This window comes from Phyllobates terribilis, unplaced genomic scaffold, assembly GCF_046119375.1.
Source record: "Phyllobates terribilis strain yellow unplaced genomic scaffold, ASM4611937v1 Scaffold_1__5_contigs__length_1240528914, whole genome shotgun sequence".
Lineage (NCBI taxonomy): Eukaryota > Metazoa > Chordata > Amphibia > Anura > Dendrobatidae > Phyllobates > Phyllobates terribilis.
In genome coordinates, this window is record NW_027362761.1 from 533,599,648 (window position 1) to 533,660,595 (window position 60,948).

Below are 60,948 nucleotides of genomic sequence, written 5' to 3' on the forward strand. Positions count from 1 at the left end.
ATTAAAAAGGAAAAATAAAGGAAGGAAAGAAGGACAGGGTGAATGCGATGGAAAAAGGGAAGGAACAATACAATAAACATGGGAATGAGAACTTAAAGATTACAATAGTAGAATTAATGTGAAAAACAAAACAATTATAAATCATAAATTTAAATATCAAATCCACCATCAAATTATCAAATAATAAGTTTTAAGGATAAAATTTCGTCCAACTTGACCATTTTTTAGCATATTTGTTAAAACAGTCATTAGTTATGGCAAATTTTTGTGCGAAAGTTCTATGCAATTAAATTCTTTCTAAAATATCATGGAAAAGAGGAGGTTCAGACTTTTTCCAATGAAAGGCGATCGCATTTTTAACAGTCAAAAGTATATGAATAATAATAGGTCTGTCAGATGTGTCAAAGTAGTCCAATCCAATGGACAATAGATATAAGGCATCGTGAACGGCATTACTGCGGCAGCGGCTGCGCTGGCGGTGGCAGTTCCCTCCGCTTCTGACATCTTCTTCCCCCCTAGTCAACCGTGGCCTACCTTCCGTTGCTTTTCTTCTGTAGGCCGCGGCTCCGCAGGCGACCGTTGGGGTTGAGGACCTTGCATCGCGTCCTGGTGACATCAGCGTTCGCTCGGCTCCTTTCAGAGCCTTGCGCAGCGTCCGTGCGTAAGGAGGGGCTCCAGTTCTCGCGCGCTTTCGTCGTCCACTCCCCTCTTCTTCCCACGCGGCGTCCCAAAGATGGCGCCCGATGGCGGGAAAATGGCTGCGGATTGCGGGAAACGGCTGCGGATGGCGGGAATCTCCACCAAGGTATGTATTACAGTCTTTCTTCAGGCACGCAGTACCTGTTGGTGGCGGGCACGAAATCCTGCCGACTACGCCAAAAAGTTGACGCACCCCCTGGGCCGTGTGTGTGTGTGGGGATACCCGGAACCGGACCTTTTGTGGATGCTGGGGGTTGTAGTCCTTGCGTGGCGGGGACCCGGTCCCATGGCTCAGGGTGGTAAACCCAAATGGAGGTCTATTTATAGAGTTTTGTGATTAAATGTCCGACTACGCCACCAGTGGATTGCGGTCAGAGTGAACCGCCGCTGCAGGGCAGACCGCTGAGGCTGGTGTTGTGTGTGCAGTTGAGGGTAGTATAACTCCCCACGGGAGGAATATAGCCTCAGGGCAGTAAATAGGGATGTTGGTGGTGATGGTGCACGGGAGCAGCAGTAACCACACGGAGTCTGTCATGCAATTCAGGGTCTTTACTGTTGGTGGTATTAAGGGACCCGTCCGGAATACAGGTTAACAATGGAGGCCTGGTCAGTCTGAGAGCAACTGGGAAATCCCGCTGGTCAGGGGGAGTTTGTAGGCCTACCGTGCTGACTTCACTCTTTCTTGGCTATCCCGCTGTAGTGTGGTGGTAGACCACGTCTCTGAGTGTACCGTGTTGTTCTCACCCATATGACTGGCGACTCGGGCCTTCCGTACTTCTCACCCCTCCGGGGCAGTAGTGGTCCCTCTCGTATGGCTGAGCCACCGGGCTTCCTTGGGCCAGAGGACTTGAAGTCCCCTGCGTGGTGGTTTTCTGCAGCTGGGCTTACAACCCTCACAGCCTCGGACTCCAGTGTCCGGCTTTGTACGTCTCTAGCCAGGACGAGCTCTGCATTCTCCCCTCCTGGCCTCGTGTTCCTTCTCTGCCTACAGGGACTCCTCAGCCTGCTGCTGACCTGTCCCTATCTGCAACTTCACTGGAACTTGTCTCTAACTTCTCTCTCTAACCCCGCCCCAGATCCAGTTTATAAAGGGCAGATTTCTCCCCTCCCTGGACTGAGGCAGGAGGTGCTGCATGCTAATTGTCCCCAACCAGGGAACCTCCCACCTGCTCTCAGACATGACATTTCTGCCACTGTGGCGACCAGACCTGGGGTGCCACACACACAGTACAGCATGAGCTGCACTCACACACAGAGACCTTGCAGACAGCCATGAACAGTGCAGAGAACTGTGCACTAACGCTGCAAGGCAAAAGAAAGCTTTATAAAGTAGCCTGGGTAAAGCACAATAAAGCAAATAGGTAGCTAAAACTGTCCCTCAGAACAGCAGCATCTTATCCCTAACTGAATTCACAGCAGAATGAACCCAAAATGGCGGCGGCGGCTTTCATAGTGCATCATGACATCATGTCAGCAGCCAATCACAGCCATGCCATTAGTTAACATGCCTAACATGCCTAACAGGATGTGCCCACACTTCTTAGGATCCTCATTGGCTGAATAAAATGAAACTGGCTCATTGCATTATGGGAACTTCCGATTCCGGTATTCGATATTCTAAAAGTATCGGAACTCAGTATCGGAACTCCGATACCGTGAATATCGGTCGATAACCGATATTTCAGTATCGGAATGCTCAACACTAATTATGACACTGGCAGGACACAGCAATGAGATTAGATATGTATTCAACGTTCTATTTATATACACTGTCCTTACTATCTAGCAGTTAAACAACGGTTGATAGTGATGTTTAGTCTTTATATTTCAACTTAATGGATATCACTCTCACTATTAGGCCTGTCACCGTCATATTTCCTTTAAGCGACTCAGATCATTACATTGGCCCTAAGGTGGTCACCCATATTTCCCTCTAGGCCACAAGTCCTAGATATGTGTTTCACTCGGTGCACAAATTGCTCGTCACACTGGCTGTCTTCATTCCCCGAAGTACGGCCATGTTCCCACACTCTGTACTATACGTCTACACAAGAAGTAACAGGCTGGACTTATTTTTAAGGACGACAGGCGCTCCTCCTCCTTCAAGGCTTGACCGGCAAAGTCTGGGCTTTGGGGTTTGACCAATGAAGTGTGGGATTCGGGGTTTGACCTGCGAAGTCTGGCCTTTTCTGGGATCAAATCATCCTCAGTAAGCTTTAGTGCAGTGGTGGCCATGAGTCCATCCCACTGCTTGCGCGTCCTCTTCTTCTTACATATTCGCACCAACTGAGTTCTCGCTTCTCCAGCCAAGCCTTTTATATTTGGCACCTGCGCCACAGCTGTCACTGACTCGCCCCCTGGGCCGTGGGACACTCGGATCCGGGCAATAGGGGGAACGATGGGAGTAGTAGTGGCAACCCGGTTCCGTGGCTCAGGGTGGTCAGGCCAGTGGTAGTCCGTTATATTGATTATGTCCGACTACGCCACCCGTGGATTGCGGTTATTAGGAACCGCTGCTGCATGCAGACCGCTGGGGCTGATGAGGTGTGCAGCTATGGTAGTGTGACTCCCCACGGGAAGAGTGCGGCCCCAGGGCAGTATAGTGGATGGTGGGAGTGATGGTAGTGCTGGAGGAGCAAGGAGCACACAGACAACAGGTTGCAGTCCAGGGTCTTTACTAACAGGTAAACTGACCCACAAACAGTCCCAGCTAGGAGGGGACCTGGATGTCTGAGAGCAACGGGGAAATTGGCCCTGGTCAGGGTGAGGGTGTAGGCCTACCGTGCTTTCTACGCTCCTTCTGGCTATCTCCTCCTGATAGGATAACAGCCCACGTTTCCGAGCTTTCCGTGCTTTCTCGCCTGTATGGCCTGCGACGTGGGTTCCTTTCTGCTCCCAGCCTTGTACGGCTTTACTGGTCCCTTCGGTTGTGGCAGGGCCTCCAGGCTTCTTAGGCCAAGGAAAGTACAGTCCCTTGCGAACTGGTTCTCTGCTGGGGGATGTGGAATCCTTCCAGCCTCAGACACCAAAGTCTGGTAAAATTAAGTCTTTTCTCTGCCAAGACAGGCTCTCCTCGCCTCTTGTCTCTGGCTTGTGGCTCTCCTCCTGCCACACTTCCTCTTAGGTTACAATGCAACTTTCTGTCCCTGCTCCACTCTGGGACACGTCTCAGAGCTGAGACAGGCAATCCAGTTCTCCCCAACCCTGCCCTCAGTACCAGCTTTTATAGGGGCAGCCTGCTCCCCCTACTGGCCTGAGACAGGAGGCATTGCATGCTAATGTTCCCCTGACCAGAGAACCTCCCCCTTGCGCTCAGACACAGCTTTATTTACACTTGTGGCATCCAGGTAGGGTGACACATTCCCCCCTAGTGAAATTTAGTACTCCGGGACTAAACAGTAAACAAAGATAATATACATAACAATAAAACATTAATAGACAGACGACGCACAAATTGAGTTCTTTAGGTCACAGTGTGGCCTGTGACCAGGTGTCAATATCACCAAAACAACGGGAGCCTTAACCAGGTGGGGGTCTGTCCTACCCCAAGTCCTTCACAGTCTTAGTTCATTCCTGGGTTAGGCTCAGAATGCAGTCCACACAAGGTCCCGGTTATAATAAGTCCATAACCTGTGAATCCTTACGGTTGCTGCAAGAGACTGAAACACACTATCAATAAACATGCAGGTAACTTTGGCAAACAATTCAACATTTGGCAACAAGGTTATTTACAATTTAGTACACTCTATATTCTCCAGCCAGCGGGTATCTGTCCCTTTGTGCTCCTGGTTGACCTCCTTAGCCCACTGTCTGGTGGTGGACCAACCTGGCTTTCCCCACTAGCGTTAAGGTTACAGCTACCAGCTGGGTGTACAGGTAGGGCAGGCAGCTGTCTGCGGGTTCTTTGGCTTACCGCAGGCATGGCAGGCTCACTGTCAGCAGAGGGTTGACTCTCCTGGGCTGCTGGTACAGGCTCTTCTGCCTCTGGAACCGCTTGCTCCTCTTCACCTTCCGGCTCTGGTGTTGGTTGTTGCTGTGCCGGTTGCAGGAAATGCAGGACGGGTACCACTATAGCATCATTTATGCGAGTCCAGGACTGAGGGAACTCTCCGAGAACGGTGCTGATCATTTCTTCCTTGTCCTCTGCGGGTTCAAGGTCACTCTGATCCTCTTCTGCACTACGGAGTTGCTCGGGGCACCTTTTGAGGTGGTCTCTGGAGACGACACTAGTGGTTTCTCCTCCGTCCTTGGTGATTACGCACACCTTTGGGTTGTCGTGATCAGACTGCAGTACGGTGTAGGGTTCCCTTTCCCACTGGTCGTCCAACTTATGTAGCCTTCTTTTTCGCTTTAGGACTTGCTCACCAGGTTCTAGGGGACCAGCAGGGGCGTGTTGATTGAAGAGTCTTTCTTGCTTCTCTCTCACCTGGGCCAGGCTCTTCTCCACACTCTCCTGTACCTTCTTGTACTGCAGTTGCCTTTCCGTATCCCAGTCCGCATCCGGGGAGGTGTCCTCAGGTATTAGGACTCCCATATCCAGGTCTATGGGCAGCTTACCTGGTCTAGCTCGCATCAGGTAAGCCGGGGTGCAGTTTGTAGCGTTCACCGGGATATTGTTGTACATGTCTACCAGGTCCGGCAATTTTTCTGGCCACAGGCTGCGTTCCTCCAGGGGCAATGTCTTCAGGAGATCAATGACTATATTGTTCATCTTCTCACACATCCCATTGGTTTGGGGGTGGTAAGGCGTTGTCCGAATCTTCTTACAGCCATAGAGGTTGCAGAACTCCTGGAAGATTTCAGCTTCAAACGCTGGACCCTGGTCTGTCAGGACCTGTTCCGGATACCCGTGTGGACGGCAGAAGTATTGCTGGAAGGCTCGGGCCGCTGTTTGGGCTGTCAAGTCCTTTACCGGGACCACCACTAGAAAACGGGAATAGTGGTCCACGATTGTCAGGGCGTAGATGTATCCGGACCGGCTTGGAGCCAATTTGACGTGGTCCAGAGCTACCAGCTCAAGAGGCTGCGTGGTGACGATGGGCCTCAAGGGTGTCTTCTGGCTGGTGCGGTCCTTCCTCCTCAGGTGACAAGGGCCACAGTCTCTGCACCACTTTTCTACTGCTCCTCTCATGCCGACCCAAAAGAACCTTCCTCTTAGTAGGAACTCCAGTTTCTTCCAACCGAAGTGTCCCGCTCTGTCATGGTAAGCCCCCAGGACCATAGCTGCATCCCGCCTTGGGACCACGACTTGCCAGGTCAGCTCGTGCGTCCGGTGGTTGACAATCCTTCTGCACAACTTGCCTTCGTAGAGGAACAGCTTGCTCTTCTCCTTCCATAGCTGCTTGGCTTCCTCTGGAGCATCCGGATCTATACGGGCATCTTCCTGGGTCAGCAGATCTTTCACGAGTCGGACTGCAGGGTCACTATCTTGGGTCTCGGCCCAGCTGTGGTGAGGTAGGGGATTGATCATCACAGTTGTTAGATCCTCCTCCTTCACGCGGTGAGAGTGTTGAGCGGCTCCATACCGGTGAAACGCGGGGAGTTCTACCTCCTCCAGCTCTTCTGGGTCTTCGTCACCTTCAGGTAAGTGAGGAATCCTTGATAGGGCGTCCGCGTTGGCGTTGGTTTTGCCTGCCCGGTACTTGATCACGAAGTCATAGTTGGAGAGACGGGCCATCCACCGCTGTTCTAGGGCACCCAGTCTTGCATTGTCCAGGTGTGTCAACGGGTTGTTGTCCGTGTACACTGTGAACTTTGCGGAGGCCAGGTAATGCTTGAAGCGTTCCGTCACGGCCCACACCACCGCCAAGAATTCTAGCTTGAAGGAGCTGTAATTCTCCGGGTTCCTCTCGGTGGGCCTCAGCTTCCGGCTGGCGTATGCGATCACCCGTTCTCTGCCCTGTTGGTTTTGGGACAGTACGGCTCCCAGCCCCACATTACTGGCATCTGTGTGGAGAATGAAAGGCTGGCCGTAATCAGGGTAGGCCAGGATCTCATCCCCCGTGAGGGCCATCTTTAGCTGGCGGAAGGACTCCTCTTCCGGTTTATCCCACTTGAAGGGTGGCTTTTGACTCCTGGACTTAGACTGTCCGATCAGGAGGTCCTGCATAGGAGCTGCCATCTTGGTGAACCCGGGGATGAATCTTCGGTAGTAGCCTACCAACCCGAGAAACTGTCTCACCTCTTTGATGTTCGAGGGGCTTGGCCAGCTCTTGATTGCCGTGACCTTGTCAGGGTCGGGGGCCACTCCTTCCGCACTTACCACGTGCCCTAGGTACTGGACCTTTGGTTTCAGCAGGTGGCACTTCGATGGTTTCACCTTCAGGCCATAGCCTGCCAGGGCTTCGAACACCTCGGCCAGGTGCTTGAGATGGTCCTCGTAGGTCTTCGAATAGACAATCACGTCGTCCAGGTAAAGGAGGACCGTCTCGAAGTTTCGGTGCCCTAGACAGCATTCCATCAGCCGCTGGAAGGTCCCTGGTGCGTTGCAGAGCCCGAAAGGCATACAGTTGAATTCGCTCAGTCCCATCGGGGTGGTGAAGGCGGTCTTCTCCTTGTCAGCCTCTGCCACAGGAACCTGCCAGTACCCGCTAGTAAGGTCCAAAGTAGAAAAGAAGTTAGCAGATTTTAGTGCGGCTAAAGACTCTTCTATTCTAGGCAGCGGATATGCGTCTTTGTGGGTGATACGGTTGATTTGTCTATAGTCCACGCACATTCTCATGGTGCCGTCTTTCTTTTTGACCAGAACCAAAGGGGCTGCCCAGGGGCTACAGCTGTCTCTAATAACCCCAGCTTGTTTCATCTCTCTTAGCATGCCCTTTGCGTTCTGATAATGTGCAGGGGGTACAGGCCTGTGTCTCTCTTTTATTGGTGGGTGGCTCCCTGTGGGGATGTGGTGTTCTATCCCCTTTACTCTGCCGAAGTCTAGCGGGTGCTTACTAAAGACTCTCTCGTACTCCTGTACCACCCGGTAGACTCCTTGTTTTTGGTGCAGGGGAGTGGAGTCAGCACCCACATGGAGTTTCTGGCACCAGTCCTCCTTTTGTTTCTGGGAGCCATTACCCTCCGCCTGAGGAGATGGAGGCAAGGGTTCCACGGCCCTGATAGCTTTGTGTTCGACGACAAACAGCTTGGCGAGTGTAGCGTACCTGGGTAAGTGTACTTCCCTCTCCCCAATGTTGAGGATGCGGACGGGCACCCTCCCATGACGGACATCAACCACCCCCCGGGCTGTCAAAATGGTGGGCCTGCTGTCTGAGTACACGGGTTCTACCATGGCTTGGTAGTCTCTACCTCTCAACCCGATTGCAGTCCGACACCAGATCATCATTTCACTTTTGGGAGGCATGGAAATGGGGAATGGATCACTGAGTCTTACGCTACCGATCTCTCCACCAGACAGTTCTACCTGCTGCCGTCTCATCAGGGCTTTTATCTCCTTGTTGAGGACTCTCTGTTGGCTGGAACTAGCATTCACCGCCACCTGTTGTAGAATTACAATTACCTCTGAAAGACAATTTTCAATTATGTTAGTACCCACAGTTATTTTAGGGTGACTTTCATGACGGTCAATGTCCACAATAATCACTCCCTGTGCCGGCAGTTCAACTTTACCAATTTTAATGGTCATCTCCTTGAACCCCATCTGCGGCACGGGTAAGCCATTACTGGCGATGATGCTCAAGTTACTGTCTGGATACCGTGTGATATCAGCATCAGTCCAATACTGCTTAAAAAGTACATAAGGGATTGTGGTGACTTGCGACCCAGTATCCAACAAGGCGCTCATGGGGATACCGTCCAGCACCACGGGTAAAACCGGGCGCCCCCCAACGTACTTATTACGCCAATTGTAAGGGCCTGGTGATCTTATGCCTGGGGGTTGGCCCTCTGCCCCAGGTTGGACCCGTTTAAATTACAGTACCTGGAAATGTGTCCGGGCTGGCTGCATCGACGGCAAATGGGCTGTCCATCCTCTGCGTAGCGGTCTGTGGGCCTCCCTCGGAACGACGGTTTCCTCCTCTGTCGATGCCACGGGACATCCTCCGGACTTGAAGCCAGCTTGATGGGTCTTGACGGGTCCACTTGCAACGCCTGGACGGTCCTGGTCAACGCCGCGACGCTCCTGGTCAGCTCCTGGACTTGGTGGTGCAGGCCTTTCGACGGGGCTTGGTTCAGGGCCTGTGCATCAGCCTCCACGGAGTCCATAGAGGAGGGCGCCGCCTCCTGGTGGTAGGTGATAGCAGGGCGCCGGGGGTTTATAGCGCCACTGGTTGCAGATTCACGGAGCACCCTTATGGCCCTGTCCTTAAATTGGGCAAAGGTCAGGTCGGGGTTCTGGAAGAACATGAGGCGCAGCTGGGCCCTGTGGGCGCTGGACAGCAGACCCTCTATGAATTGTTCTGTTAGCAGCTTATCGGTTTCCTGCACACTGCCAGGGTCAGTTTGTTGAATAGCCCTCAAGGCTTCCTGCAGATTTAGGGCATAGTCTCTGATGCTGTCCTGTGCCCGCTGCTTACATCCATAGAACCTCATTTTAATCTCAGCGGAGGTACGTGTATCAAAGGTACCCCGCAGCCGGGCCAGAATACCCTTCACAGTCCCTTTCTCCTCAATGGGCCATGATTTTACCTCCCTTTGGGCTGCGCCAGTTAACTGCCCTGTCAATATGCTGACCTTCTGTTCCTCTGTCAGGGTGTAAACGTGGAACAAACTGTATAGCCTTTCCTTGAAGTCAGTTAGGGCATGGGGCTCCCCTGAGTATTTGGGCAGCCAGGCCGCTCCAGGGATGTAGGGCAAGGAAAAGGGCATCACCGCTGCTGCAGCTGCGTTGGTGGTAGTGGGCGCCTCTGTGTCCGACATCTTCTTCCCCCCCTAGTGAAGTGTGGCCTACCTTCCGACGATCCTCTTCTGTAGGCCGCGGCTCCGCTGCTGCTCTGGACGAGGACCTGGCGTCGCGTCCTGATGACGTCAGCGTCGCTGTCTCTCCCTTCCAGGACCTTGCGCAGCGTCGGTGCGTGGGGCGGAGCTTCGGATCTCGCGCGGTTTTGACGTCCACGCCCCTCTTCTTCCCGCGCGGCGTCCTGAAGATGGCGTCCGATGGCGGGAAACAGCTGCGGATGGCGGGAAGACGGCAGAAGACGGCGGGAAAAGGTCCAAGATGGCGTCTGATGGCGGGAATCGGCTCCGGATGGCGGGAAACGACTCCACAGTTAAGTTACAAAAGTCTTTTTCAGGCACGCAGTACCCGGTGGTTGCGGGCACGAAATCCTGCCGACTACGCCAAAGCTGACTCGCCCCCTGGGCCGTGGGACACTCGGATCCGGGCAATAGGGGGAACGATGGGAGTAGTAGTGGCAACCCGGTTCCGTGGCTCAGGGTGGTCAGGCCAGTGGTAGTCCGTTATATTGATTATGTCCGACTACGCCACCCGTGGATTGCGGTTATTAGGAACCGCCGCTGCATGCAGACCGCTGGGGCTGATGAGGTGTGCAGCTATGGTAGTGTGACTCCCCACGGGAAGAGTGCGGCCCCAGGGCAGTATAGTGGATGGTGGGAGTGATGGTAGTGCTGGAGGAGCAAGGAGCACACAGACAACAGGTTACAGTCCAGGGTCTTTACTAACAGGTAAACTGACCCACAAACAGTCCCAGAGCTAGGAGGGGACCTGGATGTCTGAGAGCAACGGGGAAATTGGCCCTGGTCAGGGTGAGGGTGTAGGCCTACCGTGCTTTCTACGCTCCTTCTGGCTATCTCCTCCTGATAGGATAACAGCCCACGTTTCCGAGCTTTCCGTGCTTTCTCGCCTGTATGGCCTGCGACGTGGGTTCCTTTCTGCTCCCAGCCTTGTACGGCTTTACTGGTCCCTTCGGTTGTGGCAGGGCCTCCAAGCTTCTTAGGCCAAGGAAAGTACAGTCCCTTGCGAACTGGTTCTCTGCTGGGGGATGTGGAATCCTTCCAGCCTCAGACACCAAAGTCTGGTAAAATTAAGTCTTTTCTCTGCCAAGACAGGCTCTCCTCGCCTCTTGTCTCTGGCTTGTGGCTCTCCTCCTGCCACACTTCCTCTTAGGTTACAATGCAACTTTCTGTCCCTGCTCCACTCTGGGACACGTCTCAGAGCTGAGACAGGCAATCCAGTTCTCCCCAACCCTGCCCTCAGTACCAGCTTTTATAGGGGCAGCCTGCTCCCCCTACTGGCCTGAGACAGGAGGCATTGCATGCTAATGTTCCCCTGACCAGAGAACCTCCCCCTTGCGCTCAGACACAGCTTTATTTACACTTGTGGCATCCAGGTAGGGTGACACATCACCTTACCCAGCATCCCCTTTAATCTCTTCCCTTTGGAAACGCACTCTCCATCCTTCAGTTCCTGTATGTCCAGTCCAAACAGTAGATGGCGACATTTAGTTGCGAGTGCTGTGGAACATTGACTAAGTACATCTTCTACTCTCTACCCCCTTACACATTATACCTATCAACCAAGTGCAATATAACTTTAGGAACACGTTACAAAACTCATGCCCTATATTGGCCCTAAGAACTAGGTTTGCCTCCTTATGGTGTCCTTCATTTTACTTGCATCCACATATCACTTTGCAGAGACAATTGCCAATCTCCTTAATCACTACTAAACCATCAGTGAATTTGGGAGAAAGGTAGATACTTTTGGTTAGATATGAGTCCTCGGAACAATTTGGGACAGTAAATGTATTATATAAATGTAAATTCACCACTACAACCATCATTGTGATGTAATATAATTTATTAAACTGGCAACATAAATGTAGTTTCCTGTACAAAACCTAAATTTAACAGCTTCTTATGTGCTACCATCTTACCTAATGAGAACATGAAAGTGAAGGCTTCACCAAAACCACAACTCAGCAAACAATTGTATTCTTATACCGAGGTCTCTTTCTCCATCACATTCTTCTGCAAAGTTTCTTGACTTCAGGACAATGCTTGCTTTTTGGAATCTTTTACTTCTAGTGGTCATTCTGCAGGATAAAAATTGTAAGTATCCTATATTTGACTTTCACCAGGTTTTCTAAGACTATGATCTGTTTTTTTCTGGTTTTAACGTAAGGGAATGGTTTCATCTTATTAAATAGATATAATTGTAAAGTGCTTCTAAAAACAAAAAACTTTGTAATTTCCAACTTATTAAAAATCCTCTCCTTTTTTATAAATGGACATTTTGTTTTCATTTTGTAGTTAATTGCTTGTTGATTATGTTACTGGCCACCTCTGCAGTCTAACAGCTGTGGCCGATCTCCTAGGCAGGGAGCACAATGCTTACAAGCTCTTTGCTATAGAGTTTGAAGGTGCTACTCTGAAACTGGGTGAATTCTGAATCATATTACGCACTTTGTTCCATGGAATGCAAGGAGTCAGACGCAGGCTCATGAATATTACATATACTGTACAATTGTAAGTATAAGATCAGCAGTATTCTGTGGCAAAGAGAAAGATTCAGTCTCCAGCCCATCTCCCTGGATACACCATACCCCCTGAAATCCAAGTTTAGCCTGGTCATATGATAGATTTATACACGGCAAAGGAAGGCACAGGTGCTGGGCAGGGCATATTGTACTTTAAAGGAATTCTCCAGTTTATTTATGTTTTTATTCCATTGACTTAAAACTACAGCTTTACTTACCCACTGTAGGCAAAAAACCTCAGCACTAAAAGGTAAAGAATGAAGATCTTGATCTTGACGCAATAAGTGAATATTTTATTTTGATCCTGCAAGAAAAGGTCCAATGTTTCGACCAATAATGATCTTTATCAAGGTCATCTATAGTGCCTATCAGTACATCATGGATATACAGTCATGGCCGAAAGTGTTGGCATCCTTGAAATTGTTCCAGAAAATGAAGTATTTCTCCCAGAAAATTATTGAAATTACACGTTTTGTTATACATATGTTTATTTCCTTTGTTTGTATTCGAACAACACAAAATAAAGAGCAAAAAATGAAAATTGGACATCATTTCACACAAATGGGCAGGACTAAATTGTTAGCCCCTTTCCAAAATTGTGGGTAAGCAACTTTGTTTCAAGCATGTGATGCTTGTTCAAACTCACTTGTGGCAAGTAACAGTTATGGGCAATATGTAAATCATACCTGAAACCAGATAAAATAGTTGACTCAGTCTTTGCATTGTGTGGCTGTGTGTGCCACACTAAGCATGGAGAGCAGAAAGAGGAGAAGAGAACTGTCTAAGGACTTGAGAACCAAAATTGTTGAAAAATATCAACAATCTGAGGTTACAAGTCTATCTCCAGAGATCTTGATGTTTCTTTGTCAATGGTGCGCAATATAATCAAGACATTTACAACCCATGGCAGTGTAGCTAATCTCCCTGGATGTGGACAACAGAGAAAAATTGATGAAAGGTTGCAATGGAGGATAGTCCGGATGGTTGATAAGCAGCCCCAATCAAGTTCCAAAGAAATTCAAGCTGTTGTGCAAGCTCAGAGTGCATCAGTGTCAGCTCGAACTATCCATCAACATTTGAATGAAATGAAACACTATATATAGTAGGAAACACAGGATGACCCCACTACTGACACGGAGATATAAAAAAGCTAGACTTCAGTTTTCCAAAATGTAAGTGAGTAAGCAAAAATCCTTCTGGGAAAGCGATATCTGAGACCAAGATAGAGCTTTTTGGTAAAGCATACCATTCTACTGTTTACCGAAAACGGAATGAGGCCTTCAAAGAAAAGAACACAGCACCTACAATCAAATAAGGTGGAGGTTCAAAGATGTTTCGGGGTATTTTTGCTGTTACATGATGCCTTAACTGTTTGCAAGACATCATGAAATTTGAAGATTACCAAAGGATTTTTGGTTGCAATGTAGTGCCCAGTGTCAGAAAGCTGGATTTGGATCGCAAACATACTTCAAGAAGCACCCAGAAATGAATGGAAACAAAGCGCTGGAGAGTTCTGAAGTGGCCAGCAATGAGTCTGGATCTAAATATCATTGAACACCTGTGGAGAGATCTTAAAATTGCTGTTGGGAGAAGACACCCTTCAAATATGAGAGTCCTTGAGGAGTTTGCAAAAAAAGAGCGGTCTAAAATTCCAGTTGAGAGGTGTAAGAAGCTTGTTGATAGTTACAGGAAGCGAATAATTGCTGTTATTTATCGCAAAGGGTGTGCAACCAAATTAAGTTGAGGGTGCCATCAATCTTGTCTTGACCATTTTTGGGATTTTGTGTGAAATTATGTCCAATTTGCTTTTTTTTCAGTTTTTTTGTGCTGTTCCAATGCACACAAAGGAAATAAACATATGTATAACAAAACATGTGTAATTGCAATAATTTTCTGGGAGAAATACTTCATTTTCTGGAACAATTTCAAAGGTGTCAACAGGTTCGGCCATGACTGAATGGTGGAAAATATAATGTGATAAACATAAAACAATGCAAAAATGAAAATATGTACAAAAATTATATGCAATCTCATGTCAAACTGTTCTGCAAGTTAAGGTGACCGCTTTGGATCTGTTGCAGAATTCTATGTATATATACTGCAGGTCTCAACAGGATGATAGGTCTTGGGTGGATTGAAGTGGCTTCGTAGATGGAGTGCAAGTTTGTGACTCTTGAAGGTTGAACAATTAGAAGTGGTATTACTTTCTGTTGAGGCAATCTGAGATACCTGGTTAGAAAAGTGTGCTTTCAAGTGTATAGGACGAAAAAAATGATGTAGGTCTTGGCCTAAATAGAACATGTTAAAGGAGGGGATCGGGCAGAATGATAGGCTTGGTGTAAGCGTGTAGGATGATATATTGTAGATCAGGGGTTCTTGGCTACCTGAGCTGATGCCTGCATTCATGGGTCTCTGGTGACGTCTGCCACCCCTCCATACTGGTTTCTTAGTGGTCAGTTTCTCTGTGACCCTAATAAAATGGTTTGAGAGTGAAAGGTATTGGTCGCTTTCGGAGCTGGATGTTGCTGCAGAGTAATAGGAACGGGACTGTCCGTGGGGCAAGGTGAATCCTGTGGACTGCCATCTGTAGACTTGGCCAGATACAGTATGTAGTCTTCTGTGTCACGGATGAATTTCCTTCTTTTTTTTGCTCTCTAGTCTGGATTTGAACTCTGTTGATTTTCTACACTTTACATTTGAACAGTTGATACTCTATAATTTTTATTACAATTTATATTTTATGCTTGATACTTTTTTATTGGATATAAACAGATCTCCCTTACTTTTTGGTCTCCACTTCCTATACCTCCATGCAATTGACTACATAATATCCTTTTGATAATTCTGCTGGCTTGTTTGTTCTAATCTGATATATTCCTATCTTTCTTTCAGAATCTATACTTACCCACTGTCACCCTTACTGCATGTGGTGTTTGCTGTAATGGTTGCAGTGGTGATGTCACAAAGTAACATTAGATGACTGCTGCATCCAATCACTGGGCTCAGCGGTCTAATGCCAGCTACGTCAGCAACACTGTTTAGTCCAATGATTTGCAGCAGTTATGTGATGTCGAAGTCACGTAATCACTGCAGTCATATCCACAAAGACCGGAAGCAGTCGTGGAGAGTAGGCGGTGGTGTGGCAGTGGGTAATTATAGCTGTATTTGTTATTTTTTGCATGAAAAATAAATAAAAAAAATAATAAACTGAACAACTCCTTTAAGGATTTTTTATCTTTATTAGTATTAAAATAATAAAAAGCACATCATAGATACATGCAATCTATTCTCGCTATTAGTTTACCTTCATTCCCACCATAAAAAGGTAATAAGAGACTATTATTTGCCATCATTTTCTTGTCAGTAACCCCAAACTTTTCTAGAGCGTTCCTCCTTTTATTCCCATCATACATTTCTTGGCCCTTTCAAGTGTGTTCATAGACTTTACCCTCTATATACTCAGGTTACTACTATCCAAAATGAGATTTTTCATATCAAAGAATAAAGACCCAGAATAGGTGATGTCTAGAGCAATGTCACAATATAAAGATCAGGTCGTCATCTAGTTTCCTACATCAATAAGTTGACCTGCAATTCTCAGTATTAGCTTCATACAGAGTATGGAGCTATGTACTCTATATAGTGTTCTCAGTATCTTCTCAGTGCTGGCAACAGCTGAATGTGGGGGTGCCAAGTATCAGACCCCAACCAATCTGATATCAATGACCTTTCCTTAGGGTGGGTCATTAATGGCAAACTAGTGGACAATCCCTTAATCCTGATAACGACCAAGTACCAAAAAGTTACAATGCTGGGTCCTAGGTTTTAATCCTGTACCATTTTACATTTACTACATGGGATTAAAGCTCCGGAAATGTAGTAGGAGCAAGTCTGGTCACCAGCTGTCATACACAGCCGCAAACCCTGGGGAGAGAACAGAAACAGTTTATTACCGCTTCTGTCTTCTCTTTTGCCAGTTACACACATAAATCTAAAGGATAGAAGCATTTGACAAAACACTGACAAAACACTCAAAGAAAATGGCCAGACATTTTCCTGGTGTCTTTTTAGCCATCACTTCTGTTGTAAAGTATCTTCCAAACAGAATGCGCCTGAAGAATGGTATTCTCACTTCTTTAACAGCTTGGCTGTGGTAGATCTGATGCCTTGGTCAAATACAACCTCCTTCTGCTTGACTGACAGCCTCTATGATGTATGACTTACGGCAAAAAATACATCGGTCAATCAGAAGGAGGCCTCACTGGGCTGGGAGTAGAACTGGAGTGACAAAAGCTTCAGATCTACCATAGTACTTCAGCCTCATTTGCATATCAATTCAAACACACATTTTTTTAATAACAGAGGAACAGACTGGCCATGTAAGGGTATTGTTGGACAAGTTTTAAAGAGCTACAGTTTTATATGCTGTACCTGTGTGGTCCATTGCACACACGGATCGAAAATATGTTTATGTGGACGTACCTTTATAGCGTTTATAAATAATGGGCTATATATGATACAGGGGCTTCTTAGAATGAACATACAGTAAATATGTCATTGACAAATAAGTCCCTTTTTCCCTGTGCTATAGTCAAGGACTAAACATACATGGCTTCAAATCAAGGACCACTTTGATATATTGATTCAAATCGAGGACCGCTTTGAAATACCAATTCAAAAGTCTCAGTCTATCAACCACTTCTGTAATCTGTGGCTGTTGAGAGCCAACTCTTGCTGGATGGCATCTCCAGCTCCTTCTTTAATTAGACCGCCCGGCCCAAAATTCTTGTGACATGATGCACAAGTAACCTTGCGCCAGGTCAGCTAATCAAAAATCATTTTGCAGATTCCGCCAGCTAAAAGGCAGTTCTCAGGGCTCACGTTCAGCAACCACAGATTAATGACGTGGCCGATGGATTCGCACCAGCGGTAACTGTTACATATGGTAATAGAACGATAACGATGAGTTCAGCTGGATCGTAAGTTGTAAAGATAAAGAATTAACAGTCCTTAGTTTTATCTTATTAATGTATTTAATTATTAATTAATTTCCATATTATTGTGTTTTGCAGGTAATTCTGCAGATATTGTAGGAGGTAAGGAAGCTCGCTCAAGTCCATACATGGCTTTAGTGAGAACTGGAAAAACCTTTTGTGGTGGAGCATTAATTAAGTCAGACTGGGTATTAACATCTGCAGAGTGCTTCATGTAAGTAACTTTCCAATGTAAATCAGATTTCTGAATGGTGGTGCAGAGACGTCTGCATGTGAAAATATATGCATACTATATGTATAATATATATATATATATATATATATATATATATATATACACTGCTCAAAAAAATAAAGGGAACACTTAAACAACAGAATATAACTCCAAGTACATCAAACTTCTGTGAAATCAAACTGTCCACTTAGGAAGCAACACTGATTGACAATCAATTTGACACGCTGTTGTGCAAATGGAATAGACAAGAGATGGAAATTATTAGCAATTATCAAGACACCCTCAATAAAGGAGTGGTTCTGCAGGTGGAGACCACAGACCACATCTCAGTACCAATGCTTTCTGGCTGATGTTTTGGTCACTTTTGAATGTTAGCTGTGCTTTCACACTCGTGGTAGCATGAGACGGACTCTACAACCCACAGAAGTTGCTCAGGTAGTGCAGCTCATCCAGGATGGCACATCAATGCGAGCTGTGACAAGAAGGTTTGCTGTGTCTGTCAGCGTAGTGTCCAGAGGCTGGACGCACTACCAGGAGACAGGCCAGTACACCAGGAGACGTGGAGGGGGCCGTAGGAGGGCAACAACCCAGCGGCAGGACCGCTACCTCCGCCTTTGTGCAAGGACGAACAAGAGGAGCACTGCCAGAGCCCAGCAAACTGACCTCCAGCAGGCCACAAATGTGCATGTGTCTGCACAAACGGTTAGAAACCGACTCCATGAGGGTGGTATGAAGGCCCGACGTCCACAGATGGGGGTTGTGCAAAGTCGCCACTGGTGCCCTGTGTGCTTCACAGATGAAAGCAGGTTCACACTGATCACATGTGACAGACGTGACAGAGTCTGGAGATGCCATGGAGAGCGATCTGCTGCCTGCAACATTCTTCAGCATGACCGGTTTGGCAGTAAGTCAGTAATGGTGTGGGGTGGCATTTCTTTGGAGGGCCGCACAGCCCTCCATGTGCTCGCCAAAGGTAGCATGACTGCCATTAGGTACCGAGATGAGTTCCTCAGACCCCTTGTGAGACCATATGCTGGTGCGATTGGCCCTGGGTTCCTCCTAATGCAGGTCAATGCCATACCTCATGTGGCTGGAGTGTGTCAGCAGTTCCTGAAAGATGAAGGCATTGAAGCTACGGAATGGCCCGCCCATTCCCCAGACCTGAATCCGATTGAGCACATCTGGGACATCATGTCTCACTCCATCCACCAACGTCACGTTGCACCACAGACTGTCCAGGAGTTGGCGGATGATTTAGTCCAGGTCTGGGAGGAGATCAATCAGGAGACCATCCGCAACCTCATCAGGAGCATGCCCAGGCATTGTAGGGAGGTTATACAGGCACATGGAGGACACACACAATACTGAACCTCATTTTGATTTGTTTTAAGGACATTACATCAAAGTTGGATCAGCCTGTAGTGTGTTTTTCCACTTTAATTTTGGGGGTGACTCCAAATCCAGGCCTCCATTGGTTAATAAATTTGATTTCCATTGATGATTTTTGCGTGATTTTGTTGTCCCCACATTCAACTTTGTACAGAACAAAGTATTCAATGAGAATATTTCATCCATTCAGATCTAGAATGTGTTATTTGAGTGTTCCCTTTATTTTTTTGAGCAGTATATATATATATATATATATATATATATATATATATATATATATATATACAGTACAGACCAAACGTTTGGACACACCTTCTCATTTAAAGATTTTTCTGTATTTTCATGACTATGAAAATTGTACACTCACACTGAAGGCATCAAGACTATGAATTAACACATGTGGAATTATATACTTAACAAAAAAGTGTGAAACAACTGAAAATATGTCTTATATTCTAGGTTCTTCAAAGTAGCCACCTTTTGCTTTGATGACTGCTTTGCACACTCTTGGCATTCTCTTGATGAGCTTCAAGAGGTAGTCACCGGAAATGGTTTTCACTTCACAGGTGTGCCCTGTCAGGTTTAATAAGTGGAATTTCTTGCCTTATAAATGGGGTTGGGACCATCAGTTGTGTTGTGCAGAAGCCAGGTGGATACACAGCTGATAGTCCTACTAAATAGACTGTTAGAATTTGTATTATGGCAAGAAAAAAGCAGCTAAGTAAAGAAAAACGAGTGGCCATCATTACTTTAAGAAATGAAGGTCAGTCAGTCCGAAAAATTGGGCAAACTTTGAAAGTGTCCCCAAGTGCAGTTGCAAAAATCATCAAACACTACAAAGAAACTGGCTCACATGAGGACCACCCTAGGAAAGGAAGACCAAGAGTCACCTCTGCTTCTGAGGATAAGTTTATCCGAGTCACCAGCCTCAGAAATCGTAGGTTAACAGCAGCTCAGATTAGAGACCAGGTCAATGCCACACAGAGTTCGAGCAGCAGACACATCTCTACAACAACTGTTAAGAGGAGACTTTGTGCAGCAGGCCTTCATGGTAAAATAGCTGCTAGGAAACCACTGCTAAGGACCGGCAACAAGCAGAAGAGACTTGTTTGGGCTAAAGAACACAAGCAATGGACATTAGACCAGTGGAAATCTGTGCGTTGGTCTGATGAGTCCAAATTTGAGATCTTTGGTTCTAACCACCGTGTCTTTGTGCGACGCAGAAAAGGTGAACGGATGGACTCTACATGTCTGGTTCCCACCGTGAAGCATGGAGGAGGAGGTGTGATGGTGTGGTGGTGCTTTGCTGGTGACACTGTTGGGGATTTATTCAAAATTGAAGGCATACTGAACCAACATGGCTACCACAGTATCTTGCAGCGGCATGCTATTCCATCCGGTTTGGGTTTAGTTGGACCATCATTTATTTTTCAACAGGGCAATGACCCCAAACACACCTCCAGGCTGTGTAAGGGCTATTTGACCAAGAAGGAGAGTGATGGGGTGCTACGCCAGATGACCTGGCCTCCACAGTCACCAGACCTGAACCCAATCGAGATGGTTTGGGGTGAGCTGGACTGCAGAGTGAAGGCAAAAGGGCCAACAAGTGATAAGCATCTCTGGGAACGCCTTCAATATTGTTGGAAGACCATTTCCGGTGACTACCTCTTGAAGCTCATCAAGAGAATGCCAAGAGTGTGCAGAGCAGTCATCAAAGCAAAAGGTGGCTACTTTGAAGAACCTAGAATATAAGACATATTTTCAGTTGTTTCACACTTTTTTCTTAAGTATATAATTCCACATGGGTTAATTCATAGTTTTGATGCCTTCAGTGTGAATGTACAATTTTCATAGTCATGAAAATACAGAAAAATCTTTAAATGAGAAGGTGTGTCCAAACTTTTGGTCTGTACTGTATATATATATATATATATATATATATATATATATCTTCAAAAAAATTCATGATTTTAGAGGACCACCGTGATATCTGATCGGCAGCGAACAGATCTGAAATTGTTTGAAGAGACTGCAGTGGTTGAAAAGAGATGTCCTTTAAATATTGGAGATGTCATAACTAGGATTACTGAAATGCTTGGACACAAGTAGATCTGTCCTTTTTTTCTTTTATCATATGACAATGAATGTTCATTTTTATTTCTAAGTTTGTTTCGTCTCAACTGGTGAGATGGATCCTCAAAGCCCTGGGTCTGAAAGAAGACCTGTAGAGCTGCAAGGACAGGTGGCACAGGAGCAGCAGGATGGAGACGTGGGCTATAAAGGAGATGTCAAGCTAATGTAGTAAAGTTGGAACAGTGATGACTTATATAGCACAACTGGGTTGGTGATGATTGGTAAAGCAAACCCGTACCATAAAGTAGCAGAGTTGGTACAGAGATGTAGCAGAGTTGATAACATGATGCAGCAAGACATCATGGGGAAGCCCACATGGCCGCACATGAGGTCATGAAATCCTTCTCTGGCTCATGCAACTTTCTGTTTTGTGTTAAATGGCATTGGGCATTGGTTGGGCAATTTGTGCAAATATTGAATCTAAATTTGTTCAAATACACCTGGACTTGTGAATTTTCTAACATTGGATTTGCATCATATGTGTTTGTTCATCTCTGTCATATAACTGTAGACTAGTTCTAGTTTTATTACATGTGTGTTACATGGGACTTAATTGATTGCAGTTTCAAAATGTCACTGAATGTAACACAATTTAGTTGGGCACTGTCGATCAATCCCTGGATTTGTTGGATTTGCATTCCTGACAAAGAAGCCAGCCTTTGTTCTGAAATGTGATGTTTCAAAGAAGAAAAAAAAGTTTCACCAATTAACCTTTTCATAGGTAGTAAGTGTGAACTTTACTTCTACAGGTGTGAAGAAAACAATGTCACACCTACACAACCATCTTTTTTTAAAGGAAACTTGTCATAATAAAAATGCAGTCCAATCTGCAGGCACAATGTTATAGAGCAGGGGGAGCTGAGTAGATTATTATATAATTTTGAGAATTATGAATTTTGAGAAATGATTCAGTATTAACTGTGTGTTAATCATTTAGCCTCTGTTATTTCTGGGATTTTCAGTCCAGTGGGTGACCCAATCAACACCTGACAGTTTTCTTTGTGTAAGTGTGCATGTAAAGATAGCTGTCAATTACTGATAGGACCGCCCATTGGACCAAAAATCCCAGAAAAAGCAGGGGATTAAATGATTAAAACACGGGTTATACTGAATCTTTTCTTCGATAAATATATTTCAATCTACTCAGCTCCCCCTGATCTATAAGATCACTATAACACTGTGCCTGCAGAATGGACAGTATTTCATGCTGACAGGTTTGCTTTAACTATACTTATGGTTCTTTGCGGTGTCCATCGGGTCTAAATGACCTATACATATGATATTATATCTGCATCATACTTTTTGTGTTTTTTCTCTGTAATTTCTCAAAGTATATATTGTTTTACATGTTTGTACCATATTATTTACTATCACATATACACTGTGTGCACAATTATTAGGCAGTGAGTATTTTGATCATATCATCATTTTTACACAGATTTTCCAACTCCAGGCTGGATAAACTTGACTGCTTATTGGATGAATTAGATTAGATCAGAGGTGTATCTAGGTCTTCTAGCACCCGGGCACCCGGCGCAAGAATTCAGTTTGGCGCCCCCCCTTCCCCTCTCCCGCTCCTTCCCCAGCACATATGCGATTTGCACACTAAGGCCACGGCCCCACTATCAGTATCAGTATTTGGTCAGTATTTTTTCTCAGGAGTGGGAGCCAAAACCAGGAGTGGGTGATAAATGCAGAATTGGTGACTTGTTTCTATTATACCTTTTCTCTGATTGTTCCTCACTCAGTTTTGGCTCCCACTCCTGAGATAAAATACTGACTGAATGCTGACCAAATACTGATAGTGGGGCCGTGTCCAAATACTGATAGTGGGGCCGTGTCCTTAGTCACGTGCCGACGAGCTGCTCTTCCTAATTCTCTCTGAGAGAAGCAGGAAGAAAAGCTCGTTGTCAGGTGACCATAAGTATGAAAATCGCATGTGAGTGAGGTGGCCATGTGATGACTGATGGAACCTGCAGGCAGAGCTGAATCCTGACTGTGAGTATATTACTTGCTGTCAGGATTGTCTACAGGGCTTCATTTTATAATTAACGGGCTTGTCCAGGTTTGAGATGAAAGTCTGCAGTCACTGTATGGACTTCAGGCTTCTGAATTCTCACAGCGCATGCACTGCACACTTTTAGGATTCTCCCTTGCCATGGCAAGAGTGGACGGTCATGTCACCACAAGTATGCGATGTGTATTCTTCTGGCCACATTCTGACTAGATGCGTCCGGCCTCCCTCAATTTATTTTCATTGAGCGAGGCCCCGCATGTATAGTCAGCACGTGACTGCATGTATACCAATCGCTGACACAACACAATCCTGACAGCGTGCAGTGTGCACTGTGAGAATTCAGAAGTCTGCAGTCACATAGAATGACTGTAGACTCATCACAAACATGGACAACATCTTTAATGCTCCTAACATAAATAAAAATAAAAAAATGTCAGCATCATAAAAAATATTTACATCCAGCCTGACAGCGCCCCCCTGCCAGCTGCGTCCGGGGCACATGCCCCGCCTGTTTCCCCCTAGATATGCCCCTGGATTAGATGATGTGTATTTGTGTAATGAAGAGGTGAGGCCTAAGGATTCAATGCCCTTTACCAAGGAGGGCAGAATTGTTAGAAAGCTTGATTTCCTAAGCCAAAATAGACTAAAAAGATATTTAACTGATGCTAAAAACTCAAAAATTGTTGAAAGAGGGCTCCAGCGCTCTTGAAATTGGTAAGGTATTGGGGTGTGATCAAATAATCATCAAAAGTTTGTTGCAAATAATCAACAGGGTTGCAAAAAATCAGAAATCAGAAAGAATCAAATGTGAAGCAACCAGCCATTATCCTCCAGTGCAGTCATATTCCAGAACTGCCACCTACCTGGAGGCCCATAAGTACAAGGTGCTCAGTGCTCAGAGACATGGTTGAGGTGAGGAGGGCTGAAACTTGACCACCACTGAACAAGACACAGAAGTGGAACAACAAGACTGGGCCAAGAAATATCTGAAGACAGATTTATCAAAGGTTTTATGGACTGATGATATGAGAGTGACTCTCGATGGACCAGATAGATGGGCCTGTGGCTGGATCAGTAACTGGCACAGACCTCTACTTCCACACAGACGCCAGCAAGGTGGAGGTGGGTACTGTTATGGGCTGGTATTATTAAAGATGAGCCAGTTGGACCTTTTTGAGGTGAGGATTGACTAAAAGTCAACTCCTGAGCCAATTTTTAGAAGACACTTTCTTCAAGCAGTGGTATAGATGTCATAGCTGCAGGGCAGTATGGGAAGGGGGCGCAGCACTGCAAAATGACGTGTGCCTCCTCTCTGATGCTTTATGTTTGAAATCACGTGACACCACGAATTTCAGGAAATTTTACTCAAACTCGATCCTCCTTGAATTGATCCGCTCATCTCTAGCAGCCACAAATTCTCTTTAATTTTCAGTCATTCAGTGGTGCATATATATATATATATATATATATATATATATATATATATATATATATATATACACTGCTCAAAAAATAAATGGAACACTCAAATGACACATCCTAGATCTGAATGAATGAAATATTCTCATTGAATACTTTGTTCTGTATAAAGTTGAATGTGCTGACAACAAAATCACACAAAAATCATCAATGGAAATCAAATTTATTAACCATTGGAGGCCTGGATTTGGAGTCACCCCCAAAATTAAAGTGGAAAAACACACTACAGGCTGATCCAACTTTGATGTAATGTCCTTAAAACAAGTCAAAATGAGGCTCAGTATTGTGTGTGGCCTCCACGTGCCTGTATGACCTCCCTACAACGCCTGGGCATGCTCCTGATGAGGTTGCGGATGGTCTCCTGTGGGATCTCCTCCCAGACCTGGACTAAAGCATCCGCCAACTCCTGGACAGTGTGTGGTGCAACGTGACGTTGATGGATGGAGCGAGACATGATGTCCCAGATGTGCTCAATCGGATTCAGGTCTGGGAAACGGGCGGGTCTGTCCATAGCTTCAATGCCTTCATCTTGCAGGAACTGCTGATGCAATCCAGCCACATGAGGTCTGGCATTGTCCTGCATTACGAGGAACCCAGGGCCAACCGCACCAGCATATGGTCTCACAAGGGGTCTGAGGATCTCATCTCGGTACCTAATGGCAGTCAGGCTACCTCTGGCGAGCACATGGAGGGCTGTGCGGCCCTCCAAAGAAATGCCACCCCACGCCATTACTGACCCACTGCCAAACCGGTCATGCTGAAGGATGTTGCAGGCAGCAGATCGCTCTCCACGGCGTCTCCAGACTCTGTCACGTCTGTCACATGTGCTCAGTGTGAACCTGTTTTCATCTGTGAAGAGCACAGGGCACCAGTGGCAACTTTGCCAATCCTGGTGTTCTGTGGCAAATGCCAAGCGTCCTGCACGGTGTTGGGCTGTGAGCACAATCCCCATCTGTGGACGTCGGGCCCTCATACCACCCTCATGGAGTTGGTTTCTAACCATTTGTGCAGACACATGCACATTTGTGGCCTGCTGGAGGTCATTTTGCTGGGCTCTGGCAGTGCTCCTCCTGTTCCTCCTTGCACAAAGGCAGAGGTAGCGGCTCTGCTGCTGGGTTGTTGCCCTCCTACGGCCCCCTCCACGTCTCCTGGTGTACTGGCCTGTCTCTTGGTAGCGCCTCCAGCCTCTGGACACTACACTGACAGACACAGCAAACCTTCTTGCCACAGCTCGCACTGATGTGCCATCCAGGATGAGCTGCACTACCTGAGCAACTTCTGTGGGTTGTAGAGTCCGTCTCATGCTACCACAAGTGTGAAAGCACAACCAACATTCAAAAGTGACCAAAACATCAGCCAGAAAGCATTGGTACTGAGATGTGGTCTGTGGTCCCCACCTGCAGAACCACTCCTTTATTGAGTGGGTCTTGATAATTGCCAATAATTTCCATCTCTTGTCTATTCCATTTGCACAACAGCATGTCAAATTGATTGTCAATCAGTGTTGCTTCCTAAGTGGACAGTTTGATTTCACAGAAGTTTGATTTACTTGGAGTTATATTCTGTTGTTTAAGTGTTCCCTTTATTTTTTTGAGCAGTGTATATATATATATACACACAGGTTTATGCTTTGCTCACTTAACCTTTTTTTTAAAAATATTTCACTTTCCTTCACTGATGTCTTTCCTTTTCCACACTTCTACTTCACACTAAAACACATTCACTAGTCTCTTTAATCATATTGTCACAGGAATATATTGGTGCTATATAAATAAAAGGATTATTTAACTATTGGAGTTAATATTTCTACACACTTATCTATTACAGCAATACTACTATTTACAGTATATTACTTCTCGTATTCTCACAACTTGTATACCTGTTGGTTTTCACTCATTCTTCGCACCATCTATGCTCTGATTTCTGAAAGTGTTTTCACCAGTTTTCTAATGTAAAACACCTTCAAGTTTTGCAAATGTTTTTGCGGAACTTGTAAGTCCAGTAAAAAATTGTCAGCTTTTGGCATTTTCACAAGAGTCCTGGTCAGCTTCGCCAAAATGGATGGAACATGGGCAGGATGGGCATAGATAAACCCTTATGAAAATTTTAGTGGCGTATATTTTTCGTAATATTTCTGGAAGAGGTGCAAGATGCACCTAATCCATTAAGTGATGTGCGCCTCTTAATGAATTAGATTTATCTCACTCCAGCAATCCTATTCATAAGGACTGGAATGCATGATGCCAATCTTAATGAATCAAAGTCTATATCTCATCCTGGTTGCTAATTTAGGTTTGTTTTGTTTTTTTATTGCCATATTTTGTGGTTTCTTTCTTTGCACTTGCATTTTATCATTGGAGCCTATGTGCATCTATTCCTGTCATGCCCTTGACCAGAGCTGTCTGTCGTGTTTGTGACGCGCCCCTTGGGCTGTGTGTGGGGTAATACCCGGAGCCGGGTCTCTGTGTAATGCTGGGGGTTGTAGTCTCGGTGGCGGCGACCCGGTCCCGTGGCTCAGGGTGGTCAAACCAGTGGCGGATCTGTTCATTTGGTTATTAATGTTTAAATGTCCGACTACGCCACCCGTGGATTGCGGTCACTGAGAACCGCTGCTGCGGGGCAGACCGCTGAGGCTGATGTTGTGTGCGCAGCAGAGGGTAGTATAACTCCCCACGGGAGGAGTATAGCCTCAGGGCAGTGAATGCAGATGGTGGGGGTGATGGTGCGCGGGAGCAACAGTAATGACTCAGAGTCCAGTGATGCAGTCCAGGGTCTTTACTCACAGTTTTACACTCCAAGCCACTTCTGCAGGTAATGGCTGCCCACGTTGTACTGTGCTCACCAGGTGAGGGGCTCGGCCAACTCCCAGATACCTTTGGAATTCTTTTCAGGACCCCCTTCGTGTGTCCTTTCTCTGGCCTATTGTACCCCACTATTGACCACGTTTCTGTCCAGCTGCCTCGGGCCTTGGCGGGCAAATGTATGTTCCGTTTCCCTGGGCCCTATATGCTGCCTTCCTAATGGGTGTAGTGAGGGGCCGTAACACGTGCAATGCCACGGCCTCCGGTTACTAGCTGAGAGTAGTTGCTCTCCTCCACTAGATGAGGGATCCAGTTCTCTTTCTTGGCCTGACCCCCCTACTCTGGTAGCGGTGGGCATACGGTGGCGACTGGCCGGTCCACACCCCTGGGGTCCTTTCACTCCACTCCTGGAGCCTCGTTCGTTCCTCTCCTCTCCTTTCTTCTCCTCCAGGCCCAGGCCTTGTGACTTGGCCTGCCCGCGGAGCAGAGCTTGTACAGAACCCCTGCTCCCAGTCTCCTTCTCTCTCTTCTCCCTCACTTCTCTTTCTCCTTGACTCCTAGATGGTGCCCACCTTATATACTCCTCCTTCCAGTGCACCCTGGATCTACTCTCCCCACCCACCCACTACCGGGTTCCCCCTGTCTAGGTGTTCCCTCCCCCCACTCCAGACAGGGACAGGGGCAGTTGTGCTCACTCTTGGGAGCATTGTCGCCCTGCCCCCCGGAAATGTGGTGTAGTGCATGTGGTTGATAGGGTCCTGAGCCACACTCCATCCTTACCTGGAAGTGAGATATCACACCTCTGGGTGAGATGCAATGCCTCTGTAGCGACCGAACCCTCGGGGCGCTACATTTGTGATACTTGTTGGTCAGTAACATATTTATTTCATTCAAGAGATAGAGATTTTTTTATTATATTGCAATTATGTATTTTTCCGTGATTATCACTCTCCTGTTTTGTATAAATTGTGATTACATACATGTGGTCACTGATATATGAATTCTAATGAAGTTTTGACTGATATTTATTAGCTCATGTGACTTATATGAGAAGTATGTTTCATTTGTTGTATTGTATTTTGGTTTTAATGACCATTTTGTAGTGGCACAGCTGGTATCTCATGGCAGTAATTCTGCTGTCCTTGGTCCTCCTCTCTCGGTAATGACACCAAAAATGACCATAAACCATGCACCTGTTGACTAGTTCTTGGGAGTTTTATTTATGTGTGTTACATGGGATTTGTTTGACTTCTGTTTCAAATGTCACTGTTTTCAAAACTATTTAGGTGAGAGCTACTAGCTTTAATGGACGTTATGATGTCTGTCTTATTGTAGAACTATAGAGGGTGAAAGTAAGATAATAGTGGAGCTGCCTCTGGTCCATCCATCGGAAGATGGTGAAAATAAAAATCTGAAGAACTTGACAAAGAGGTCGGCTTCGGTTAAGAATTGAGTTACTTCAAACAAAAACCGTTGTCGACAATAAGTCTCATCACCAGTGAGAAGTGTGAACTTTCCTTCCACATGTGTGAAGAAAACAAGTTCACACCCACCGAGTCATCATATCAACCTCAAAAACTCATGAAGCCCTAGAAAATATCTATATCATGTCATCTTGGCACATTTATATACAGCACTACAAACATAACAATGTATTGGCCCCGATACAAAATCTATACTGGGGACTCGGAGCCCATCCATTATTCATTCACATAGGACTGCTACAATTGCAACCTGCATAACTAGAGCCCGGAATAATATATCTCTTTCCTGTTTTCAATATATATTAAAGGGAATGTTTTGAATTCTATTTCAAAATATGTCAACCAACATATGGTCTCCATGAAGTGATGAAGTGCATCCCCAACCTGTAGCTCGAGAGCTCGCGGCTATCTGCCAGCTTGGTGCATTAGCACCAAATGTAGCAAACAGCTCTTAAGGGCAGATCTCTAGATGGTGACTTTTGTGTGTAGCCCTGCATAGAAGAGCAGATCTGAATGAGGGTAAGATAGGAAACCCTGGAGCTTGGCATACTGCCTTGATGTGATTTCAGTGGAAAAGCTTTGGCTGTAATTATACCAGTAATGGGGGCTCTGGTTGTCACTACTGTGAGTAGGGCAGGAGCTGGATTTTTCTCGCGACCCTCTTTCATAGCTGAATGTGGCTCTCAAGGTCAGAAAGGTTGGGGACCTCTGCCCTAGCATTTCCCTTCCCGGGAGAACAGGTGGTGGCATTGAAGATTTATGCAGAGGCTCACTTCTCTGAACAGTGTTGCTGGCTATACTTTCAGCAATACAACAGAGCAGTCATTAAATGGGTTGTCTATTACTTTAATGATCTCATGATAGGTCATCAATATCAGATCAATGAAGGCGCAACATATGGCATCCCCACTGATCAGCTGATCTTGATGCCGGTGGCAGCCAGATGTGATCAGTTTCAGAGCTGCACAACACAACTCTGTCCACTGTATAGTGGTCGCGGCTGGGTATTGCACAGCTGCCTATTCAAGTAAACTAGAGTGGATCTGCAGTGACCACTACAGCCACTACACAGCTGACATAGCTGTGTATTTCTGATTATATCCAGTCTCTAACAGCACCAGGAGCAGCTGATTTGTGGGGGTGCCAGGTGTCACACCCCCAACAATCTTACATTGATGACCTAATCTGAGGAGGATAGGTCATCAACATAAATCTAGTGGAAACCTCTTTAACTGGTTTATCCTCTGTTAAACCTGTCCCAGTCTACACAACAAAGCTGTGCTATTATGTAGGCCATCTATTTACACATATGCATCAAGAGTACTAAGGAGCAATACATTTTATTCAAAAGGGGTCCTTTAAAAGCACTTCCATCAAAGTTTTTATACTGACGAGCAAAATGGTAATGTTTTGAACTTTTGACTTTCAGGCTCCATATCTCACCATCCACTACTGTTTGGAATGTGAGACTGCCATCATTTTATAGACAATCATCTTGGCTATCTCATACATAAATTTGACTTGCAACTATTTAACAAATGATTAGTCATGCAACTACTCTGCTCCTGCCCTCTGCCAGGGACTTTGCTATTATTTAGAATTGTAGTTCTAATGATGACTCAAGCAGGGAAAAGGGACATTCTGTTTCTACATAGATCTTAGAAGGATTCAGCTACTGTAGTTTGTTTTTAATCACATAATGGGATAGACCTAAAGGAAAACAGAAGAATTAATTGGGTAGAAAGTCAAAATGAGTTATTTTAACCCCTTAACAACATTTGCCGTACTAATACGCGTCTGTGCCCTGGGACTTAAGAGCCAGACCCGTATTAGTACGTCATGGCGATCGCGCGCGCACACAGGCTGTGCGGGCGCGATCTCCGCCGGGTGTCAGCTGATTGTCACAGCTGACACCCAGTACTATGTGCAGGGAGCGGTCCTGCACCGCTCCCAGCACATTAACCCCCGCGATGCTGCGATCGAAGTCGATTGAAGTCGATCGCGGCATTGCGGGGGCAAGGGGAGGTGATCGCCGATACTCACCTCCTCTTCCGGCTTCCAGCGCAGTCTGCAAAGGCTTCCCGGGTGTTGCCATGACGACCCGATGTCGTCATGACAACATCCGGGTCACCAGACAGCAGGAAGATTGCTTGGACATGCGCAGTGCATCTCCAAGCAATCTTCACACTGTGCATTTCTGACAGCTTGCATGGCATAGGGATGGTGCTGCATTCCTGTGCCATGCAGGCGATCAGAGAAAAAAAAGTGAAAGTCCCAGAGTGGGAAAAAGTAATAAAGTGTATAAACTGTGTGAAAGTGGAAAAAAAAATAAAAAAAAAATTTGCAAAAATATTAAAAAAAAATAAAAAAAATAATCCACCAAAAATAAAAATATAATGTACTCATCAATAAATATTATTATAAAAAAAAAACAATAAAAGTACACATATTTGGTATCGCCGCGTCCGGAACAACCTGACCTATAAAACTGTCCCACTAGTTAACCCCTTCAGTGAACACGGTTAAAAAAAAAAAAAAAAAAAAAAAACGAAGCAAAAAACAATGCTTTATCACCATACCGCCAAACAAAAAGTGGAATAACACGCGATCAAAAAGACGCATATAAATAAAAATGATGCCGCTGAAAATGTCATCTTGTCCCGCAAAAAACAAGCTGCCATACAGCTCCATCAGCCGAAAAATAAAAAAGTTATAGCTCTCAGAATAAAGCGATGCTAAAAAATATTTTTTTCTATAAAATAGATTTTATTGTGTATAAGCGCCAAAACATAGAAAAATGATACAAATGTGGTACCGCTGTAAACGTACTGACCCGAAGAATAAAGATACCTCATCAATTTTACCACACGCGGAACAAAATTTAAAAAAAAAAAAAAAAACAATTCCTGAATTGTTGGTTTTTGTTTATTCTGCCTCCCAAAAATCGGAATAGAAAGCGATCAAAAAATGTCACGTGCCTGAAAATGGCACCAATAACAACGTCAAGTCATCCCGCAAAAAACGAGCCGTCACATGACTGTCTGCCAAAATCTGGAAAAATTATAGCTCTCAAAATATGGCGATGCAAAAACTAGATTTTACAAAAAATGTGTCTTTTAGTGTGTGAAAGCTGTCAGTCATAAAAACCCCATATGATTCTGGCATTGCTGTAATCACACCGACCCGAAGAATAAAGTCGTCTAATCACTTATACCGCACAAGGAACAGCGTCAAAAATAAACTCTTGGGTTAGGATTGGGCTAGGGTTAGGGCTGGGTTTGGGGCTAGGGCTGTGCTGGGGCTAGGGTTGTGCTGGGGCTAGGGTTGTGCTGGGGCTAGGGTTGTGCTGGGGCTAGGGTTGTGCTAGGGCTAGGGTTGTGCTAGGGCTAGGGTTGTGCTAGGGTTAGGGCTGGGGTTGGGATTTTTTTCAAAAGTAAGAAAAAAAGATGACGATATGGCGACTAGTGTTGAGAGCAAGTGCTCGCTACTTGAGTTTGCATCGGGTGCTCTCGTATGCATTGAGTATCGTGGGTGTTTGAGTGACATGCTCGAGTCTCTGCCCCATATGCTTCGCGGCCAAAAAACTTTACGGGGATTGCCTGCCATGCACGAGCGATCCCCGCATGTTTTTTTTTGGGTGTTTAATAACCGTGAAACATGCGGAGCAGGGACTCGAGCATGTCACTCGAGCACACGCTGTACATGGTGCATACCTGAGTACCCGATGCAAACTCAAGTAGCGAGCACTTGCGCTCAAGAATAATGACAACTTATTCAATATGATGACCTAATGTAAACAAATTCTGTGCCGTACCTCTGGGTTCAAAATGTTCACTATACACCTTAATAAAATCCTTGAGGGGTATAGTTTCCAAAATGGGGACACTTGTGGGGGAGCTCCACTGTTTAGGCACATCACGGGCTCTCCAAACGCGACATGGTGTCCGCTAACAAATTGAATGGAAAATCGGCTCAAATTGTTAGCGGACGCCATGTTGCGTTTGGAGAGCCCCTGTGTGCCCAAACATGATATCCGCTAACAAATTGTCGGCTCAATTTGTTAGCGGATATCATGTTGCATTTGGAGAGTCCCTGTGTGCCCAAACATTGGAGCTCCCCCACAAGTGACCCCATTTTGGAAACTACACCCCCCAAGGCACCTATCTAGATTCATAGTGAGCACTTGGAACCCCAGGTGCTTCTCAAATTGATTCATAAAAATGAAAAAGTGTTTTTTTTTTCACTTTTTCATTTTTACGAATCAATTTGTGAAGCACCTGGGGGTTCCAAGTGCTCACTATGCATCTAGAAAGGTGCCTTGCGGGGTCTAGTTTCCAAAATGGGGTCACTTGTGGGGGAGCTCCAAAGTTTGGGCACAGAGGGGCTCTCCAAACGCAACGTCGTGTCCGCTAACAATTTGAGCCGATTTTCCATTCAATTTGTTAGCGGATATCATGTTGCATATGGAGAGTCCCTGTGTGCCCAAACATTGGAGCTCCCCCACAAGTGACCCCATTTTGGAAACTAGACCCCCCAAGGCACCTATCTAGATGCATAGTGAGCACTTGGAACCCCAGGTGCTTCACAAATTGATTCATAAAAATGAAAAAGTGTTTTTTTTTTCACTTTTTCATTTTTACGAATCAATTTGTGAAGCACCTGGGGGTACCAAGTGCTCACTATGCATCTATAAAGGTGCCTTGGGGGGTCTAGTTTCCAAAATGGGGTCACTTGTGGGGGAGCTCTAAAGTTTGGGCACAGAGGGGCTCTCCAAACGCAATGTGGTGTCCGCTAACAATTTGAGCCGATTTTCCATTCAATTTGTTAGCGGATACCATGTTGCATTTAGAGAGTCCCTGTGTGCCCAAACATTGGAGCTCCCCCACAAGTGACCCCATTTTGGAAACTAGACCCCCCAAGGCACCTATCTAGATGCATAGTGAGCACTTGGAACCCCTAGGTGCTTCACAAATTGATTCGTAAAAATGAAAAAGTGTTTTTTTTTCACTTTTTCATTTTTACGAATCAATTTGTGAAGCACCTGGGGGTTCCAAGTGCTCACTATGCATCTATAAAGGTGCCTTGGGGGGTCTCGTTTCCAAAATGGGGTCACTTGTGGGGGAGCTCCAAAGTTTGGGCACAGAGGGGCTCTCCAAACGCAATGTGGTGTCCGCTAACAATTTGAGCCGATTTTCCATTCAATTTGTTAGCAGATACCATGTTGCATTTAGAGAGTCCCTGTGTGCCCAAACATTGGAGCTCCCCCACAAGTGACCCCATTTTGGAAGCTAGACTCCCCAAGGCACCTATCTAGATGCATAGTGAGCACTTGGAACCCTTAGGTGCTTCACAAATTGATTCGTAAAAATGAAAAAGTGTTTTTTTTTTCACTTTTTCATTTTTACGAATCAATTTGTGAAGCACCTGGGGGTTCCAAGTGCTCACTATGCATCTATAAAGGTGCCTTGGGGGGTCTAGTTTCCAAAATGGGGTCACTTGTGGGGGAGCTCCAAAGTTTGGGCACAGAGGGGCTCTCCAAATGCAATGTGGTGTCCGCTAACAATTTGAGCCGATTTTCCATTCAATTTGTTAGCGGATACCATGTTGCATTTAGAGAGTCCCTGTGTGCCCAAACATTGGAGCTCCCCCACAAGTGACCCCATTTTGGAAACTAGACCCCCGAAGGCACCTATCTAGATGCATAGTGAGCACTTGGAACCCCTAGGTGCTTCACAAATTGATTCGTAAAATGAAAAAGTGTTTTTTTTTTCACTTTTTCATTTTTACGAATCAATTTGTGAAGCACCTGGGGGTTCCAAGTGCTCACTATGCATCTATAAAGGTGCCTTGGGGGGTCTAGTTTCCAAAATGGGGTCACTTGTGGGGGAGCTCCAAAGTTTGGGCACACAGGGGCTCTCCAAACACAACATGGCGTCCGCTAATTATTCAAGCAAATTTTACAATCAAAAAGTCAAATGGCGCTCCTTCCCTTCCGAGCCCTGCCGTGCGCCCAAACAGTGTTTTTTCCCCAAATATTGGGTATCTGCATGCCCAGGGGAAATTGAACAACAAATTTTGGGGTCCATTTTTTCTTGTTACCCCTGTGAAAATAAAAAAAATTGGGTCTAAAGTAACATTTTTGTGAAAAAAGTTAAATGTTCATTTTTTTCTTCCACATTCAAAAAATTCATGTGAAGCACCTGAAGGGTTAATAAAGTTCTTGAATGTGGTTTTGAGCACCTTGAGGGGTGCAGTTTTTAGAATGGTGTCACTTTTGGGTATTTTCTGTCATAAAGACCTCTCCAAGTGACTTCAAATGTGATGTGGTCCCTAAAAAAATGGTTTTGTAAATTTTGTTGGAAAAATGAGAAATCGCTGGTCAACTTTTAACCCTTATAGCTCCCTAACAAAAAAAAATTTTGGCTCCAAAATTGTGCTGATGTAAAGTAGACATGTTGCAAATGTTATTTATTAACTCTTTTGTGTGACATATCGCTCTGATTTCAGGGCTTAAAAATTCAAATTTTGAAAATTGCAAAATTTTCAAAATTTTCGCCAAATTTCTGTTTTTTCCACAAATAAACGCAAGTGATATCGAAGAAATTTTTCCACAATCATGAAGTACAATATGTCACGAAAACACATTCTCAGAATCAGGGGGATCCATTGAAGCGTTCCAGAGTAATTACCTCATAAAGTGACAGTGGTCAGAATTGTAAAAATTGGCCCGGTCATTAACGTGCAAACCACCCGCGGGGCTTAAGGGGTTAAGTAAGTACATAGTGCTATATAATATGATGCTTGCAATATATTAAGGGCATAAAAATCTTGATGGGAGGAGTGCTTCTTTAACGTTCGGTTACATGAACTGACGGGCAGCATTAAGCAACTGCAGATCAAAAAATATTTACTGATCGGCAGTTGATTAACAGCCAGTTTACACAGGTTGACTGCGCTTACCAATGCGCACTGAATGATCTGCAATTGTTCTCCATAGTGCAAGAAGTCACGGTTCCAAAGGACTATAAGCTGCCGAGAACGATGATCTGTTGTGCAGCATAAGAGATCATTTCACCCAACAAACAATTATTTTTTAATTTGCAGGGTGATTTTCCGCCTGTTTACACTGCAACATTGTCATGAAAAAAGCATTCCTAGGAATTCTCATGCGCTCCTTTCTTGCAGTGTAATGACAAAGTTTAAACTCTCATCCTTACTTTAGTAGTGTGTTATATTGGTAGTGCAGCTCTATCACCTTACTGTAATGAGGAAGTAATTGTGACAGTTCCTTCTATTCTGTATTTCATCACTATTATCTCTGTTGGGTATTAGCATCTGTTCTGTTAGTCGACTGACGAGCGCTCCAGTCAGTATTCCTTCCTCTGAATGAAAGGCTAGCATTTCTGTCACAATGTTCCATGACGTCCCATGATGGTATAGATCATAGCACAGGTCAAACTTTCAAACATACTGTAGGAAAAAAGGAAGAAGATTTCAAGATCCAATAAAACATTACATTTATTCAAAAATCCTTAAAAAGACATATCCACAAAAAAGAGGGTGGATAGCGATTTAGATATGAATGGCTACATGCTTTGGACGTGATTTCATTGTCCTTTGTCACAGCTTTGACAGACTCCTCAGAGAAAAACCCGGGGTAACCCCTTCCCCAACTGTACTCCCTAGGGGCGAGAGCTCTCTCGTATGTCCTGATGAACGTATAAAATTAAGGAGAACCTCCGTTCAGGCCGTACCTCCTGCAGACCGTCGCAGAACGGGGGTTTGTTTCTTTCGTGGTCAGAGGGGCCACTTTGTTGGGTGTCTGTCCCTCTGCACTTAAATTAAAGAAACTGGCAGAAAACTTCTGATCCCATGTTAGAAGGAGGAGTACAACCTGGGCATATACATTTCTCGATGTGTACCTCTCAGTTTGTCTTACATTCAGAAGTAGTTGCTGGTACGAAAAGTGAAAGAGTCTGTTCTTCTTTTTCATAGTGGGGTGGGGCCAATGGATACGCGATTTGCCTGGACTCATCGCTTATCTTGTAGTGTTCTGGCAAAACACATCCCCATATTTTGCATTGATTTGGCGCTTCTTGGTCAGGGGTGTTTCAGACAGGTGGTGCATAATTCGGGCCTGCACATTGGGGTCCTTCATAAAGAACGCATTTCTTGCTATGTGCAGGATGGTCTTCCTGCTCCAATTGTACTGGGTCTCCCATGGATAGTTATGCATAATCCCATTGTAGATTGGCAGTTTTAGGAAAATAGCAAAATGGAGTGATTTCTGTAACAATAACTGTCTCAATACCCATCTCTCTACTGTTTCCACCAAAACCCTACCCTCTTTTGTGCCCGGTTTGAGTAGGTATTTTCTGAAGAGGGGTGCCAGCAATTGCCTCTTCATCAGGCTTACGAATGTCCCATTAACTTGCAACCAGGAGCAAAACTACACAAATCCAGGTTACACAATCTCTCGGGTCCTAAAAGACAGGCCAAGAAGGAGTATATTGCAGAAAGTCTTGCCAAGGGACACATCAGACTTTCATTTTCCCCCATTACGGCAGGTTTCTTTTTTGTCAAGAAAAAAAGATGTAGGTCTACATCCTTGTCTGAATTTTAGGGTGTTAAACTGGATTCCCATCCGAGACCCTATCCCCTTCCACTTATTCAAGATTTGTTTAATCAGATTGTTGGAGCAAAATGATTCTCCAACTTGTACCTTAGGGGCTCTCTCCCACTTGTGATGCCATTGGACGAGTGCAATCCAATCAAAAATTCTCAAAAATTGGATTGCACCCTCCCCAATGTTACCCTATGGTGCAGCTCACATCTGCGATTATTTTCTCTGCATCCCTGAATTGGATCTCATGCACCCATATAAATCTATGAGTGCATGAGAAACATCACACTGCACTCGAATATCACCCGAGTGCAGTGCGATCCCCTCCGATGCCAGCAACAGAGGAGATGGAAAAATTTATTTCTCTGTCTCCTCTGTGCTTCCAGCTGTGGTGCGATTCTCTCATGCGAGAGGATCGGAGCACAGAGCACTGATACTCGGCTCTCACTCGCAGCAGAGCAGGAGAGGAATGTGATTAGCATATCGCATCCAATGCTCTCGCATCGGATGTGATATGCTAGTGGGACCCTGGCCTATCATCCTATTAGAATCAGAGAAGGGGATGAGTGGAAAACGGCGTTTTAACACCCCTGAAGAGCGTTTTAAAAACCCTGTCATGCCATTTGGTCTGACTAAGGCCCACGCCGTTTTTCAACATTTTATTAATGATATTTTCTTTCATCTGGTGGGCAAATTTGTGGTGGTATATCTCGAAGACATTTTAATTTACTCATCTGATTTTGGAACACATCAGGGACACATAAGAAAGGTACTACAGATATTGCTAGATAATAAACTGTATGCTAAGCCTGAGAAATGTGTGTTCGTCGTTCAGGAGGTGCAGTTCCTGGGTTTACCTGGTGATGGCTTCAGGTTTCCGGATGGACCCTGAGAAGGTCTACACAGTAAGGATCCGGAAAATCTTAAAGCCCTTCAACGCTCTCTGGGGTTTGCTAGTTATTATCGGAAGTTTATCCGGAACTTCTCGTCCATTGTCAAACCACTCGCGGACATGACCAAAAAAGGTACAGATTTTTCTGATTGGTCTGACCCTGCCCATCAGGTATTTAATTCTCACAGCAGTTTACAGTGGAGGTGGACATGTCCAAGGTGGGGTTTGGAGCCATCTTATCACAGGGTTTAATTTCTATGTCACTTATTGTCCTGGGGTTAAAAATGTCAAGGCTAATGCCTTGTCCCGGAGTTTCCCTATTTCCTATCCTACAAGATGGAGTGGTTATTTCTGCCATATGTTCTGATCACAGGGACACTCCTGCTTCCTGTCCTTCAGGGAAATTATTTGTGTCATTACATTTACTCTTAAAAATTTTAGGAGAACATCATCACTCGGTTCTTGCAGGTCACCCAGGTAATAAGGCTACTATGGATCTTATTTCTCGTCATTTCTGGTGGCGTAGGCTGGGTTGGGATGTTGTTGATTTAGTATCTACTTGCAACACTTTTGCACGTTCTAGGACCCCGCATACGCGTCCATCCGGGTCTCTCCTACCTTTAGTTATAGACCATGGACTCATCTATCTATGGATTTTATTACCGACCTTCCGCCATCTGCAGGTAAAATGGTGATTTTAGTGGTGGTGGATAGGTTTAGCAAAATGGCCCATTTTGTTCCTTTACTGGCTCTGCCGAATGCTAAAACGTTGGCTCAGGTGTGTTTATCAATGAAATCGCGAAGCTTCACAGGGTTCCCTCCACTGTGGTCTCAGATCGTGGGACCCAGTTTGTATCTAAATTTGGCAAGCTTTTTGTTCTCTATCTTTTTCCTCTGTGTTCCATCCACAATTGAACGGTCAGACCGAACGTATGAACCAAAGCCCAGAGACATACCTCAGGTGTTTTGTCTGTGAGTATCAGGAGGATTGGTCATCATACCTACCCTTGGCTGAGTTTGTGCTTAACAATTGCCACTGGTAGGTCATCATTCCTTGGTGCATACAGGTTTCATCCGCAGTTCTGTACTTTCAGTAGGGAGGAGGCTACAGGGGTTTCTGAGGAGGAACGTTTCTCTTTGTCTCTCTCTTCCATGTGGCAAGGTGTACAGAGCAACTTGAAGGTGATGGGGTAGAAGATACAAATGCATGCCTGATAAAAAACGTATACCAGGTCCGGACCTTTGCATGAATGGCTATGTGTGGCTGAAGTTGAAGGTTCCTTCCTGGAAACGTGGTTCCAGGTTCATTGGTCTGTATAAGATAACTGCCGTCATTAATCCAGTGGCGTTTCATCTTGAGTTGCCACCTGCACTTAAAATCCACAAAGTTTTTCATAGGTCATTGCTCAAAAAATATATGGCGTTGTCTGAACCAGTACCTTTACCTCCGCCTCTAGTTATGGTAAATGGCAATTTAGAATTTCAGGTTGCTAGAATTGTCGATTCTTGTCTTGTCTGTCGCTCCCTCCAGTAAACTGGTGCATTGGAAAGGTTAAGGCCCGGAGGAGAGAACATGGGTACCCACGTCCGAGGTTAACGCCAGTAGATTAATTTGTGCTTTCCATATAGCACATCCGGATAAACCTGGTCTTGAGGTCCTCATAGGAGGGTTACTGTCATGAATGTGCCGCATTCTGCTGGGACCTGTGGTACTTCTGAAAATAGAAAATCACAGCGATTAGCTGAACACAGGTCCTCTTTAAATTTTCATGGTGATTCATGAGTTAACAGTTTTCTTGTGGCATTGAAAGGGTTTAGAGTTCCTCGTGGTCTATTGGCTGTGCTGCTTATTGGAACTAGACTCTTCCATTATAAAACCTGTGTCTGGCTCCCCTCCATGCGAGCAATAGAATCTTCATTCTGTTCTTGGCTGCATTGGAGAAAGGTGTTCTTAAGAGTTGTTCTTGTCATCCTGAGATTGTTATATGCGGTTTGCTGTGGATACATCTTCCTCCCCCTTCTGGTGTTCTTTAGTGTTGCTTTTCTGTCTTGTTACTGTGCACCCATTTTCCCTTTATAATTTATCCTGTGTGCCTGACGTTTGATTGTGTCTTGGTTTCTCCCTGTCTGTCCAGCCGGTGTTACCCCTGGTTATTCCTGCCCCTTTCATCCCTGTGGGGGAGGGTAGGAGCTGAGTAGGATTTTGTAGCAGCACAGAGAGATATGAGAACTGGGCATCTCCACCTTTAGGAGTAATCGGGGTGTTAGGGATAGACTAGGGCTTCCCTAGATTGAGGGACAGTATAGGGTTCCTCTTCCCTGGCATCCCTAAGGTAACAGCGTGACAATTAAAATAAACAAGTTTGCTATTGACTTGCTTTTTCTTTTTGATTTCATTTTCCTGATGTGAGACCTTTTGTCTTACAGAGCATACAACTTGGTTCCTTGGAGTTCAATCTACAGACCCTAACCAAATATGCTCAGTTGTTACATTTCAGGAGAGGAGTTAACTCCTAACATCCCAGTCATCACTCTCCAGCCCATTGATTTATATACAGCAGTTAGCTGCTCATCTTCTTTCTATCCCTCTCAGCTCCTATCACTCCTGTAGAATTTCAATCCCCCAACAAGCAGCATCGGCATTTTCCAGAGCAGTTCTCCTAATCATGGTTCTAACTTTTCCTGAGCTGCATGCATGTTCAATGACCCTGTTATCTCTATATGTAAATACAGTTATAACAGCGAGAGCAAGAATTGACAGTCCATTAATGTGTAGTAGCAGGACAAAGCTCTTGGATCAAAACTCTCATTCAAGGAGCATTGCCCACCTTCAAAACAACTAGGAAATAAGGAGACTGCACAACTCTGAACTGTTCAAGAGGCAACTTGAGAATTCCCCTTTAGTGTTTGGCATTTTAGTTATAGTATGTCTCTATATTGTTGGGGTTTCAACAGTGCCAATATTTGTGGCGTTAGTAAACACAAACTCTTGATTAGGGTTCCTCCAGTTGAGCATATAATTGGTCCATATCCTTTCTGTGTACGAGATGGACCCCACACAGAGAGCATGCGGACCCATTATAGCCATTGTGCGAGTGCACGCACAATTGTTTGCTTGGAAAAAAATCACAGTATGCTTTACTTTGGACCATTTTATGGACCAGAATAATGCATTCAATATAAAGGCAGCTTCTTATTCTGTCCACAATATGGACAAGCATACAGAGCTGCATATGGAGACAATCACCTCTGCAATTTGCACGGCTGGTCAAATTTGCAAAACAGCTGACTGAATCCAGCCTTGGGTAATAATTAGGGTTGAGCGAGTATGTTCTGTCCGAGTATGCTCGGGCCGAGCTCTGAGTATTTACAACTGCTCGGTGATATGTTTGAATCGCTCCCGTGTGCATGATTTGCAACTGTTTGACAGCTTTATTACATGTGAGGAATGTGTAAGAAATAAACATTTCTCACATGTAATAAAGCTGTCAAACAGTTGCAAATCATGCACACGGGAGCGATTCAACCATATCACCGAGCAGCTATTAATACTCGGAGCTCGGCCCGAGCATACTCGGACAGAACATACTCGCTCAACACTAGTGATGATTTCTCTCCAATAATTTTATTGTCTCTACGGATGATCAGATGTTTTCTTCTCAGTCTTCTAAAATATTCCTACAGTATATAAGAATTATACTGTATGACTATAGAAACTGCTAAAACAACCCTTTTTCCTTGAGTTTCACAGATGTAACCATTAATTGGTGTATCAAGATTTTCAGTTGTAACAGTTTCTCTCTAGATACCTAACTGTAAAGTCAGCCTGTTTTTCATACTCAAGGAATTTACAATAATTGCTGCATATACAGGTAAATTGGCTCTTGGGAACATTTAGCAGCCATTTAGGAAAGTGACAATTAGATATATAACTCTTACAGTCAGTTGGTTCATTGCATGTAGAAGTAACTGGCAATTCTGTCCCTAGATTGTTAGACCTAAAACAAAGTGAACTGGTGGTTTACTAAAAATAAGATGTGAATTGTCAATAAAACTCATTTTTATTAATATCTTTGAAAAAAATTGTTGTGAGGATATTTAGTTCACCAGACCACATAAAAACAGTTGTGTTTGGTAGGTCCATAAGACCAATTTTCTGCAGTTTATTAGTATAAATAGCTTAAAAGGCAGTATGGCCAAGCGTGGTTTTATGTTGTATCGATTTTACAAATAGAGCTGAAATTAACTTCTCCACGCTCCGCTAAACTTGTTCCAGTCAATGCAACAAAGCTGAGAAAACAGGATGTAAAAAATGTCAATTTATTGCATGCACTCTAGTGGCCAGTGTGTAAACTGCAAGATTTCAAGATTTTAATTTGAAAAAAGATGTCACTCTTGGTAAGGGGACAGGGTGGAGGCTTCTGAGGCACATGCCACTTAATGAATCAAGAGCGTCTTACGAGTGGCGTGTACCTCTGTGTGACACACCAGAAATCTTATTCCACTCCCTTCTGGAGTAAGACTTGTGGCATAACGACCATCACTGCTTGTCATGAGTATAATGAGTGGCGGTCGCCACACACTTGTCCTGCCCCAGCTCTGCCCATTTTGTCCGAGCTGGGTGAAACTGGCATGGGAACGCCAAAAGTCAAAAAAAATTAGCATCCTTGAGTTAAGCCAAAATTTTGCAAATGCTTTTTACCCTAGAATTCTGGCGCAAAAGCTTTGATGAATAGGGCCCTTTGTGTAAAAACCTGATTTAAATAATATGTGGTTATTTCTCAATACCTTCCCTAAATCTGTGCATGGTTTGTAGGAGAGTATTTAGGTGTAAATGTCTGTATCTTAATTGAACGTTCATCTTGTCCTTCACTCATATGCAGAAAAAAATGTTGATTTAGATTTAAATTTGAATCCCATCTTTATAGAGATAAGACGACAACTATTGATCTCGGCGTTCACTCCATCAAGAATACTAAAGACAACCAAAGACAGCAATTCAAAGTTATGAAAACAATCTTGCATGAGAAATTTAAAAAAGACAAACACATTAATAACCTCCAGCTTGTGAAGGTGAATATTCTGAATAGTGTTTTACTCTATAAATCATGGTATATTTTAACATTGTTGCCACCTGCAGATCACTGATATCTGTCTCCGAATTTAGTTGACAGGTAAAGTGAATATAACTAAAGCGGTCAACACTGTTCGTTTTCCTGAGAAGTTTGATGACATTAAGCCGGGGAGTGTCTGTACTATCGCAGGATGGGGAAGGACTGACAACAAAAAACCCAATACTGCTGACAAACTGATGGAGGCTAGAGTGACCATCATAGATCGGAAGTCCTGTGCTTCCCAGTGGAAACCAGTCGTGAAGATCACAAAGGACATGATGTGCACCATGGAGAAGGACGCTGTACGGGGGTTCTGTAATGTGAGTGTTGAGTCTCCATATTGATAAACCATTGATGTGAATTCCAACCTGAAAATAGATGCTGCTGTTTCAACAGCCTTTGCATAAATCAATGGTATAAGGTAACATAGGAAACTTTGTAATATATCTCCCAAGAGAAATATGCTTCTGTTTCTTCTTATCAGCCACTTGTTCCACTCCTCGACCTTCTAAACTCATCATTCACATCAAATTTGCTAAACTATGTACTACCAACTCTTTGAGGGATCAGGTTACTGTGGTCTATTAAAGTACACAGAGTGGAGGGAGTGAAAGAGAAAGACAGAAATTGTGTTTCTAGTTCTAGTAAGTGTTTTATCTCATCCCAGAGCTAGATTCACAGTTACACTGCTCAGTACACTGTTCCATAGTTTCAGTGCTCAGTGTGAAGTCCTCAATGCTGAACATGTGCTACATAAAGACAGGATGGCAGGTATCCTCACATGTATGTGTGTGCAGTGTATGGGAGACGACATAGCAGCTAGCCTCCACCCACTAACTGAGAAACAACTGAAAATTAGTGATAGAGCCTGCAAAGGGAAAAACTGGTTAAAATGCAAGTTATAAATCATACTACGGCCAGAAATAGTGATATTCCCCACAAACATACAAATGGCAACTTATTCTGAAAAGTCATTTGAAGCCATGGATATATTTTAGTCTATGAAATCCTTCCAAACACTGCCATCTTTTCACCCAAACTTATTGAGGTAGCACAATAGGGAGATGAATTCTTTAGCATTAAATACAACCTCAAATGATCCCAGTCATCATGGTTATATTAACCTCTTAATGACAAGACACTTACTGAAGAAGTTTTCCTGAATTTTACAAACTAGCAGGCAATGTGATACCGTAATAAAATAACGATAACCCATGTTTCAAATCCTCGTCAGTCAATCAATATTGTTTGGCGTGTGACCACTGAAGCCTGTGATGAAATACGGAATCACTCCATCTGCTATGTCATCCATTTATTAAGACTCATGAGTTTTCTGTGGCGCCAATAGGTCAAACTCTAGCAACGGTGGTTTCAAATGTTTTCTGCAAGTAAAAGAAACAAAACAGTTTTTTGCAATATTTTTTGCTTCTTATTTTGATGCAAAAAAAATATGTCAAAAGGTCAGTAGAAAAATGCTGAACAAACTGAGATCAGCTCTTTTAAGCTGGTGTTTTCCAAACTCTGGGCTGTTTTTTTGGGTCTTTGGCATTTTTTATCCAAACAAGCATGCTGCACTAAATGTATGAAAATCATGGAGCCATAACAAGGAACAAAGAAAAAGAAACACTGGGGAAAAAAAAAACTGAACCTGAGATGTATAATGAATCAGTTTCCTGTTATTGGTTTTGAACCTCAAGGTGCTTAAAGTAGATCTATCATCAGGTTTCAAAATAAAAAAAAAAAACTGCATATATCATTAAATAGATCTGTTATACCTGATGAGACTAGAGTATTTACTTTGAAGATCTATGGTAGAATGGCTGTATTCTATTAGTCAAACTATAGAATGAAATAGCTATGAGTCCAAGTGTATTCAATCTCCGTCTAACCAGCCTAGCTGGAAGCTGCAGCTTGTACTGATCAGTGTGAGATCTCAGCAGCTGGGGCGAGGTGAAAGAAGAGCTGTCAGCCGGCAAAGTGGGCAGAGAAGGAGTTCTAATGTCATAAAGGATTTCATAGCCATTCTGACAGGGATTATCAAAGTAAGAATACCAGCCTCATACTGTACATTTAATAATGTGTGTAGTTTGCATTGTAAAATCTGATGAACAGCATGCTGTTTTTTGGTGGTATGACTTAAATAAATGGGTAAGACATAAGGAAAATGTTTTTCTTTTTAGTTCCACCTGTAAAATTTCCCTAACATCTCATGAAAAAGAGGAATAAGATCGCTCATAAAAATAGTATACATTGATCCATTGTGGCTAAGCAGAAAATGTGGAAACTGAACATGAGATTCTTAGTTAATATTTTGATCAACATGTATAAGCCCACTGCCACATCATAGTGACCTCTGTAGGTGGTTCCAACTCTATTAGGTCTCTGACCTATTGCATCATTTCAATATCTGATCATGAAGCTGATACTGTTATTTTTATCAAATATTTTTAGACTGTTATTCAAACTAGAGAAAAAGTGTCAAAATTTACATGTAATGAAAATTATACTATTACTAATGTGACTGCTATGATTCATACAATCCTTAACTGAGCTGTTATTTTGAGTGCTTTATCTGTATCTTTCACCAGAATGAGTGCTGGGAAGTTGATTTTGTGTCAGATACTGTAGGCTGTCCTTTTGAAGTAAAAAATTTAATTTTGTGATATAGTGCCCAAGAAGCAGTAGTTTTTACATTCTCTTTTTTTTTGTGGCTTGTCAAGAAGTAGAAAATTAGTCTAGACTGCAATTAAATGAATCTATGAAGCTCCCGATCTGTCACCTGGTCACTGATTTGTCCTCTTATAAATCTGCCACTGTCCCCCAAATATATGCTCTCACACTAACCCCCCTCTAAGTTCCCTGTATCTTCAGTTCCTCTACGGAGCCGGCATATTTGTCGCCTCTGTAGCCCAGCAGTGACCTCGGCAGCGTGATGAGATGAAGTGATCGCAATAATAGATGGTTTATTATTTTCATATCTTCAACTGTAACTGCGCAGGAAAGATGATGGTAGCTCACAGAGATTCAGCAAAAGAGAGATTTCAGAATCAAAAGCTCAATAATTATTTTTTTTGAGCCATTGTAAGAAAGCATGAAAAGTAAATGCACCCCTAACTTCGTTATGAATTATATTTTCTGGCTTTTAAAAGCGTTATCAGGGAATAAAAAAAAAATAAGACCAAGTGTATTCAATCTCCATCCACCCAGCCTGACAGGAAGTTGCAGCTTGTACTGAGCAGTGTGAGATGTCAGCAGTGGGGAGGAGGTCAATGAGGAGCTGTCAGTCAGGCAAAGTGAGCAGAGAATGAATATTAATGTCATAAAGGATTTCATAGCCATTCTGACATGGATTATCAAGGTAAGGACACGAGCCTTAAACGTTTAACAATGTACAGTGGGTACGGAAAGTATTCAGACCCCTTTAAATTTTTCACTCTTTGTTTCTTTGAAGCCATTTGGTAAATTCTAAAAAGTTCATTTTTTTCTCATGAAAGTACACTCTGCACCCCATCTTGACTGAAAAAAAACAGAAATGTAGAAATTTTTGAAAATGTATTAAAAAAGAAAAACTGAAATATTACATGGTCCCTTTGCTCATTAATGAGTAGAAGCACCCTTTTGAGCTAGTACAGCCATGAGTCTTCTTGGGAATGATGCAACAAGTTTTTCACACCTGGATTTGGGGATCTTCTGCCATTCTTCCTTGCAGATCCTCTCCAGTTCCGTCAGGTTGGATGGTGAACGTTGGTGGACAGCCATTTTCAGGTCTCTCCAGAGATGCTCAATTGGGTTTAGGTCAGGGCTCTGGCTGGGCCAGTCAAGAATGGTCACAGAGTTGTTCTGAAGCCACTCCATTGTTATTTTAGCTGTGTGCTTAGGGTCATTGTCTTGTTGGAAGGTGAACCTTCGGTCAAGTCTGAGGTCCAGAGCACTCTGGAAGAAGTTTTCATTCAGGATATCTCTGTACTTGGCTGCATTCATGTTTCCTACAATTTCAACCAGTCGTCCTGTCCCTGCAGCTGAAAAACACCCCCATAGCATGATGCTGCCACCACCATGTTTCACTGTTGGGATTGTATTGGGCAGGTGATGAGCAGTGCCTGATTTTCTCCACTCATACTGCTTAGAATTATCACCAAAAAGTTCTATCTTCTTCTCATCAGATCAGAGAATCTTATTTCTCATAGTCTGGGAGTCCTTCATGTGTTTTGGAGCAAACTCTATGGGGGCTTTCATATGTCTTGCACTGAGGAGAGGCTTCCGTCGGGCCACTCTGCCATAACAGCCCGACTGGTAGAGGGCTGCAGTGATAGTTGACTTTATGGAACTTTCTCCCATCTCCCTACTGCATCTCTCAGCCACAGTGATCTTGAGGTTCTTCTTTACATATCTCACCAAGGCTCTTCTCCCACGATTGCTCAGTTTGGCTGGACGGCCAGATCTAGGAAGACTTCTGGTGGTCCCACAATTCTCTCTCTGAGCTCCTTGGGCAGTTCCTTTGAGTGCATGATTCTCATTTGGTCTGACATGCACTGTGAGCTGTGAGGTCTTATATAAACAGGTGTGTGCCTTTCCAAATCAAATCCTAATCAGTTTAATTAAACACAGCTGGACTCCAATGAAGGAGTAGAATCATCTCAAGGAGGATCACAAGGAAATGGACAGCATGTGACTTAAATATGAGTGTCTGAGCAAAGGGTCTGAATACTTATGACCATGTGATATTTCAGTTTTTCTTTTTTAATAAACTTGCAAAAATGTCTACATTTCTGTTTTTTTTCAGTGAAGATGGGGTGCAGAGTGTACTTTAATGAGAAAAAAAATGAACTTTTTAGAATTTACCAAAAGGCTTCAATGAAACAAAGAGTGAAAAATGTAAAGGGGTCTGAATACTTTCCGTACTCAGTGTATGTAGTTTGCATTGTAAAATCTGATGACAGGTCCGCTTTTAATGGTAGCCTGTGTTTTTTTTTTACCTATGTACTTCTAAAAGAAATTCTCAGCACCTTTTAGTCCAAAATAGAACACTGGTTATCTTTTACAGTTCTACAGATTTTCCTTTTACAGTTTTCAGACAATATACAGAAATGTTTGCATGATTTCAGAGATGCTTCTATACATATACAGTATAGGGAAGTTTAACTAATCTGAATTTGTACATTGTAGGGTGATACCGGAGGACCATTAATTTGCGGAGGATTTATAAGAGGTATCATTTCTTTTGGACCCATGTTGTGTGGGACTCCAAGTGGTGCAGATGTCTACACCCGTCTTACAAAAGACTACATGAAATGGATTAATAAAAAGACCAAGAGACTGCTGTAAATTGTTTATATACTGACATTAAGCCATGTCAGTATTCTTTTTTTCCGTATTTTGGATATTTCTTTCCACATCTAATTTTGCTCTACTCTTTCATTTATCAGAATGTCAGCAAGGATAATGCAAGCTAGTTACATTAAAATAAAAATTAATAAATGTGTCAGAAAATTCTAACAACTGTTAACTGACTGATTTTTACATAGTTTGTGCTATTAAATTAAATTTCTTCTGTACACATTGTCAGTATAGGATTGGAATAACTGGGACCATCAAATAGAATGATTTCAAGGGTTCAACCTACGTCTATTGAGGTCATGTGGCCATCCACCTTTACTTGCATTATATTCTTTTCTTGTTATTGGTTCCAAGTTAACATCTATATGGGGTTGTTGAGGGGTGGGATTTATATACAAGGATCTTTTCAACTATGGTACTCATACAGTGGGGTCCTGATCTGATGTCTCTAGATAGAGCAAAAGCTAACACCATGTCTCTAATAAGGCCAGGTGAACCTAACCTGTGGTACTTAGTCCAAGTTTAAATTACGGTAATACATAATTAGATCTTCAATATAATGTGAGAAGAGGTGTGACCAATTAGTAGTTACAGGTACTTAAGGGAATACCTACACAACTGAGGATAATATGTATAAAGGTGCTGTCTATCAGATAGTATAATCATCAAAGAGGCTATATTTGCCAAGTAGATTGTTTATATTAACCCCTTTACCCCCGAAGGTGGTTTGCACGCAGGGGTGGATTAAGAGTAGCAAGGGCCCCGGGCAGTTTAGAAGGCGCTTCCCCCACACACACACCTGATTTATCACGTGACATGTCACATGATCCCCTGCGATAGATCATGTGATAGTTCACGTGAAATTAATTTGGCACAATATAAATATATTAATTATAATAATTTTTTTAGGCTATGTGCCCACTATGCGTTTTTTAAGCGTTTCTTCAGCGGCAATTCCGCTGCAGAAACGCTTAAAAAACACTTGGTAGAAGGTCTGCCATGTTCCCCAATGATAATCCGCATGTGCTGTGCACATGCTGTGGAAATTTCCGCTGCAGATTATTATTGCGGAAAAATCCGCAGCATTACCAATTATTTTGCGGAAGCGCTGCGTTTTCGCCACCATTGACTTGCATTGGAACGCATGGAATCCGCATCACTGCATCTGTACATGCGGATTCCATGTGTTTCAATGTGCGGATGGTACCCGGGTTTGGAGAAGAGGAGACTCTCCTCCGGACCCCGGTACCATAGAACCTGTAAAAAAAAGAATAAAATAAAAAATAAATATTATACTTACCTTCTGATGGCCCCCGATGTCTTTATCCGATACGTCCTAGGTTGCCGGCAACTCGCAGTAGACTAAAGGACCTGTGGTGACGTCATTTAGTCATGTGATGGGTCACGCGACCACTGACGTCGACAGGCCATCAGAAGGTAAGTATATATTTATTTTTTATTTTTTACCATTCTTTTATTTGTCACACTATATAAATCCATGCTGGTTGCATGGATTTATATAGTGTGACCACGTTGTCAAGCGCTTTCCAAGTGATGCTAAAATCGCTTGAAAAGTGCTTGACAACCCGCATGTGGAAACACATGTGAAGAACGCTTCACATCCGCACGTCCCTGGCAGGAAAAACGCATGTACAATTCGCATGCGTTTTTTCTGCCAGGGAGATGCAGAAACGCTCAAAATAAATCCGGAGCATTTCTGCATCGTGGGCACATAGCCTAACTTTAATTGTATGGCTTAATATTGAGCACACATAGCCAGCTATACATGGCGGGAGGCCTCACGTAGCCATCTATACCCAGCAGGAGGCCGCACGCAGCCATCTATACACAGCAGGAGGTGGCACGAAGCCATCTATACACAGCAGGAGGCTGCACGTAGCCATCTATATACAGCGGGAGGCCGCACGTAGCCATCTATACACAGCGGGAGGCCGCACGGTGCCATTTATACACAGCAGGAGTCTGCACGGTGCCATCTATGCACAGCAGGAGGCCGCACGGTGCCATCTATATACAATAGGAGGCCGCACGGTGCCGTCTATACACAGCAGGAGGCCGCACGTAGCCATCTATACACAGCAGGAGGCCGCACGGAGCCATCTATACCCAGCAGGAGGCCGCACGGAGCCATCTATACCCAGCAGGAGGTCGCACGTAGCCATCTATACCCAGCAGGAGGCCGCACGTAGTCATCTATACACAGCAGGAGGCTGCACGTAGCCATCTATACCCAGCAGGAGGCCGAATGTAGCCATCTATACACAGCTGGAGGCCGCACAGAGCCATCTATACACAGCAGGAGGCCGAACGAAGCCATCTATACAAAGCAGGAGGCCGCACGGTGCCATCAATACACAGCAGGAGGAAGCACGGAGCCATCTATACACAGCAGGAGGCCGCACGTAGCCATCTATACACAGCAGGAGGCCGCACGGTGCCATCAATACACAGCAGGAGGCCACACGTAGTCTTCTATACATAGCGGGAGGCTGCACATAGCCATTTATACACAGCAGGAGGCCAGACGTAGTCTTCTATACACAGCGGGATGCCACACGGTGCCATCTATACACAGCGGGAGGCCGCACGTAGCCATCTATACACAGCGGGAGGCTGCACGGCGCGATCTATACACAGTGGGAGGCCGCACGGCGCCATCTATACACAGCAGGAGGCCACACTGCGCCCCCCCAGAGACAGTGGGAGGCCGCACGCAGTCACGCACACACACACAAACATATACAGACATATACATACATACACGCATAAACACATTTGAAACACAAAAATACATATAAACAGACATCACACAAAGATATCTGCCTGCACACACACACACTCACTCAATCTCTCACACACACACTCTCACACACTCACACACACACTCTCACACTCACACACACTCTCACACACACACACTCACTATCCCCCGGCTCCCGTCTTCTAGCTCCTCTCCGGTGGTAAGTAGCAGTGCAGGGCCGTGTCTCCTAGCAGTGACGCGGCCGGGCTAGCACACAGGGAAGTTAACAGGTGCAGTGCTGGCCCGGCCGAAGAAGAAGCAGCGGCCATGCTCCGCTGCTGGGGGAGCGGTCCGGGGGCTCCTCGCCTCTGACTGCTGGTATGTGCCGCGGCGCCGCACATATTATAATGAGGGCAATCTGGCCATGGACCCCCGGAGCCCCGGGCCCCCCGGGGCCCCAAGCGGTAGCTCAGATTGCCCTCATTATAATCCGCCTATGTTTGCACGTTAATGACCAGGCCAATTTTTACAATGATGTCCACTGTCACTTTATGAGGTAATAACTCTGGAAAGCTTCAACGGATCCCACTGATTCTGAGATTCTTTTTCGTAATGTATTGTACTTCATGATAGTGGTAAAATTTCTTTGATATGACTTGTGTTTATTTGTGAAAAAATCTGAAATTTGTCGAAATTTTGGAAAATGTAGCAATTTTAAAAATTTTAATTTTCATGCCATTTAAATAGAGAGATATGTCACAAGAAATAGTTAATAAATAACATTTATCACATGTCTACTTTACATCAGCACAATGTTGGAACCAATATTTTTTATTGTTAGGGAGTAAGGATTAAAAATTGTCCAACGATTTCTCATTTTTTCAACAAAATATACAAAAACATTTTTTTAGGGACCACATCATATTTGAAGTCACTTTGAGGGGCCTTTATGACAGAAAATACCCAAAAAGTTACACCATTCTAAAAACTGCACCCCTCAAGGTGCTCAAAACCACATTCAAGAAGTTTATTAACCCTTCAGGTGCTTCACAGGAATTTTTGGAATGTGGAAGAAAAAAATGAACATTTACCTTGTTTAACAAAAATGTTACTTTAGACCCCAATTTTTTTATTTTTGCAATGATAACAGGATAAAATGGACCCCAAAATTTGATGTGCAATTTCTCTTGAGCACGCCAATCCCTTAAATGTGGGAGAAAACCACTGTTTGGGCGTACGGCAGGATTCGGAAGGGAAGGAGCACCATTTGACTTTTGAATGTAAAATTTGCTTAAATAATTAGCGGACGCCATGTTGCGTTTGGGGAGCCCCTGATGTGCCTAAACAGTGGAAACCCCCCACAAGTGACACCATTTTGGAAACTATACCCCCTAAGGAACTTATCTAGATGTGTGGTGTGAACCTTGAACCCCCAGGTGCTTCACAGAAGTTTATAACATTGAGCCGTAAAAGTAAAATTTTCACATTTTTCCTGTAAAAAAGTTTTTCAGCCCCCAATTTTCATTTTCATAAGGGTAACAGGAGAATTTGAACCATGCAATTTGTTGAGCAATTTCTCCTGAGTAAGTCGATTCCCCATATGTGGGAGAAAACCACTGTTTAGGTGCACGGCAGGGTTTGGAAGGGGGGGAACGCCATTTGACTTTTTGAATGTAAAATTTGCTTGAATAATTAGCGGATGCCATGTCGGGTTTGGGTAGTCCCTGATGTGCCTAAACAGTAGAAACCCCCCACGAGTGACACCATTTTGGAAACTAAACCTCTCAGGGAACTTATCTCGATGTGTGATGCGCACCCTGAACCCCCAGGTGCATCACAGAAGTTTATAACGTAGAGCCGTGAAAATAAAAAATCAAACTTTTTCCACAAAAATGATATTTTAGCCCCAAATTTTTTATTTTCACAAGGGTAAGAGGAGAAAATGGACCTCAAAAACTGTTGTGCAATTTCTCGCAGATGCCCCATATGTGGGAAAAAACACTGTTTGGGCGCACAGAAGGGTTCAGAAGGGAAGGAGCACTGTGTGACTTTTTGAACGCAAAATTGGCTGGAATCGAGAGCGGACGCCATGTCGCTTTTGAAGAGCCCTGATGCAGTGGAAACCCCCCACAATTGACCCCATTTTGGAAACTAGACCCCTCAAAGATTTATCAAGGGGTATAGTGAACATTTTGAACCCAGAGCTACAACACAGAATTTGATAACATAAGGTCATCATATTGAATATGTTGTCATTAGTCTTGAGCGAAAGTGCTCGCTACTTGAGTTTGCATCGGATACTCAGGATACCATGCATACCAGGATTAGGGATGAGGAGTGCCACGCATACCAGGATTGGGGGTGAGGGGTGCCATGCATACCAGGATTGTGGGTGAGGAGTGCCATGCATACCAAAATTGGGGGTGAGGGGTGCCATGCATACCAGGATTGGAAATGAGGGGTGCCATGCATACCAGGATAGGGATGAGGGGTGCTATGCATACCAGGATGGGGATGAGGGGGGGCATACATACCAGGATAGGATGGTGGAGACAGGAGGGGGCAGCACAAATACCAGGATGGGAGCAACACAAACCAGCATGGGAGATCATATACCAATGAAAATGCTCGCCACACGGGCGTAGAACGGGTTCAATAGCTAGTAATATATACACGTAAGTATATAGTGTGAGAAAAAAAAGAGAACATAGTCATATCGCAATATATGCAAACACTGTGAATAAATCAACAAATATATAATATCTCAAAATACAAATATTAATACATAGAACAAGAGAAGATAATAAATCCCCAAAATAAGTAGTATGTCATATCTAGAATTGTATAGACAGACAAGAGACGTCAAGGGGAACACAAAAGAAATAGAACTACAGAGATCACCATTACCAGGATGTTGTGACCGAATGGGTATGGCTGGAGGAGAGCTGCAATAAAATATGAGACCATATCAGTATAGATAACCAATAAATGACCAGAAACACTATCATTTGAATACAGAGAGGAAACAAGTATAAAGGTCCTCACTTACCCATGAAGTGCTGTCAATTGGCATACAAAGAATCCTGAAGGTACGTTCTCTGGAGTATAAAAGACTGGGTCCCCGGAGGGCGGCCCGTCTCTGGAGGGGCTTTTCCTTCAGGGTGCCTTAGTCCGGCAGTACTGCTATATCCTGGTGGTGGGCTGATGTCTTTCCACCCAAGATTTTTGTTTTGTATTTATGTCTCCTGAATAGAAGGTTTGCAGGCATCGAACTCGAGCCTTGGATGGTGAGTATGTAGGTTGTGTTCTGTGATGTTGGTTTCTGCACATATTGTATATAATGTATAATAGGGGGTTTTAGTTAGGTTGGGTGGGGGACCTGTTTTTTTTTTCATCAGCGGTGACAAGAGGACTGACCTGGCCTGGCCCAGGCCCCGCCTGGGGAAAAGCTTTGGGGCCTGATCCTAGCTAGGAGTATCCTGAACTTTGTGGCCAGAGCGGGATCACGGGTGGCGGGATAGTTAGTGTAGGTGTGTGTTTGTGCATAGCGCTATCCAGCGCCATTTTACTGAAGACACATTTGCAGTGTGTCTTCAGCAAAATGGCGCCAGACAGGGTGGTGCTCCGGCGCCGCACTCCTCCCCCGGCGCCGGAGCACAGAGAAGAAAGGTGAGTACAACTGTTTATTTTTTTGGAATGTGTGTACAGTGTGAAAGGGATGAGGGGGCCACGCATACCAGGATTGTGGGGTGCCTCTCTTCTGACTGGAGACCGGGGGCAGAGTGAAGGCGTCGGAATCGGCGCATGCGCATAGCGCTATCCAGCGCCATTTTACTAAAGACACATTTGCAGTGGGTGTTCAGCAATATGGCACCGGATAGCACAGTGCTCCGGCGCCGCACTCCTCCCCCAGCCTCTGGCAGAACAAGACATGGCAGCGCTGGAGCACAGGGAAGAAAGGTTAGTATAAGTGTTTATTTTTTTTGTATGTGTGCAGAGGAGTACCATGCATACCAGGATTGGGGGGTGAGGGGGCCACACATACCAGGATTGGGGGATGAGGGGTACCATGCATACTAGGATTTGGGGGGTGAAGGGGCCACACATACCAGGATTGGGGGATGAGGGGGCCACACATACCAGGATTGGGGGATGAGGGGTACCATGCATACCAGGATAGGGGGATGAGAGGGCCACACATACCAGGATTGAGGGATGAGGGGGCCACACATACCAGGATTGGGGGGATGAGGGGATCTTGCATAGCAGGATTGGGGGATGAGGGGGCCACGCATACCAGGATTGGGGGATGAGGGGTACCATGCATACCAGGATTGGGGGATGAGGGGTACCATGCATACCAGGATTGGGGGATGAGGAGTGCCATGCATACCAGGATAGGGAATGGGGGTGCCATGTATACAAGGATTGGGGATGAGGGGTGCCATGCATACCAGGATTGGGGGAAGAGGGGTGCCATGCTTATTAGGATTGAGGGATGATGGGTACCATGCATACCAGGATTGGGGGATGAGGGGTACCATGCATACCAGGATAGGGATCTGGGGGGGCCATGCATACCAGGATTCGGATGAGGGGCCATGCATACCAGGAAAGGGATGAGGGGTACCATGTATACCAGGATAGGGATGAGGGGTCTTTCAAGGAAAACATTCCTTGAAAGAAGACACATAAGGTCAATGTCATGGCCTGCAAATAGTCCGGATCTCAATCCAATTGAAAATCTTTGGTGGAAGTTGAAGAAAATGGTCTTTGACATGGCTCCAACCTGCAAAGCTGATCTGGCAACAGCAATCAGAGAAAGTTGGAGCCAGATTGATGAAGAGTACTGTTTGTCACTCATTAATTCCATACCACAGAGACTGCAAGCTGTTATTAAAGCCAGAGGTGGTGCAACAAAATACTAGTGATGTATTGGAGTGTTCTTTTGTGTGTTTGTTTTTCATGATTCCATAATTTTTTCCTCAGAATTGAGTGATTCCATAATTTTTTCCCTCTGCTTGGTCTGAAAGAAATTACCCTTACTGAGTACCACATTTTTATCTTGATTTCTTTAAGTGTTTCTTAAAGCCCTAAAGTTGCCATTTGAAATGACTTTAGTTTTGTGCCATGTCTGTGATCTGCTTTTTTTCAACAACATTAAACAACTGAATGAACATCCTTCAAGCCCGGTGATTCCATAATTTTTGCCAGGGGTTGTATATGGCTACAAACTTTCCGGTTTTACTAGAGAAAGGACAGTATGTAGCCCTGAAAAGGACTTTTCTTATAATGGTGCAGCATTGATATACAAGTACTGCAATAGAAATATTAAACCCTGTCTATATGCAGGGCCGGCGTCAGCACCCGGCATACCCGGGCAAAAGCCGGGGCCCTGGACCATCAGGGGGGCCCGGGCCGCTTCACCGGCATCAGTGCAGGGCCGTCGGTGCTGTCCGAGCCCTGCTCTGCTTCATGTGCTGCTGCTCCACCACTCAGGGGCGTCGCTATGCACTTAGATCCGGGGTCTGGATCATAAGTGCGAGTGCACACACCACACAACACGCAGGGTTCAGGCTCCCCTGCGTGCCATGCTGTGCAGTGGATGTGCTTCTCTCCCTGCTCATCCTTCTGGCAAGTCAGAGCAGAGGATTAGTGTTGAGCGAGCACTAAAATGCTCGGGTGCTCGAAGCTCGGGCCGAGCTCACTGTGATACTCGGGTGCTCGACCCGAGCAACGAGCCCAATGTTAGTCTATGGGAGACCCGAACATTTTTGCGGCGGCTCCTCCGGCAGTCTGTAGAAAGCCTAAAAAGTGCCCAAAACGATAGTGACAGTGCTCAAATGACATGGGGACAGCATGGGGATCGCCCCTGGAAGTGACGCGCCCCTGGGCCTGTGTCGCGCTGCGTTGCGCACGCGGGAGCTTACCCGGAGCCGGATCTCTTTAGGGTTGTAGTCTCGTGGCGGTGATCCGGTCCGTGCCCAGGGAGTCAGACTAAGTGGCGCTGTATTAGCGGTAGATGTTGGACGACTACGCCACCCGTTGAGTACAGCTAAGGAGCTGCTGCTGCAGGGCAGACCGCTGAGGCCGGTGGTAGGATTGTGCAGCGTGATAGTATAACCCCCAACGGGAGGGGTATGGCCTCAGGGCAGCCGACGTGGATGATGGGGGTAGCAGGAACCACTCTGAGACGGTACGGTGTAGTTCAGGGTCTTTACTGGTGACAAAGATAGACCCTCCCGGAGTACTGGCTAGCGATTGGGGCCTGGTCAGTCCTTGAGCAGATGGGATCTCCCCTGGCCAGGCGGAGTTGTAGGCCTCCCAAACTAACGATACTCTTCCGGCTACCTTGCTAGAGGCGGGTATAAGTAGCCCACGTCCCTGAGTGTACCGTGTGGTGCTCACCCGTATGGCCGGTGACTCGGGGCCTTCTAGTAGCTTCCGCTCCACGACGGCGGTGCTGGTCCCACGCGTGAGACCGTGCCTTCGGGTTTCTGGGCCAGAGGACCTGCAATCCCCTGCCGGTCGGTTTCTGCTGCTGGATAGGAGTTAGTCCCTACAGCCTCGGACTCCGGGTCCGGTGATAACTTCTCAGTCAGGGCGAGCTCTGCAGCTGCCAGCCCCTGACTCCTTGTAGCACTGCTCCCACAGAGCTCCTGATGTTCTTTTCCTATATCTGCTTCTCAGTCTCTACTTCTTCTCTACTCACTAACCCTGCCTCAGCCCTAGGTTTATATAGGGGAAGTTCTTCCCCTCCCAGGACTGGGCAGGAGGTGTGGCATGCATAGGATCCCTGACCAAGAGACCTCCCACCTGCTCTCAGACATAATATTGCTGTTACTGTGGAAACCAGACCCCTGGGGTGCCACAGAAGCATTTCTGACCCCCAGGTCACTGCTGTCAACAACGTGGTCAGAGGTATTAAGCCACTTTTACAGGCTCACAATAAAACGTTCAAAAACGAAAGTGAAAGTGCTTTCCTGTGAAATATGTTAACCCCTTAACGACCATGGGTCTTTATGTTTTTGTGTTTTCCTTTTTTGCTCCCCTTCTTCCCAGAGCCAGAACTTTTTTAATTTTCGTTCAATATGGCCATGTGAGGGCTTATTTTTTGCGGGACGAGTTGTACTTTTAAACACCATCACTAGTTTTACCATATCGTGTGCTGGAAAATGGGAAAAAAATTCCAAGTGCAGTGAAACTGCAAAAAAAATGCAATTCCACAGTTGTTTTTTGGGTCCTTTTTTACCACGTTCACAGATTGCTAAAACTGACCTGCCATCATTATTTTCCAGGTCGTTACGAGTTCATAGACACCAAATATGTATAGGTTCTTTTTTATTTAAGTGGTGAAAAAAAAATCCAAAGCTTGCTAAAAAAAACAAAAAAAATGACGTCATTTTCCGAGACCCTTAGCTTCTCCATTTTTCGGGATCTGGGGCCAGGTGAGGGCTTATTTTTTTCGTGCCGGGCTGACGTTTTTATTGATACCATTTTGGGGTAGATCCGATGTTTTGATCGCCCGTTATTGCATTTTATTGCAAAGTTGTAGCGACCAAAAAAACTTAATTCTGGCGTTTAAAATTTTTTTCTCGTTACGCCGTTTACTGATTGTATTAATTCTTCTTTTATATTGATAGATCGGGCAATTCTGAACGCGGCGATACCAAATATGTGTATGTGTTTTTTTTTTTATATATATATATTTTATTTTGAATGGGGCGAAAGGGGGGGTGACTTAAACTTTTATATATTTTTTATTTTTTTTATTTTTTTAAAAACTTTTTTTTTACACTTTCTGCTTGCTTCTATAGTCTCCAGAGGAGACTAGAAGCAGCAGTTGTCTGATTGCTTCTACTGCATACAAGCGATGAGCAGATCGCTTGTATGCAGGAGAAATGCTCACTTGCTATGAGCGCTGACCACTAGGTGGCGCTCATAGCAATTGAGACATGACAACCACAGGCGTCTGCTGCAGACCCTGAGTTGTCATGCCCACCCATTGGTGACCCGCGATCACGTGATGGGGTCACTGATGGGCGGGGCTTAGGACTCCCGGAAGCGCGAGTTAAATGCCACTGTCAGATATTTAACATGTTAACAGCCGCGGGTGGATTGCGATTCCAATAATCAGCTGACATGTGCTCGCTTCAGTGCGGGCTCACCGCCGGAGCCCCCGCTGAACCGGCTTTCCCGACCTGGTGCGTACTATTACTGACCAGGTCGGAAAGGGGTTAAGGAACATCCTTTCCAGGGTAAAGACTTGTGTATAAGGTAAAATAAATAACCAAAAACAAAAATACTCCTCCACACCTTGGGCTATGTTCACAAGTAGCATTTTTCATGCGTTTTTGCACTTTTGTATTGCTTTCAACCGTGACAAATGCGTTCACCGGGAAATGTCATTTTAACATTTTACAACCTTATCTGGCCATGTGCTGTGTGACACATGCATACAGTGCTGAAAAGACAAGGGATCAGCATGGGGAAGACCCCTGGAAGCATCTCTGACCCCCAGGTCACTGTCTAAAAGTGTGCCCATCAGAAGTGATCCTTGCCGCATCAGAAGATGCAGACTTGCAACTATTCCCGTGCAAGTCCTTGTCCCAGGGCAGTGTTCAATTGTACCTCCCCCATTCCTTGCAATGCAAGCGAAAATATGCAGCCAACCACCCACCCACCCGCAGGCTGCAATACCATACTGCTAGCTTTCACTTGAAATGGGGCCTTTTAGTTTGGAGGAGGCCGAAGCTGGCCACTACCTCATGGCCGCTTCGGCAGTGAGGTATCCATACTCTGTCCCCAGCCGCCCGGCGGCCGGGTGTCCACGCTCGGTCCCCAGCCGCTAGGTGGCGGCCAGGTGTCCATACTCGGTCCCCAGCCGCCCTGATTTCTCCTGTCACCTTCCCCCACACTTTTCTTAGCCTGGCCTGCTTTAGGGCAGCATTGGACGAGCCCACCAGAGAACCAGACTCCTCCGGTGGGCCCTGGCTTCTCCATCAGGGGAGCTGAGAGTGCCTAGGTGAGGAGCATGATGATGATGATAGAAGTTAGCATCTGCTTTGTTTTCTTGGAATGCAAGCGCATGTATGTAGTAGCGGCTAGGCCTGAGGTGGTCCACGTTTTGGCGCATATCCTACCTCCTCCGAGGATTGCTGGATGTTTTCCTGCTACTATCCCAGTTCTATGACTCCCGTTAAAACAAAGCTTCAGGTGATAAATGATGGATGAGGTGGTGGCAAAAGAGAAAGAGCAGGAGGAACAGGGACCATTCACATCAATATCAGGCCAGTCAACCAGATATGTCTTGTAGGATATGTTTCTGTAACAAAAGGAGCGGTTCGGCTACACAGTTATAGGGCATACAGTGAGTGCAATGCCTACCAAAAATTTCGAGCCACTCCAATGCCCCTTGGAAATGACATGGAGGTCAGAGGGCGTTAACTAAACCTTTTTTTCGATTTATAGCAACTGGGTCTCCCGTGCACTGTTGGCCTAAGCAGTGAATGGAAGGCTTTCCAAAAATTATGAGGAACTGCAATGCCC

General features: G+C 44.9%; 1 protein-coding gene across 1 annotated transcript; it reads left to right on the forward strand.

Moving 5' to 3' along the window:
* Positions 1-11,533: 11,533 nt before the first annotated feature.
* LOC141168673 (granzyme A-like) lies at positions 11,534-48,774 on the forward strand. Its single transcript, XM_073655069.1, has 5 exons — positions 11,534-11,712; positions 17,213-17,348; positions 43,116-43,260; positions 43,355-43,621; positions 48,468-48,774. The coding sequence occupies exons 1-5, from the start codon at positions 11,658-11,660 to the stop codon at positions 48,624-48,626; spliced, it is 762 nt and encodes a 253-aa protein (XP_073511170.1). The 5' UTR covers positions 11,534-11,657; the 3' UTR covers positions 48,627-48,774.
* The last annotated feature ends 12,174 nt before the right edge of the window (positions 48,775-60,948 follow it).

Coding starts and splice junctions, on each gene's coding strand:
- LOC141168673 (XM_073655069.1), top strand. CDS start 11,658: ATGCTTGCTTTTTGGAATCTTTTACTTCTAGTGGTCATTCTGCAGGAT. Junction 11,713..17,212: donor CATTCTGCAGGATAAAAATT/GTAAGTATCCTA, acceptor TGTGTTTTGCAG/GTAATTCTGCAGATATTGTA. Junction 43,261..43,354: donor ATAACCTCCAGCTTGTGAAG/GTGAATATTCTG, acceptor CTCCGAATTTAG/TTGACAGGTAAAGTGAATAT.